This window comes from Acipenser ruthenus, chromosome 8, assembly GCF_902713425.1.
Source record: "Acipenser ruthenus chromosome 8, fAciRut3.2 maternal haplotype, whole genome shotgun sequence".
Taxonomy (NCBI): domain Eukaryota; kingdom Metazoa; phylum Chordata; class Actinopteri; order Acipenseriformes; family Acipenseridae; genus Acipenser; species Acipenser ruthenus.
Window position 1 is genome coordinate 48,503,710 of NC_081196.1, and position 72,089 is coordinate 48,575,798.

The 72,089-nt window shown below is 35.9% G+C and overlaps 3 protein-coding genes across 6 annotated transcripts; 1 reads left to right on the top strand and 2 right to left on the bottom strand.

The window, feature by feature from the left end:
• Positions 1-14,282: 14,282 nt before the first annotated feature.
• Positions 14,283-15,749, top strand: LOC117406538 (E3 SUMO-protein ligase ZBED1-like). Its single transcript, XM_034010611.3, has one exon. The coding sequence runs from the start codon at positions 14,283-14,285 to the stop codon at positions 15,747-15,749; it is 1,467 nt and encodes a 488-aa protein (XP_033866502.3).
• Positions 15,750-18,684: 2,935 nt separating this feature from the next.
• Positions 18,685-33,221, bottom strand: LOC117407079 (cell surface glycoprotein CD200 receptor 1-A-like). Of its 3 annotated transcripts, none has more exons than XM_034011695.3 (7): positions 33,017-33,221; positions 26,695-26,772; positions 25,788-26,093; positions 25,173-25,451; positions 21,755-21,863; positions 21,371-21,422; positions 18,685-20,019 (listed from the first exon to the last, which is right to left on the bottom strand). In XM_034011695.3, exons 1-7 carry the CDS (start codon positions 33,084-33,086, stop codon positions 19,933-19,935), a joined length of 981 nt encoding a protein of 326 aa, XP_033867586.1. In that variant the 5' UTR covers positions 33,087-33,221; the 3' UTR covers positions 18,685-19,932. The 3 variants fall into 3 exon arrangements, with proteins under 3 accessions (XP_033867586.1, XP_033867585.1, XP_033867587.1); XM_034011694.3 differs by having other exon boundaries at positions 18,687-20,022; XM_034011696.3 differs by lacking the exon at positions 26,695-26,772 and having other exon boundaries at positions 18,687-20,022.
• A 20,813-nt stretch (positions 33,222-54,034) lies between these two features.
• LOC117407081 (T-lymphocyte activation antigen CD86-like) lies at positions 54,035-70,133 on the bottom strand. Of its 2 annotated transcripts, XM_034011698.3 has the most exons (7): positions 69,994-70,133; positions 69,726-69,756; positions 61,999-62,045; positions 57,640-57,966; positions 56,799-57,104; positions 55,701-55,826; positions 54,035-55,289 (listed from the first exon to the last, which is right to left on the bottom strand). In XM_034011698.3, the coding sequence occupies exons 3-6, from the start codon at positions 62,036-62,038 to the stop codon at positions 55,705-55,707; spliced, it is 795 nt and encodes a 264-aa protein (XP_033867589.1). In that variant the 5' UTR covers positions 62,039-62,045; positions 69,726-69,756; positions 69,994-70,133; the 3' UTR covers positions 54,035-55,289; positions 55,701-55,704. The 2 variants fall into 2 exon arrangements, with proteins under 2 accessions (XP_033867589.1, XP_033867591.1); XM_034011700.3 differs by lacking the exon at positions 69,726-69,756.
• Between the last annotated feature and the right edge of the window lie 1,956 nt (positions 70,134-72,089).

Consider the following 72,089-nt stretch of genomic DNA (forward strand, 5'->3'; position numbering starts at 1 on the left):
GGGAATATCTACACCAAATTGCTGAGTTGCATGCACAAGATGAAAATTGTACAACTGGTAAAGATGTCTGACGGTGTATCTGTAGGTACTGAACGAGGTATGACACAGGCCAGGTTTTTGGGATGGAACCGCATAACAGTCTCGCGTTTTGATTGGTCCATGTCTGTCACATGAATATGTCGTCACACGAGTGGAAAAGCGTGCAGGCATTTTTAACATTGTGATCAGATAGAGAGAGTGATCTGCTTTCCACAACCTTACCATTAAAATATAATGTGGTATTACACTGTACTGATATAACAAACTATGAGGAATTACTTTATATAAATTATCATGTTATGCACGAATGTAAGAATTGGCTTTCTGTGGTGGTGTACTTTTTTCTTTCAAGTAGCATATATCTATAATCGTTTTTGCGATATATTTTAATATAAAACATATACGCTATTGCAGTTTTGTTACAGGATACATTAGTTTATCTCTAATGTAATCACAGTTTTACATATAGACTGCCCCTGTTTTCATTTACGTCGCAAATTCTGGGCCGCTTTACTTTTCAGATAATGTCCCAAATTCTGGGCCGCTTTGGTTTTTAGATAACGTCCCAAATTCTGGGCCGCTTTGATTTTTAGATAACATCCCAAATTCTGGGCCGCTTTGGTTTTTAGATAACGTCCCAAATTCTGGGCCGCTTTGATAACATCCCAATTTCTGGGCTGCTCTGGTTTTCAGATAACGTTCCGAATTCTGCATTTTCGAATTCAGGCCAGTTTTTGAGATATTCTGCTTAGCTGACAGCCGAGTTTCTAAGTCATGTATGCACAGTTTACCATAAACTGGACCGTTAATTCATTTAAGAGTACATGAATCAAAGTTAATGTATTTTTTACTCTCCTCAGAAAACATTTAGGAACATGGTATACCAAAAAAAAAAAAAGAAGGTCATCTCATTTGATGTCCATCAATATATAGTGAGGCATAGGGGTTTATCAGAACTTCTGGGTTTAAGAGACCAGTGCCCTTCAACAACTTCAAATAAATCCTATTGTATTGTATGAGTCAGCATTTCCCTTATCTATTCCTGATCATTTATACTGTAGGTCAGGGGTTTTCAACCTTTTTTTGAAACTGTAGCCCTTCTATCTGGAGGTTTCAGCTCGAGTACCCCTTTACAATTTTCGCTCAACTGAATGGTACCTCAGTTACAATAAAATGGAGAATAATCTGATGACCCCCCCCCCCCCCCCCACACACGTTTATTTAATAAATCTGGGTGACAAACTGCTGGTTTAGGACAAAACAACAAATCATTCCAAAAACACTTGAATCAGTTAGGCACTACTAGTCTGACACTACAGGCCTTTAAATTGCAGTACCAATTTGCAAGTTGCTATGTGGTTGTGTTCCTCAAATTTGTAGTGCAAAGTGATATCTTAAAGAATAGAGTATATAGTGCTTTTTTTCGCCTCCCCTCGCTTTTGGTGCAAAACTGTGCTCCGATACACTCAGGCTGATACTGTGATCACAAAACACTTGGAATGGACTTAAATTGGTGCTTCTGTACTCTTTTTAGATGCACAACAATCTTAGCTAAAGAAAATGGGTTCCTTCGAGTTCGTAAGACCCACGACCGCCATTAGCTGAGCCTTACCCCGATGGTGTTTTTATAATGGGATTTGCCATAGGGAAGGGGGTGGTCTCTTATCGTACCCGTATCTCCACGACCCCTGGGCCAACAAACTCAGAAGGACATTCTTTGCGTGCACAAGTCTTAGCTAAAGAAAGACATCAGCCACGGGTTCAAACGCCACCCCACCACCAGATGGTGGCCGTTGCCCCAAAGGGGTTTTATAATGGGATTTCCCATAGACATTTTTCAGGGTGCTGTATCTCGGGTTCCGGGGGTCCCCAAGACTTGAAAATCGGTATGGAGGTCCACCTCGGGGCCCCTGTCGATCCCTCCAAGTGACGTGTCCCCAGCTAGAAAGGACATCAGTTTAGACTTTTTTTGCCAACCTGGAGCTCAAAAGCTATTGGAAATACAACCTTGACATGCCATCATGCTGAAAATGTGAAAATTTGTTGAAAATGTAGCATTTGAAAACGGGTTGCTCCCTGTGAAAGAGGGCCCCCAGACATGACCCTAGGAAGTTCAACCCGGTTTCTAGGCCCCGGGGTCATGGAGATATGACCCCGAAAAGGGTAGTTTTTGGACATTTTTGACAGGGCGTATCTCGGGTTCTGTGGGGGTTAGGAACTTGATTTTTTTTTTTGCGTTGGGGCCCCATGGGGCCCCGCACAAGGAGTCACCATTTTCATGGTTCAAATGCCAGGACGGCTTGGCAAAGTGAATTTTTTCGTCATGACATGAGTTTTTGGGTGAACCACCACACCTTTTTAGGGGGTGGTTTGGGGTGCTCCCCCGAGTCTATATCACTTTGAATGGTGGTTCTACGTGCTCGGGTTCGAGAGATATGTCTGAAAATGTGTTTTATAACACTGCCATAGACATGAATGGGGCTGAATACCCGAAAATATATTTTGCAAAGAATTGCTACGGTGGGTGTATGCGTGCAGGGGTTGCATGGTGGTGTGTGCGTGCAGGGGTTGCATGGTGGTGTGTGCGTGCAGGGGTTGCATGGTGGGTGTATGCATGCAGGGGTTGCATGGTGGGTGTATGCGTGCAGGGGTTGCATGGTGGTGTGTGCGTGCCAGGGTTGCATGGTGGTACACGTGTGTGGAGGGGAATTGGAGTTCAGGTTTTGCGCACAAGAGGGGCGGGGAAAAGACTGGGAAGGGTAGGGTAAAAGAAAAATTACTACAATCATTTATTTTCACTTTCGACTCCCAGTCTCCTTTCCCTCACTTTATGATTTTATTTTGTGATTATTTAATTATTGTCAAAATAAACGGCCTTCATCTACTCACAGTTGCAGTCTCATTTCTGTCCAAAAAGAACCTGAAACACTACAATATATTGATGGACGTTACATAAGAAAACGAGATGTCCTTTTTTCGGAATACCACGTTCCTTCCCCAAAATGTGTTTTAATATTAGCCTTTAATAAAGGAAAACGACTGCTTAAATTAATTTTCATGTATCTATTTCAGTGCAATGTAGTTTCTTCATGTAATAAGAAATACGTTTTTTAACATTTACATTTTTGTTTTTTTCATTAAAAAAAAAAAAAAAGATTTCTGGGGAGAGTAAAAAATACATGAACTTTGATTAATGTACTAAGGGTTACTCTCAAATGAATTCACGATCCAGTTTATGGTAAACTGTGCATGCATGACTTAGAAACTCGGCTGTCAGCTGATTCCCCAAAACTGGGCTGAATTCGGAAATGCAAAGCGGCCCAGAATTTGGGATGTTATCTAAAAACCAAAGCGGCCCAGAATTTGGGACGTTATCTAAAAACCAAGGCTGCCCAGAATTTGGGACGTTATCTAAAAACCAAAGCGGCCCAGAATTTGGGACGTTATCTAAAAACCAAGGCGGCCCAGAATTTGGGACGTTATCTAAAAACAAAAGCGGCCCAGAATTTGGGACATTATCTGAAAAGTAAAGCGGCCCAGAATTTGCGACGTAAATGAAAACAGGGGCAGTCTATATGTAAAACTGTGATTACATTAGAGATAAACTAATGTATCCTGTAACAAAACTGCAATAGCGTATATGTTTTATATTATATCGCAAAAACGATTATAGATATATGCTACTTGAAAGAAAAAAGTACACCACCACAGAAAGCCAATTCTTACATTCGTGCATAACATGATAATTTATATAAAGTAATTCCTCATAGTTTGTTATATCAGTACAGTGTAATACCACATTATATTTTAATGGTAAGGTTGTGGAAAGCAGATCACTCTCTCTATCTGATCACAATGTTAAAAATGCCTGCACGCTTTTCCACTCGTGTGACGACATATTCATGTGACAGACATGGACCAATCAAAACGCGAGACTGTTATGCGGTTCCATCCCAAAAACCTGGCCTGTGTCATACCTCTACTGAACCGCAGTAAAGTTAGCTTGACGTTTGATATTCGATTCACGCTAACCCGACATGAATGAAAATGGCTGGATCTTCCCAATCACAGCAGCTAGAGCGTCCAACCACCCTTATTTTAAAGAAAAACAGTTGTGAATTGCTTCGCAGCTTTTGTTTTACATGTGAATTCTAAGAATAATATGTGAAAAACAAAACATATCGCATATGCGCACACACTTAGTCTGACATGCGTAAAATGACTTTATCCCCAACCATTTGTTTTTTTCACACATTATTATTATTATTATTATTATTATTATTATTATTATTATTATTAGGATTCACATGTAAAACAGAAGCTGTGGAACCAATCACAACTGGTATTCTTTAAATTGAAGTTGTTTTGAAAACGCTAGCTGATGTGGTTGGGGATATTAAGCCATTTTGCGAATGTCAGGCTAAGTGTGTGCGCATATGCGATATGTTATTGTTTTTCACAAATTATTATTAGGATTCACATGTAAAACAGAAGCTGTGAAACAATTCACAGCTGGTCTTTAAAGTTGTTTTGAAAATGTTAGCTGCTGTTGTTTGGGATATCAAGCACTTTTAATTGACGCTGGGACGGTGGTGTGTATATGCGATATGTTATTGTGTTTCACAAATTATTAGGCTTTGCAGGTAAAACAGAGACTGAAGCAATTCACATTTGGCATTTAAATTTAAAGTTGGTTTGAGCACTATAGCTGCTGTAGTTGAGGAGATAAAGCGCTTTTACGCGTGTCGGTTAGGCTATGTGCGTATGCGGTATGTTATTGTTTTTCACAATTCATTTGTTTGATTCACATGTAAAGGAGAGCTTGTGAAACAATTCACAATTGGTCTCCTTCACATTAAAGTTGATTTGAACGCTGTAGCTACTGTAGGGAGATAAAGCCGTTTTACGCGTGTCAGATATGCAGTGTGCGTATATGTGATATGTCATTGCTTTTCACAAATTATTGTTAGGCTTCACATGTAAGACAAGCTGTGAAACAAATGACAACTGGTCTCCTTTAAATTAAAGTTGGTTTGAGCACTCTAGCTTCTGTGGTTGGCGAGATACAGCCATTTTCATTCATGTCGGGTTAGCGTGAGTCGAATATCAAACGTCAAGCTAACTTTACCGCGGTAGTTACTGACGAGTCTACTAATGCAAAAGATCTGTATGTTTGCACATTTTGTTTGTTCTCCAAGAACTGTCGAATACCTTCGAACTGAAAGTAATATTAGCCGATACAGTTAATCTGCACTCTGTGAATTATTTATGGGTGGCACAGGGCGTTGTGAAATGTTTAAACGCATTTTAAGTTAATTTTAATGATGTGACTGGATTTGTCTCTGATAATGCCAGTTACATGATCAAGGCATAAGATGACATTCTTTGAGCTTTACTGCCAATTCAGTACATTTGAATTGTAATGCTCACATAATAGTCCTTGCCAGCAATATCTGGGCTAATTAATTTTCCGAAACAAGCTGGTTGCAACCGTTAAAAAAAATTGTTTAAACTTTGCCCAAGCAGAAAACAACTACGTTTTAAAGGCCACCTGACAGAAGCAATCCAACAAGAAGGCTGTACTTTACCCATAAAGTTGCCACCTGAGCCACGCATAACACGATGGGGCACTTGGTATTCTGCTGCTGAATATCATTCCAAATACATCGTTTTTTTACACAGGCATAGTGGAAAAGGAAATGCACATTTCACCAAACACTGTAGTGTTAAAGGAGCTCCGGAAATTACTTAAAGATGTGCAAAGTTTAAAATCTCAACTCTCCCTAATTGCGACGCATGCCAAGGAACTGGTGGATCTGATTCAGTGGTTTGTTTGAAAGCCGTGAAGTGAGTGTCCATCAAACATATAATAAAGTAACAGAATTAATAAATACATATCGAGCAATGGCACAATAGGTACACAGCACAGACGCCGCAATAAACAAACTATGTGTAAAAACCTTCTGAGGTTTTAGAAAAACCGACTAATTACTACAACACGGATCAATGCAAAAATAGACCACGTTTTTTTCAACCAGCTCATATCTTTCTGATGGCAGTAAGGATACTCAACCCACAACAAATGTTGTTGTGGGATCTGGATATGCTGTTTGAATCTGGAAGCCCTCCCATTATATTCTATTCCAGGATTTGATGCGGTAAATCAGAAATTGACAAATACCTACCTATACAAAAGAAAACGGCAGTAGGATGACTTAAAGCTGAAGAATTATTTCCCAATTTAACACGAAAGGCTAAAATATATTTGTCAGTTGTTACCAATTCTGTAGATGCTGAAAGAAGTGTTTCTTCTTATGGCCAAGTTTTTACAGCTTTAAAAGCTTTTAAAGTTTAATAGCAACATTTAATGCATGGGACATTTTCTTTCTTGAAACTGCAAGTGACACTTAATGTGCTGCTTGTGAACAACATTGCATTATTATTATTATTTTTTATTATTATTATTATTATTATTTGTATATATATAACAGCATTGATGTTATGAGTTCGGTATTTTATATAAATTGTTCCGGGAATCAGTGATGTTGTTTTAATATATATATATATATATATATATATATATATATATATATATATATATATATATATATATATATATTTGTTGACAAATGATATGTTCCTACTAGTAAACGGAAACATTTAAATTATTTATTTACACATTCTAAGAAATAATATTGAATAATGCGTATCAGTAATAAAGGGATGCATGACTAAATAAATGTCCGTAGCTGCTGCTGCCGCCTAATCAACGCACCAATGTGCGTTAATAGACTAATTGAGATGATTAAAGGAATCGGGAGGTTATTAATCAATAAGTGGTTTAATTAAGCAGACTACATGACCACCTTGCAGTGAGGAATGAAGTGCAATTCAAAGTGTTGTCAGAGAACAGGTACCACGTCTGTGCTGCTGGTGATCCGTTGAAAAAGTTACTGAATGTCAGTCTGCTGCCATTTGTTTTACAACTTGTGAATAAAACCATAGAGTAGTTGCCGCTGATTAACACTGTTTTCGATTGATTATATATATATATAATCAATCTGCAGGGCGTTTTTTTCCATGGGTAGAATTTAAGGGTGGCTACTTTTTACTTCTGATACTTTTGTAGTTTTACTCAAGTAGTTTTCTAGAAGGATACTTTGACTTTTACTTAATTACATTCCCCCCCCCCCCCAGTAACAGTGCTTTTACTCAAGAACACGTTAGAAATATATATATAAGATTCACTTTAAGTTGAAACGCACCATATAAATAAGATGGTTTTCTTACCTTCAGCAGAAATGGTCACCACCAAAAGTACAGTTAATATCGATATGCTGTTCACTAACATTTTCACAGATAATACCGATTTAAGTCTTTATTTTTCTGTTGCAAAATATGCTGTACATTGTGCGGTATAGATCTTCTCTATGTGACCCGCAGCTACTAAAACAAGTTGTGGTTTACATCGCACAATTACTGCTTTACTGTACAGGTTCAAATACATACTTGTACAGTGTGCTCGAAAGAGGAAACAGAATAGTCTTTTTATATAACAAAGGGCTCTGTAGAACTGTACACTCCTCCTTGTGGTTTCAAGGCTTTTGCTGACAGCCTCCTGTCCTAGTCTACTTTTTCATTTTCAGCTTTTGTTATTAAAAACAAATAAATAAATAAATACATTCAGCTGGCTTGAAATGTGTTTTATGTTTCCCATCTTTTCGTGCATCATAATATCAAACTAATGGAAAAGTGAACTCACCGGAGGTTACACCAAGTTTACACCATTTGAACTGAAACAACTAAGGTACAGTACAGTTATTTATTTCAATCTTTTTAACAGTAACTTATTTTTTTGTTTAAGACAACCTTAGGATCCCCACAGAGTTTATTAGCCTACATAAAGAAAGACAATATTAATTTCTGTGTCTATGCATGTGTTATGTTCCAATATCATTCAACACAGAATGTGAATCTTCCTTAGAAATAATGTAACACTTTAAAGAGTGTGTTCTGATACAGGTTAATGTAACAAACATTCTTTTTTTGTAATTATCTTACTTTCAGCTTGTGTTGTCCACAACAGCAGTGCCAATGCACAGAGAGATGTATTCACTCGCATTCTTTTTGACTAAAATTACTTGGTGATCAAAAATCTTTTTGACTATGATAACATGGTGATCAAAATTCTTTTTGACTGATTACTTGTTATCATTCAGGATTTGCATTTGCATGATGTTTGATTATATTCTGAAGACAGTGTGCTGCTACAAAGTTTTTCTTTCATTATTTCAAAATGGTTATGACCACTGAAGTAAACACAAAGGTCCTCAGAAGGAAGCTGTGGTAACAGCTTTATAGTCAAGGCTAAACTAAAGTAAGAACCAGAAAAGATAAATAAAAATCTTCCTCTTTATTTGAAAGACCTTGTTTTCCTTCTGGCTTTCTGGTGCAAGCAGCAGATACTCTTTCCTTTTGGAAATCTACTCAAGTTCCAGTTTATGCAGCAGTATTTATTCATTTATTTGTGAGGTACAGCACTGCCGATGCAAACCTTGAATGGTCATTGAATATGCATATTATTTGTCTGATTGAAGCAGTTGGTTTATCATAAAATATGAAAAGAAAGTTGTAGTTAAAATGTTAAAACAGCCCATTAGTCTCTTCCTTGTGAAACATTAGTAATTGTGCACTATAGCTCACAGAAACACTAATCTACAGTGCCTTGCGAAAGTATTCGGCCCCCTTGAACTTTGCGACCTTTTGTCACATTTCAGGCTTCAAACATAAAGATATGAAACTGTAATTTTTTGTGAAGAATCAACAACAAGTGGGACACAATCATGAAGTGGAACGAAATTTATTGGATATTTCAAACTTTTTTAACAAATAAAAAACTGAAAAATTGGGCGTGCAAAATTATTCAGCCCCTTTAATTTCAGTGCAGCAAACTCTCTCCAGAAGTTCAGTGAGGATCTCTGAATGATCCAATGTTGACCTAAATGACTAATGATGATAAATAGAATCCACCTGTGTGTAATCAAGTCTCCGTATAAATGCACCTGCACTGTGATAGTCTCAGAGGTCCGTTTAAAGCGCAGAGAGCATCATGAAGAACAAGGAACACACCAGGCAGGTCCGAGATACTGTTGTGGAGAAGTTTAAAGCCGGATTTGGATACAAAAAGATTTCCCAAGCTTTAAACATCCCAAGGAGCACTGTGCAAGCGATAATATTGAAATGGAAGGAGTATCAGACCACTGCAAATCTACCAAGACCTGGCCGTCCCTCTAAACTTTCAGCTCATACAAGGAGAAGACTGATCAGAGATGCAGCCAAGAGGCCCATGATCACTCTGGATGAACTGCAGAGATCTACAGCTGAGGTGGGAGACTCTGTCCATAGGACAACAATCAGTCGTATACTGCACAAATCTGGCCTTTATGGAAGAGTGGCAAGAAGAAAGCCATTTCTTAAAGATATCCATAAAAAGTGTCGTTTACAGTTTGCCACAAGCCACCTGGGAGACACACCAAACATGTGGAAGAAGGTGCTCTGGTCAGATGAAACCAAAATCGAACTTTTTGGCAACAATGCAAAACGTTATGTTTGGCGTAAAAGCAACACAGCTCATCACCCTGAACACACCATCCCCACTGTCAAACATGGTGGTGGCAGCATCATGGTTTGGGCCTGCTTTTCTTCAGCAGGGACAGGGAAGATGGTTAAAATTGATGGGAAGATGGATGGAGCCAAATACAGGACCATTCTGGAAGAAAACCTGATGGAGTCTGCAAAAGACCTGAGACTGGGACGGAGATTTGTCTTCCAACAAGACAATGATCCAAAACATAAAGCAAAATCTACAATGGAATGGTTCACAAATAAACATATCCAGGTGTTAGAATGGCCAAGTCAAAGTCCAGACCTGAATCCAATCGAGAATCTGTGGAAAGAACTGAAAACTGCTGTTCACAAATGCTCTCCATCCAACCTCACTGAGCTCGAGCTGTTTTGCAAGGAGGAATGGGCAAAAATTTCAGTCTCTCGATGTGCAAAACTGATAGAGACATACCCCAAGCGACTTACAGCTGTAATCGCAGCAAAAGGTGGCGCTACAAAGTATTAACTTAAGGGGGCTGAATAATTTTGCACGCCCAATTTTTCAGTTTTTTATTTGTTAAAAAAGTTTGAAATATCCAATAAATTTCGTTCCACTTCATGATTGTGTCCCATTTGTTGTTGATTCTTCACAAAAAATTACAGTTTCATATCTTTATGTTTGAAGCCTGAAATGTGGCAAAAGGTCGCAAAGTTGAAGGGGGCCGAATACTTTCGCAAGGCACTGTATATTAGAGGAACAATTCTGTGGACATTTTAGCTCAACAAATTCAGCTAGACTCACAGTACAACTTTACACACTCGCAGTACAACTTTATACACTCACAGTACAACTTTACACACTCGCAGTACAACTTTACACACTCGCAGTACAACTTTACACACTCGCAGTACAACTTTACACACTCGCAGTACAACTTTACACACTCGCAGTACAACTTTATACACTCACAGTAAACTTTATACACTCACAGTACAACTTTATACACTCACAGTAAACTTTATACACTCACAGTACAACATCATTATACATTCTGGGTCTCAAACTTCTATCAAAAAGGGGAAAAAAAGTTGTACATTATTTAAAAGCATGAATTATTGCTTTGTTTCTCAGATAAACTCTCCAGGGTTAGAGATGATATTCATTGCCACCTTTTCCAACTTTTAATGTGTGGCTGTATAGTAGATGAACATAACTCTAAAATTCCAAAGCACTGGGACCCTTGAAACTCAGTACAAAGAGCCAGCAATGAGCCTTATATCAGTCTTCCATCACAATTATATCTGCTGTCTTACCCACCATGAATACAATGACTTGCACCAGAGAGATGCAACAGGAATTATATATGCAGACTGTAACAAATAAAACGTGGTGCTTACTAATCATTTCAAACATATTCCCAGTTCTCAATCTTGGTTCATTAACTGTTTCCACTTCTTTATTTGTGGTTCCCAATTGAATCATTTGCAAACCAGCAGTTGTCCTGCTTCTTAAAGGTGCATATCTCGTGGGATTGACTTAACACACTGAATGTTCAATTTAAAAAAAAACAATCTGTAAATGTATCTCTTTAGAAGGCTATTATTACATGAGCTAACAGGAAACTAGATTTTAACAAGCAACGGTCTCATACTAAAACCCACTCCTAAAATAGTGTGACCTGTTTGTTCAGGTCTGTGGTATTACACAATAGAAATACTCTGCTGTTTCAAGTTGCAGCAATATTGCCCCTCAATTTGTGAGAACTGGTTGTACAGAAATTAGACTGCTACCAAAATAATCCCAACATACCGTTATAAAACTATATATGTCTCAGTAATTGTAATAGAAATGTACATTTGCACAGCTTTTATTGTGCTCTTGGCTAGATTGAGAGGGGATTCTAGTTTAACTAAAAGAATCCAATTTGAAAGCCAGTGAGCTTGAATTGCAATGAAGCAGAACAGCAGCTCAAAAGGTGACAGTCATAGCTCTTTATGCTAGACAAATGACAAAAAACTAAACAAGATCAATACACTGTTAGTCAACTTGTGAAAAAAAAAAAAGATTGTTACCGTTTTGATGCATGCCATTGGATGCAATTGACTGTGAGTTTTCAAGAGATCCGTCAGTATGTTACGCTGTATTAAAAGTCTGTCGAGCGCAATGTTGATCTTTTGGGGTATTTGACCGCATGGCTGTCCATGATCAGAGCCTCGTTTCTATGTAGGATGCCGTCTATAACCGTAACTAAAAACATTGTGTGCTATACAAGTGCCGTTTTTCCGCTGTGCACGTGTCTTTTAAATACAAAGACAAGAATCATGATGCAGCTCGTCTTTCTCTGTGTCTGAAAATGTGTGTTTTCCCTATATCGACTGACATTCAAAACCGCAGCTTAATGTAACCAACATTGTGATACTCTTGAAAAATGTAAAAACCTATGGAGTGAAATATAGCTGTCAAAAATCCGTGAGCGCAGAAACACAGTTTGTAATTGTAAAACGCAGTCTGTAACTGTAAAACTAAGTTTGTAACTGTAAAATGGGGGGAAAAAATACAATTACGGTTGTAATTTACACTTACGAAACTCCGTCTACGCTTACAAATCTGCTTTCTGCTCGCTCGCCACTTTTGAGAGTGAAATTGCTATCAAAAATACGAGCGCGCAGAAACGCAGTTCGAACTGTAAAATGAAAAAAAAAAAAAACTCATTTTTTTCACTTACGGTTCTATTCTGCGCGCGCTCGAGTCTCTTTTCACATTTAGTTTTTTTTCTGCGCACGCACGAAATTCAGTCTACGCTTAGAAAACTTTTTGCAAAAAAAAAACTGCAAATGTGTAGCTCAGGCAGCCTAGTCAGTTGATTGTCGGCACTGTCGATCACAGCCAACATGGCGGAGGAATTAGTGACGGATGCTTCTCAGCCTCGGGTACAAACAATCCTATTTCGAACTTTTTTTACATAAGGTTTTATATGTAATGTTTTCTTTAAGTGTGCATAGTGGCGCTTTGTCTAGTTTTAACACGTGCATGTACGTAGATGCTAAACGTATAGTTATTAAATCACTAAATATTAGGGATGGACGGATCATCCAAAGTATCGATACTTCCGATCCTGACGTTTCATTTTTGAGAATCGATCCTCACATAAAAATATCGATACCAGGTGCTTTCTTTAGCCAGTGATTTTTTATTTATTTTTTTATTAAACTAAATGTGTATCAGATATTGAAAAGTGAAAATAAAATAAAATGAAATGTAGCACATTGTTGTTTAGGATAGGAACTACTTCTCCTTCCGCCCTCTAACTCCGCTCCTCATATAGCCTATACACAGGCACGCCGAGACACACGCAGTCACTCAGTCACAGTCAGTCAGTCACATAAACGAGTGAACACGGTTACCAGTGCTGCTCTGCTTTTATGGCCGAAAGAAAACGAAGCATCGTTTGGAGTAATTTCACTCCAATAAACAGCAATGAAGCAAAATGTGACATATGTCAAAAGTGTGTAAGATATTGTGGCAATACCATAAACCTTCTAAAACACATAAAAATCAGTCACACACGAGAGCATGACGAGTTGCAGCGGAGGCGATTAGGGGGAGAGAACACAGACAAATACCACCACGTCTAGTGACAGAGTGAGGCAGAGTTCTCTGACAGAAGCCTTTCAGAGAGGCAGGCATTATCCAGGTATCTAAGTGATAATATTAGGTTATTTTAATCATTTAAACAGAAATCAGTTAATACTTTTTATTTCTTGAGGAGCATAATATTACAGTGGGTGCATGTACATATACACTAATACCCCGATACCCCGACTAAGGTTAATATCCGGCTATGTAAAAAGTAATGTAAACACCTTTATCTGATATCTTTAATCGGGGTCTTAATAGCAGTAACACACCAAGATTTCTGCCCAACACTTTGATTAATCTGGGGATGTTATCAGCTTTGTCAGATTTCTATCTGTTCTTTAAATGCGTTCATGTCTGACTACGTAACCGGCGCCAGGTCTTTTATAAAGAGAAACCCCACTATTTCACCGATCCCATGGAAACAAGGTTTTTTGTGTAATCGCGGTATTGCTGTGCATGTAAACACTTCAGTCGAATTATTGCCATAACCTGATTTTTTCCAGTCGGTGTTTTGTTGTGCATGTAAACGCACTCAATAGGCTGCTAGATTGGACACATTTTCAAACAATATCTGAATGCATTATATCAATTTTGTGGAAAAACTGATATGCATTGCTCAGGATTTCTAAAACATAGATTATATCTTATAAAATGTAGGTAAAGATCTCAAGTTGCTAATACCTTCAGGAATGATCTGGTGAATATAACTCTTATGCCAGCCATCATTTTATCACAAAGGTGTCACTTTTATCAAATGGTGGATAATGCATTTTGGAATGAAACTCTTCATACATTAATTAAATTACACACTTTAAATGTTAAGTAATTGCCTGTAGCTACTTAGTCTAACTATTTTAGGCTGAATGAGAGTTACTCCCATATACTGCCCATACTGTATAAAGACATAACTGCATGTAGTGTAGCTTATAGGACATAAGTATTTTTATTTTTCATAGATGACTCCCAAAGAGCTGCAGAGGTTACAAGAAGCCTGGGAGAGATGATTGTGAGGGACCTCCAGCCAATCTCAATTGTTGAGGATAGAGGTTTTAATGCATTTGTCAAGACCCTTGATCCGCGCTATAAAATCCCAAGCCGCGAACGCTTGATGGAGGGTACAATTGCCGACATGTATAAAGACTGTCAAGACAAAGTAAAGGCAAATTGTCAACGTGCACACAGTGTGGTTCTCACAACAGACATGTGGACTTCAAGGTCCACAGAGGCATATTTGACTGTGTCCTGTCATTTCATTGACAACTGGCAAATGCAGGAGTTTGTTTTAGAAACCTGTAGTTTTTATGGACAGCATACAGCTGACAACATTAGTTTAGAGCTAAAAAGAATAACAGATGAATGGGGCATAACTCAGAAGGTGGTAGCAGTTGTTACAGGCAATGGTGCAAATATGGTTTCTGCAGTGCACAAGGCTGGGTGGAAGCACTACCCCTGTTTCGCCCACACCTTAGACTTGGTGGTAAAATATGGAATTAAAGCTGTTCCTGAAGTTGTTCAGCTCCTGGAAAAATGCAGTAGCATTGTATCTTTTTTCCACCACAGCACGAAAGCCACAGAGAAGCTCAAACAAATACAAAAGCAACTGAAGGTGGCAGAGCATAAACTGATTCAGTCAGTAGAAACAAGGTGGGATTCTGTATTCTACATGTTGGAGAGACTCCATGAGCAGAGGGAAGCAGTTACCACAGCCCTCTGTCTACTTGGAAAGAATACCCTATGCTTAAGCAATGAAGAGCTATCCATGATCCACCTTACCATTGAGGCCCTGAGACCCTTCAAAGAGGCAACGCGGGAAGTTTCAGCCGAAAAACATATTTCTGTCTCAAAAGTGATTCCCCTTGTGTCACTACTTCTCAGAGCAGCTGCAGCCACTGAACGTCAAGGTAGCTCCCTTGCCACAGAACTGGCACTGCAATGTCAACGCAGATTCCGTGGGATTGAAACCCTTCACAGTCTCGCTGCCAGCACGTTCTTGGACATAAGGTTTAAAAACCTTTCATTTCGTGACAGAGACAATGTGGAAACTATGAAAAAGCGAATGCTCACTGAAATGCAGGAAGTCCATCAGCCCACTTCAGAGTCACCACCGCCAGGCTCTACCTCAGCACCTGTGCCAAGCTCTGCCTCTGCACCTATGCCAAGATTTGCCTCACCAGTGACTCCTGCATCTACCCCAAGCTCTGCCCCAGCTACACCAAAAGGAGGGATATGGGCGGATTTTGACATTCAAGTTCTGTCTGCCCAACAGCACCGCTCAACAGGTACTGATGCACTCATTGAAATGCGCCGTTACTTAGAGGAAAAGTTAATTCCCCGGGACGAGGACCCATTACATTGGTGGCAAGATCATGAGCAAACATTCCCATCTCTAAGCAGACTTGCAGCAAAATACCTGGGATTCATTGCTTCATCCGTACCCCGTACCCTTTTTCAAAGGCAGGAGAGTTAGTGAGCCAAAGAAGAAACAGACTGAAGGGGGAAAATGTCAACATGCTGTTGTTTCTAAACAAAAACCTATAAAAGGGGAAAGAATCAAGGTAGAGGTTGACAATTACTTTATGTAGCCTACATTTCAAGTGTTGACCTCAAGTGCATCCTGCCTGGTGCTGTAAGAAGTTTATGTGTTAAAAATTAAAAGATAAATTAAAAGATAAACCTAAATTTATGTGTTCCTAGAAATCAGAGCAGCATTTATTCTTCTTTTCTTCTTAAGAGATTTTTATTTTATGTTGTTGATTTCACTTCAGGGTATCTGATTAGCCCAAATTTTCAGTTGAAGTGATGTGAAGAATAACACCTGAAAAGGGTAATAATATAATTGAACATTTGTTGAACGTTATTGAACATGTGTTTTATAATTGCTGCTATTAAACAGAAAACAAAAAGAGAAGTCTGATCATTGGTAGTTTATTTAATACTAATGCAAAGGCTTTCAAATATAATTTTTGATGTCTGCATTTACCAATTTTCACTGTAGAAATCACAAAGATTTCCCCTTTTTATGTACATAAGAAGACTTTTAAAAGTATCGGTATCGGTATTGGTATTGGGATACTAGCCTTGGTATTACTTGGTATCGGATCGAAAAGAAAATCAGTGGTATCGCCCATCCCTACTAAATATGACCAATAAATTATGACCGATCGACAGTGCCGACAATCAAATAACTAGGCTGTCTGAGTTACACATTCGCAGTTTTGTTTTTTGAGCGTGAAATCACTCTCAAAAAGATTTGTAAGCATAGACTTTACGAGAGTAAATAAATGTTAAAAACTAAAATGTAATTCTTTAAAGTAGTAAAAACATTCATATTAGTGTTCAGTTTGTTTACATTTGTTAGCCTTGAGTTTGATCGAAGTTCAATGTAATGGAGCACTGTGCCTTTAAGAAATGAATAATTTGAACAGGGGTAGGTGACGTCACAGAAAACGTGTGAATATGTCCATGGACTTAAAAAGTGTACCGTCCGTAGTTGTAGCTTACTACAAAGATAAGAAATAAAAGAAAATATATCAAAAAAGCGTAACCGTCACTGAAAGAGCACTTTAACCCTTTGCAAACATTACTAATTGACAACACGAGGGCGAATTGGATGTGCAGCATCCACTTTGTGAGTTATTGGCGAGACATACAGGTTAACAGAGGACTGTTTGTGACGTAGCATATCCTAATGTCTTCCAAACATGATGTTCTTGTTGTAGGTAATTCCATTGTGAGCCAAACTCTTCAATTCACAATTACAGAGCTGGAGAAATTTGCTAAGCTTGACACTTTAAAAATCAACCCCTAATTAGACAAAATTGAAAACATTTTAAATATACTTTTAAATTAAACAAACTTGAATGTATTGCAGGTCAGAATTGATTTCAGGTAATACAATGCTCAATTTAATTTTCTAAGAATAGTTTTTTTTTTACTGTGGATCACTACTGCCCTCTGGTGAAAGTAAGATGAACTGCACTTAAGAGATTTCTATTTCTATTGCCCCTCAACATGTTATGTTACTATCATTCCAAACTGTTTGTGTATTATTAATATTGAGAGAGGGAGGCTAGTAAAATCTATAATGTTGTACTGTATAGCCTTGTGTGGGTTTTGTGTTGTATTGTTTTCAGTGTTTTGTACTATTTGCAGTCTTATAATCCAGGTCTGGCAATGGAACGTGAAACAAGCAATGTGATTGGTCGAGCAAGGTTCCAGCTGTCCGTATATTGGATGGATACGGACAGTTGGAGCCTTGTCACATGTTCGAAATCACTACGCTGCCTCACAGAATTTAAAGTACCGGTAGCCATCTTGTTTACAGTTACAGATGTACAGTAACTATAAAACTGAGTCACAAATTACCAGTAAAAAAATCCCAAAAGTAGTAAGCAGACATGCCGATTTGGACGAAGAACAATTAATTGAACTGGAAAATAGCAAAACAGAAAAAAATACCAAAAATCTCAAAACTAAAAAAACAAATTGCTGTCTTTCAGGACTGGCTTAAAATAAAAAAAAAATTGTCTCAACTGTGGAAAATGCACATCTTAAGAAAATCTTAAATACTAAGGGATGTCTATGTAAATGCCCATAGAGAAGAATATAACATTTCAAGCTCCTTTAGTCTCCGAACAGGAATGAACCGCTGTCTAAATGAAAACAAAACTGGGGAATCTGTCAATATACACATTCACCCCGACTAGAAAAAAATGAATTCAATGCCGTCTCAAATCCGCCACCTGGTGAATCTTTTCAACGGCAATGTACAATTCAACACATATCAAAAATAAAGATGTACTTACTTTGCATGTTTCAATTAAATTAATGTACTCAGCTTAACTTAGTGTGCAGTTCAAAGTTATAAATGGGACTACTTTATTGGCATAAGGATATTTAATAAAAAAAAAAATCATTTTTTACCCTAAACATGATCTATGCTTTTTATTTTCAAATCCACTGTTTGACCTGGATTATAAATTCAATAAGGCCCTTCAGGGTGTCCATATATGTCCAATATACAGACTTCTCAGGGGTTGGACTTCTCTCCTTTGAAACATCTGTATATTGGACATAAACGGACACCCTGTCGGGCCTTTTTGCATGCATATAGGTATATAACATTTTAAATGATAGAAACTGTATGTGTCTGAAAGACAGTGATTTTTTTCAAGAGTGGAGAATCATGATGCAGCTCGTCTTTCTGTGTCTGAAAATGTGTAATCTCTTGTCAAGGATGTGACTGGGGGTTTGAGGTGTAAAGAAAGCACATGTGTTAGTTTCACATGTAAAGATTATGCAATCAATGTAAATAATTAAAACATGGCTGTAACAAATGGCTCAATGAAGCAAAACATGAAAGTCATCTTGAAAATCACAGAAAGCTAATGGGCAGCTTTACGTGCGCTTTAATGCCTTGTATGGACCAAAATTAAGACAGATGTTGCATCTGCAATTCAAAATTTTGCACTGCGGATTTAAATAAGATTGATATTCAATTGGATACATTTGCTCACTGTTATTTAATAGCACAAAAGATACAAAAATGGTCAGCTTTGCAGCCATTTTAATGAAAAGCGTCCTGATTTTCCCACTTTCCACTCTTGTTTGTTGACCATTATTGTCAAGGCTATATTATAACTCAAAATAGTTCAAAAATACCTAAAGAAATACAAGCTCACTCAATTTGAGCAGGAAGGTGTACAATAAATAAGTATTTTATATATAAACACTGTTTCATTAATAAAGGAGTGAATTCAGGGAAGTTGGTTTTTTTCACCACTAGGTGGAGCAGTACTTCTACAATTGACTGTCCTTGAGTAAGGCGTTGTGGAATGAGTAATAATCTGAACGGAAGTGACTAAAATGACAACTGTATTATTGCTGGTTGCTTTGCATACAAAATAACTGAGTGCAAAGAACCAATACCTGGGTAGGTGAAATGCTTTATCCATCGGAATTTGTAACACAACAAACTCATTACAGAATGACAATACATTTGTCAAATGCAAAAACTACACAGTTAGCCCAAGAATTTCTGGCATCCATCAATTAGTAAATTCTAGCACACATGAATGCATGTAAATTTGCTATATAACAATCATTCAATGCTTACAGTAAGGTACATTATTTCACAGACAAGCTAATCAAAAATGGCATTTTATACTGATTATTAATTGATACATTTTAATACACACAATATGTTAACAATATATATAGTACCAGACATTTACACAAAGGTGAAAGCGCTTAAAACTGTAAAGTCATGAACTCTACAACCAAAGGCTCAATTGCACACACTCCAAATTTAAAATGAATTCCTGGTACAGAAACATTGAACACGTTCTCACACCTGACTGAGTCATAGGAAAGTATATATTACTGTCCATAGGGTCCTGGCATACTGATGTTGCACAAGTAAAAAAAAAAAAAAAGGAAGCCATTCGAGTCATCAAAGCCACTTTGGAACGGGCTTCTGCAGAATCAGGTTTATAGTGTAAAAATAATACAAAATCTTGGTGTAAGTGAAGATTCAAATCCATTCCTTGATTCGTTTTTCACAATCCATTTCCTCACTTTGACTTCCAGTCAAACTATTTTCTCCTCATAGCACATGGAGTTGGTTATTCAGCCACATGATGTCAATATGTCTACACGTTACACAGCTCTGCTGATGAATTGTAGATGGAGTTCACCCTTTCTACATAGCTTGCATAAGGTTCAACTTCTTCCACATCCTGCTGTTAAAAAACAAGAAAAGATTTACATATAATTTAAATAATTACTTTTAAATGTGTTAAACTTTGTCAGTTTGAGAGCCAGAGATGGCACCTTAAATTCATAGCTACAGATGTGACCATCTTCTGGTTTCAAAATTTAAAAAAATCTGAGTTGCAGATGCAACATCTGTCTTAATTTTGGTCCAGTAAGGCACCCATAAATTGCCCCACTGCACATTTCAACACATGTGATTTCCTGGTCTCCTCCATTTTCAGGAGGAGATGAAAACATGTTAGAAGATAAACAGGATAAATAATATGTATTCTCGAAGGAGAAAGCATAGAGATATTAATAGTATTTTTATGTTTTTTATGCACAAAGTTGGGTAGAATCTCGGTGCCAGAACTGTCCCCTAGCTAGAATATGGTGGGTGAGTTGAGTCTTTTGTTAACATTAGTTTGCAGTTACTGATATTGTGATACTTGCTTTACAGTTACTGATATAGTAGTGGTATTTACTTTGCTGTTATTGACAGAGTAGTGATACACTTTAGTAGGGATGTTGCCTGCCCTACCTACCACCCCTGTGCAGATGAGGACAGTAAAGCTGAGGGTACACAAAGCCACTTTTTCAGGAATAGTGGCTTGAAACCTGGTTCCAGGAGACGGGGGGACCTAGTTTGAGGCAACTTTACTGTATCAAACCCCAAATCTTCTCTGGTGTGCCATGCAGTGACCAGAAACCTGGTCTCCTGAAACCAAGTCCCAAGCCACAAAGTGGCATTGTGATCCCTCAGCTTAACAATGAGCCAGAGTAGAAGGGTATACATAGTATTACAGTATAATGGTATAATATATTTGGGCTGTAGTGTCATATGAATGTAGGCCAGTAGTGTATAGAATACATAAATGAATATATAAATAAATAAAATTCATAGTATGTTCTCAATAACAACTATAAGACCAAGGGCCAGATCTGCCTCCAATTGTATTTTCTGTTTCTGTAGACTGCAGGAAAAAGAGTGAGGAAAGAAATGGGGTGGATGGGGAATCCATATTGGCACTAGAGAAAGCAATTTAGTGGGGTGTGCCAAGAAATGCAGTTGGACTCTCTGGGGGTCTTTGTTGGTTATGAAGGGCAATACCCTATAGAGGGTACTTAATTCTTGGTTTTCATCATGGCAGGGGATTGATAGTTTTAAGTGTTGTTTCTTTCTTTGATTAAGTTGTAATCAGACCAGGTATTGACACAGGGAAGATACATGCTAGCTATTCTGAGCTGGAAATGGGGTTTGTTTTCTTGTTCAAACACAAATTCAGTTAAGAGTTTTTCAATATTAAATATTTTAAACATTTCATATTGTATTACCTGAGTTTTTGTTGGTGTAGTTGCTACAGGCATGGTTGACTTGCAACAATTTCTGTTGAATACAAAATATCATTATACTGTCTGCAAAAGTTTGGATCAAATAGACACTTGTTTAGTCTTAGTTAAGAAGATACAATAGTCTCTTAATAATACATATTAAACTGGACTCACTAAGCATTTAGTCCATTAAACAAAAAAACAAACAAAAAAAAAACAGGAAACCAAAATAATAAATCATTTAGCATGTTAATTAATACTTCAGTTAATTCTTGCTAGTACTGTTATATTACCTATCTGGTAAAGTCTGATAAAAACTATTGTTTTAATATTGAGTGAATCTGGCCCATTGTGGAATTCCCAATGTGAAGAACAAAAATGTCTTACCTGAGGTCAGCTAGGTGCTTTTTTATGCAAACAAAAGATGTTACAAAAATAATCAATAGAACACAAAATAAACCGGCGGGAATGACAGGCCAATATCTTAGATGTTGCGCTAGAAAGAAAATAAACAAAATAAAGCATTATTAATTATTGAATTTAACAAACATGTACAAACGTGTGCCTAAAAAGTATTCTTTTCATTAAGTCTTACAAAACTGCAGACCAGTTCAGTAGTAGACCAGAAAACTAATCTAACCTTCATAGGTCCCTATTGTTCATCTTCTCAGTACAAGACACAGAAACTATTGTTAAATTTGTTATCCTATGGAAGTCTTTAAGTAAAGTTATTTAGTGCTAGAAGAGCTGTTTTTTTATACCATAATACTGTATGAAAAAAAGCTGATTGAAATCATCTACCACTGCATATTTATGGTCAATTCCAATTTTAATGGAAGTGACATTTGCACACAAAATGTAACTTTGTAACCATGCACAAGGACTCCCTTAATGAATTACACAAACGTTGTTCACTATATAGATGAAGTGCTTTTTAAACTATGTCCTGTTAAAATCTCACAGTTCATAGTATCACAGTTTTGTTTGGAGCTGCCCACTGATGGTCATGTTATGGGTGTGACAGGAATGGACAAGCATCATTGTGTCAATTTATATGTTCTGAAAAGTCTGTAATTTGTTGGACCTCCAACCAAAACATTTACCGTGATTTACCGTGATTACCGCTCACAATCATATTAACACTAGAACAACCGTGTTTATAGGCATACCTAGAACAACCAACACCGGTCAATTTGACTGGTGTATTAAAAAATAAATATTATAATGAAAGGACAAACAATTGAATACAAGTCATGGTTTTATTCAGGAATGTCATATAAAGCATCTACACAATTGAAACATTGTAAATAAACAGACATTTAAACAGAAATGTGTTTATATACAGACATATTACACAAAGCACAACCTCAAAAAAACAGTAAAAAATGAAATACACAAATATTTGAAAATAAATTTGTGTATACACAGGTACATCATGTACATACAAAACTTTACAAATGAAACAATGTAAATAAGTATAAAAAAGTAAAATAAATGGGTTTATATTACCTACATAGCAAAGAGCATATACACAACCGAAGCTATGCGTTTATACACAGACATAATAAAATCGAAATTACATGAATAAATAAACATTTGAACAGAATGGGCTTCATTTACAATCCTTTACAAAGTCGAAGTGCTGGCACAAATCACACTGATCCTGCGCTTTTCAAAATATGCAGTGCACTTACCACAGACTGTCTTTGTTTATTTGGCACCGCTATCAACAGTAACCCAGGCTTCTGGCATGCTCCACGGGCATATACTAGTGCAATGAAAGCTTCTAATTCCTCCAAAGGACATTGACCAGGGATCATCTTGTAGTTGTCGGTGGGCTTCTGCTTCAGTGCAATGTTGTATGTGGTGAAGCATATGCATGTCAATCAATAGGCGAAAAGCACTCAATGTGCTCTCATCAACGTTGCGTTTTGCATATGCCGTGGGCCCTGGAACTTCCCTCAAAAATATTATGTTCACCCCTCCTACCCACAGCTTCAATACCAGGATTTATAGTGTTATTACCAGCCTCTTGAGTGTCAGGTGGTGCTGGCTCTACCACTGGAGAAGCGGCTGCCTCAGGTGCAGGGGCTGATGCAGGTGAAGTGGTTGGCATCAGGGGCTGCCACAGGATTGCTTCTTCTGCCACAGGGTCTCCTGCACCCTCGGTGTCACTGCTGCTGGAAGATTCATCTTCACAAACCCAGTCTGCTTCAGAGCCAGATTCGTCATTGTTCGTCTCTGCTGCATCAGAATCGTTGTTTGGTAAAAATCCTGCGTCTTTCGCGATCCATTTTCAATGTGTATTGGGGTAACAATGAATATCTTAGAAAAACAAGTGACTTGTATAGTAACCAGAGTGCAGACAGATAGCCAGGCGCCGTGAGCTGTCAAGGTTGATAGGTGGGCTATCAGGAGGCTCATTGAAACAATAAAAATGTCCAAAGACCGCCCACTTGAGGAGTGCAGACTGATATAATCGAACTTCAATACATGGCGGCAAGTCCCAACTGATAAATACAAATAATACCGCAACATTTCATTGTTATAATATGTTTCATATGTACTGGTCAATTTGGAATAGGTATGACAGTATTTTATCTCACAAATTTTTGCAGCTACGCAAGTCTTTCTTAGTCAGGGTAATTAGTACATATATTTAGGAAGTCAGGAAAGCACAGCTCTGTATCTTAAACACACACACTGCAATTTAAATTTAAGTTAAAAAAAACGGTAAAAATGACCATCTTGGTTGTTCTAGTGTCAAGGAATGTATCATATTAATATTATATAAATGACACGGCTTTAAGCCCAGCATTTTGGATGTGACAGTGTCTGAACTTCAATCAAGTAACTCATTCAAATAAAGTTTTAAAAAACATTATGTGTTACAATAGTTTGTCATTTAAACCCCCCCCCCCCAAAAAAAAAAAAAATGAAATCAAGACTTAATTATGATTAGTCAATAAAGATGCACCCTGTATTTACATCTGCATATACAACCAATACCAATACATTAATAAACATGCCAATATGTTTCAAACATTACTGGAAAGCTTCCATTATATACTATCAGCAAAACTAAGATTAGAAATACTTCAAAAGGTTAAAAAAGTTGGTAATGAAATAGTTAAGTTCTACTGGACACCACCTGTAATAGAATACAGCAGTGCACTAACTGTAAAGATACTGTCTAAAAGTGAGTGGTCTACATTGCGTTAGTACAGAGAGAGTTAAAACAATATGGCACTGAAACGGTTAAGGTTCAGTGGACACCACCTGTAATTGAACTTGACAGGGGGAATCACAGAATACAGTTGTACACCAGGTATGAAGCCAATATCTCAAAGCACATGGCCCTAATATGGCAGCCATCTTAGGTCACTGGTCAAAGTGAAGGATGTTGATAGATTTTGCTTGAGCAGAATCCATAACACTGAAAAAAAGTTGCAAGCTGAAATTTTCTGAGATTAGCAGTTTAATAAGTAGTGGTGGTAGATTTACAAATTCATGTCAGCTCCCGTAACAGGGATGCAAATCAATAACATATTTAAGTTTTCATTTTTTTGTGACAAGAACACCAGGACTAGTCTGCACTCTTTTGATTGGCTGACTTTATCAGTGCCTTTTTGTACTGAATATTATTGGGTAGTAAAAAGTTATTGTGGTTTCCAAGAGTCTAGCTTTTAAACCAAAGGTACAGGACTATATACATTGCACCTGTGATTGTCTGAGTATCTCTACAATACAAATACAGCTTTCTTTTAATTTGTAAATCATATTTAATAAACAGTAGTAAACATACCTGTGCCTCTAATGTAAGGAATTGTGTAGGTTTGTGATTCATTCCAATATGGATGACTGACTATGCAGGTGATATTCCCCATAGATGTATTGTAAGGTATGATAAGCCTGCTTTCCACTGTAAAGGTACGATTCTGGTTGTAAATGATCTTGTCAGCTACATTTTCATCTGATGTCCATGCTATGCTTGCATTTGGTCTCCCATTGGAAGCTTCACACACAGCCACGTCATGATTGTCATTGGTAGAATATTCAATTCTTCCACTTATCTCTGGTTGAACTGTAAAAGAATACATTTAACCATTAAAACATGATTTTAGTTGAATATTTTGTTTGAGATACTATATCATGGCATTGATAGCAACAACTTGAGTTTCCTTATTTCTTCTTTGAGAAGTACATTTGTGTTTGTGAATTTTCTATTTTAAAATTTAACAGAAACAGCCTTTACATGACTTGCGCAATAACATGTGCAGCCATCTGGACCCCCAAATGTTTAAATCCACCCGCAGTCCCAGTGTATTGAACAGCCTTTGTTCAATTGTCACTCTCTTTATCTATCCAGGTGTCCTCTGGGTTGTGCTGGTAGTAGAGCTCTTTGAAATGTTATTCTTACCTATGGCAGATACATTGAACACTGTTGTGTGGCTCCCATGTTGGAAGGCTGTCTGACATTTGTAAATCCCTTCATATGCATAGTTAAATGGGGGTATGTGCAGCTGTGATCTTCCTTCAGTTGTATTGATAAGTATTCTTCCATCATTACAATTATTGACAGGAGGCTCGCTATTGCTGTGTGCAATTCTGCATGTTTTGTTCGTCTTCGTTAACCCCCAGGTATCATACAGCATTGTGCTCCATGTTCGATTTGTGCAGCTCAGATTAATCTCCTCACCCAACTTAATGCTGATGAACTCTTCATCTAGGGAAATTAAAAGGAAATTACTAATAACATTATAAAACCATGGTAGTGTATTTAAGTGCTTTATCAATTATCACAAGTGTGATACTGTATATTTACAGAGATTTGGGGAATTGATAATAACAAGAATTCAAATTCTTAGTAAAAAAAAATATATTCTTTTGTGTCACAGACCCTAATGGGACTGAAATATATGGGGCCTATGATAACCAACATAAAGTGAAGGTCATGTTTAATGTAATGCAGGATCCAAATCATACATTTTCTGTTTTAATATTAAATACAAAAGGTTTACATACAAATATAGGGGAGAAATTACATTGGTAAAGTTAGTGAGAGTTAAACAGTATAGCATACTTTTACAACATTAAAGACTACTTTAAAACTCTCAGGAAAGATTAATAAACGGAAGCAAGGATGTAAGAGACAAAGTGAGTCTGTCTTTAGTAATATTAGCTATAGTTATTTTTTCAACTTAAAACACTGTTCCCCTTATTATTTAATAAAGCATCACTACTTAATGGCAAGTGTAACGCTTAGTACTGACGCTGTATTCAGTAACTATTTTTGAATTATATACAAATCTTTTTTTAACAATTACCAAAATAATCCAGTGATTTTGTTGAAGCTGAAGAGCTTGGTGTCACACTGAAGGCGAGTGAAGGATTTGATTGGGTTTCTAAAGAAGAAATCAAGGTTATATGGGTTAATGTCTAACAAGAAATATTAGTACAATGTTAGAAATTACATTTTTGGAAGCAAATACACAGACAAAATGAGTCAGTTCAATTAGTTATAAAAAAAGGTTAACTTTGATTAGTGGTCATGACATTCACATTAGTTGCATTAGGAGTCTCAATAAATGTTAGGTATACATATAATATGACTGTGTGGTATCTTTCTGAAATAAAAATTAAAGTACAGTAGCCTTATCAACTTAGTCTGCAGGGCTGATTTCAGGAAAACAGTCTAATTGTGTGTGTTTGTGTATATATATATATATATATATATATATATATATATATATATATATATATATATATATATATATATATATATATAAGAAAAGAGAAGTCTCTGTTTAGTCATCAACCATGTTGAGTAAAAGATAAACCAAAGTCCACTTGTTTGTTGTTTGCAGAGACTGGGTGGGTCGCACACTCAGGATAGCTCAGTTGTATCCTTAATTCATTTTAGACTTGATGTTCATTAAAGTAAAAAGCAAGCGGCAATGTTTTACATCTAAAAAACAATTTTTGTTTATTATTAAAAACACGAAACACCACACGCTTCGACAATACATGTCTTCGTCAGGTGTTAAAGATTTAAAAAACAACATCAGGTCAATCCCATATATAAGTCAGCAGATGGCGCCAATTAAATAGAATAAGTAATTAACTCATAAGTAACGTATCTCAATTCAAGATATTTGGTCCTGACATATACTTAAATATGATAGTATAAATATAATTATTCAAATCATTAAAAGTACAACCATGGAATCATGAAAGGACCCATGAATTCGTAATAGGTCATCAATACATTTTCGAAAGGAACTCAGAGTAAAAAAATCACTGATATTACATTATAGTCTATGTTTCAAATTCAGTAAGTAAGAAATAATATTTCAAGTGCATTAACAACACAAAATATTACAATAATGTTGCATTTGTTGTACATACTTAAAATACTAAAAATAACATTTTATCAGATAATGTATAAGGATATTCCGATTTACAGAAAAGAGTCTCGTTTAAAGCACAAGGTTCCATGGATTTCAGTGTATAGTTCCAAGAGGCTTCTCTTTGTAATAATTTATTAACAATATTGCTACCTCTCTCTGAAGGGCATACTTTTTCAATTCCAATAAATATAAGGCTAGAAACAGAACCATGATTACATTTTATATAATGTCTTGCAATCGCATAGTCCATGTTGGAGTTATGTATAGCTGCCTTTTGTTCTGCTGTACATATTTTTAGTTGTCTTTTTGTTTGTCCAACATAGACTAGGCCACACAGACATTTAAGTAAGTAAACTACATGTGTAGTGTTGCACTTGATGAAACTGTCAATGTTAAATTTACGTCCAGACAGTTGGTGATTAAAATTCTTTGTGTTTTGTATTATAGCAGTGGATACATGTTCCACATCGAAAATTACCATGTGGAGCACTGATTTTAGTTAGTCAATTTCCATTACTTTTGGGAGTTTCATACTTAGAAGATACCAAACAGTCTCACCAGTGCATTATACAACCTCATCCTGACCTCCTTTGTTTTGTACTTTTGGCTATATACCTAAGCACTCTGTTTGCTTTTTGGATTGTATCCCTGCACTACCTGGTTGCTGACAGTGATGAGTCCATTACAGCATCAATGTCTTTCTCTAGTTCTATCCACCCATTTGGTATTTGGATCTTACATTTTTGTAATACTTTACATTTGTTGACAATGCATTTTATTTGCCAAGTTTCTGCCCAGTTCTGTATGCAGTGTAAGTCTTTCTGGGTTTCCTGAGTGACTGTAAGAGTGTCAGACACTTTCTCAAGCTTTGTGTTATCGCCCGATCTAAATAAACAAGAAACAGAGGTCTAAGCAAAGTCCCTGCGGCACCCAACCCCACTGACTAATATAGTCCATGGCTGCAAACGTCTTAAATTAACAACTCAGTCAGAGTTCTAGAAATACTGAAATAGCACACCCTCCAGGATCTTAAACTAAATGCAAACATCATCAGGACTGACAGCGCTGATAGAGATGGAAAAATGGCTGACTTTCCTGAAAATTGTTTTTTTTTTTGTCTACCACAAAACAATTAGTTAGTTACCAATATTAATCTGTAGGAAGCACTATTTTGTTGAGTGTTTTCAATGTTTAAAACTGCCTAATGTTACGTAGGGAGGGCACTCCAAGATTAAATAAAGTTTGTGAAACCAGACATTTGTCTTTTCAAAAATGTTAGGTGCATTGCTAGTAGCCTCTTTTGAGAACCTGCTACTTGTTATTTGCCTTTTCATGTTCCATGTAGTCTATATTCTGAGAGTTTAGTGCTGCAAAAAACCTGTGTGTGGGTAGCTTGAATCAGATTAACAGTAATTACAGTAAAGAAAATGAAAGCCACATGGAGAGTATGCAACATGTTTTAAATACTGTAGACTTGCTCTTTATAAATATATAAAAAGCATCTTCTTCTGTAACAGCTAAAAGTAGCATTTGATGTGCAGTCATGAATAGAAGTGAAAAGCATGCAAAGCAATTCCTACATGGAGAGACAGGTTGTATAGGGGCTTATCTGTATGAAGAAAGGACTGTTGTCAGAGGCACCAATAATCGCAGATAATTACAGTTTTTATATATATATATATATATATATATATATATATATATATATATATATATATATATATATATATATATGTTTTGCATTTAACCATGAGCAAATCAAAACACAATAGATATATTATATATTGTAAAAAATGTTGCATTTTATACCGCCTATATTTTCATACATTTTCACAAAGTGATTAACAAAAGTTTGTAATTAGTGCTGCCGGAATCCATAGCCTGCGTGATTGTAATATCAATCCCTGTAATATCAAGCTATGATTTCTGATAATATTGCCACATTTAGTTTTGGTTTTATCAATACTTTCCTTTACCAGGACACAGCTTTGCAAGACAAAATCATTTTCTTTTCAAGAGGGTTCCAGAAAAGAGCAAGTATTCATGTATTGTAATTAGTGTACATACAAAAATGGGTAAAAATACAGTAAACAAGCAAAAATGTACTGGATTTTTTTAAATAGGCCTCCTTGCACTAAAAACTTTGTATATGAATTGTAAGTATTTCCTATTGATATACTGTACACACAGTAATAATGAACATACCATTCAGTACCAGTGCTTACGATTTTCTTTATGGACATCATTTCAATATATTGTATTTCTGAATCAATATCTTCAACTCACACACCCCAAGTCTATCTGTTTTTTGGCAGTGCACTATATTATGATATCCTTCATCATTTTGTAACACTCAACTAAAATCATAGTAAAAAAAAAAAGTAATTTGAAAATTACACTTATAATTGTTTGCTATGATCTCAGCGATTCATGAAGTTATTACTCGGTCAGTTTAGCTAAAATGTTTTTTGTTTTTTTTGTTTTTTTTGGCAAAAAGACCTAATTAGCAATTACGGTAATCAGCCACTAAATAGCATGCTAAACTTTGTGTTCTCAGAGATCTCATGTGAGATGACTTATTTAAATAGAGCAAATGTAAGCAAGTTTGTTGTTTTACCTGGTCATCTACAGCAACTACATGGGTCTGCTCTTGTATAATCTCCAGGATAGAAGTGGGCAAAGCCGTCACTTCAGAGTTTTATTGCTTTTTCTCTAAAAAGTTGTGACTAACTCTCTCATGAAATGTTAATTAACAGACGTATGCTGCAATCAGCATTTATGCTTTTAATTTTTATCCTGAGTGACAGCTGAAAGCCAGAAACGACAGAAAAAACACACTATTGTGGCTCACTGTTTCAGACCAATTAGGCACATTTTAAGCTACAATCTGTGTGCTAAAACAAAAGAAAAAAAAAAAAAGAAACAAGCTTATCGGTATATATTCTATGACTTTCAGTTTCTGTATTGCAGGTGATGTGAGATGAAAAAGAAAAGTACCAGGATGTACTTTTGCACCTGCACCAGAATCCTTCACTTTTAACAACAAACTATTTGAACGGTTGTTCCATTGCTGTGTGCCTTGCCTGAATCTGTGTGCTACATATATATATATATATATATATATATATATATATATATATATATATATATATATATATATATATATATATCGCCTCACAGGGTTTCTAACCATTGAACCCACAATGCTCAACAGGTTGTGAAAACAGCTTATTTGAAAGAATTGGGGTTACAATTAGTCTGTACATTGGCACTGTTCCATTCATTTTGTAAAAGGCAGACAAGTATACGTAATATTTATATAGTATAGCACATTACACAGAGCCATTTTTAGGGAGTCAGACCCACAATTAGGATGAAGAACATAAGGGGTTCTGTTTTAATGATCTAAACAGTGGGGGCTATTGCATTGATTTGAAGGTTACATAATGCATCTATCTTGATAGCCTTCCCAACTTAAAGGTATAGTCCCTCAAAAATGACACCATTTTCTAATGAAAATATTTACAGTAGTATTCATGTTGGAACATTTGACTTTTTTTGCAGCTCTTTCCTAATCCCTATACAGTGAATACAGTTGTTTAGTGGAGAGGGGGTCTAAAAAATATTGAGTGCAATATACAGCCTGAATCAAAGGAGCAGTGAGATGAGCCTCATTCAAAGTATAAGAAATTAAGAAAAGCATTGCTTTTCGTTTCAACTCTGAACTCTAAATAGTAATGGAGACATATTATTCACATGTATGCTCTATTATTATATGTGTCTTTATCTTATCCTTTGAGATTTCAGTTATAGGTACAACATCACAATTTGAGTAAACACATACAGTAAAGGTTCTCACTTGTTTGGTCATTGGGTCTATTACAAACACATTGTATTACACTGAAAATAGCCACTACTGTATATGTTCAAAAAAGACTGAAGAAATGATGTGGCATTTACTACCCATGCACAATCTCCTCCTATTTACACCTGAAAAGGTTTGCAAAGATGATTACTAACACACTACCAAGTTGAACGTCATACCATACTTGGCAGTCATTTATAGTAATAAATAAATAAATAAATTCAGCACCAAAAACAATGCTATGAGAACCATACAGTTTGCAGTGCCTATACATTCAGGTTTAGTGTGAATACATTCAGGTTTAGACAATTTCTGTCATCTTCCACGAGCAATTCTAGTTTGTAAAATATCAGTGAGTCATGTTGAAGATTACATTATGTGGCTGCCTGAGTGGCAAGACAGATACCCTCATTTCTCAGCAAAAGGAAGTGAACAGCCTACACACTGCCCCACTCTACTGTAAGTAAAGTGGAATTTTATGGACGCAAACGTTCCACTTAGAATAATAAAGTTAACCGTTTGTCAATATTTCATTATTATTCCAAGGGTTAATTAATACAAATTGTCTACACATATTAGAATAAAAGGTATAATACAATGCCAAGTTGCAGTAAGTACTGTACAAAGATTAATGGTTTACACTCAACACTTCAAGCCTCTAGGGAAAAAAAAAAACATTTACTGTAATCGTTTGTGATATGAAAAAAATACTCCTTCATTCTTTATGCTGCACTTTTTGCTAGGTAATGAATAAATATGTACATTTTTAAACAAACTTTTGAGATTTTGAAGTGTTTGTTAGTAATTCCTTTCATCAAAACTTTAAATATTACTATAAATTATGCATCTACAGGATTATATTCAGGTGCTGATGTTGCGTAGTAAAAAAAAATTGAATTTCCTTTAACTGACTAAATTAAAATTCACCAAAACATTTTGTCAAGGGTTTACCAATTTTTTTATAAATACAAATATAAAAAAAAAAATGTTGTTTAAAAAAAAAAAAAAAAAGTTGTAATATAAAAATGTTAGCTGCTTGATATTGTACAATGTTCTAAACGAGACACTGTACATAAGCAGTTAATTTAAGCAGCTAAGTAAATTTTAATGGAAAGTGCATTCAATTACTTTACCTGCAGTGCCATACAGAACAACGGCGTGCTGAGTATAACTTAACATTATATTTGAAACGTTAAGATTAAAGAAGACAATATATTCCTTTACCATTACCATACCATGCCTTGTATACCATTAAGCAGTTTTGTAGACTATATAAATTCTTACTTTTCTAATGACAATCAACTGCTTACAGTGTCTCGTCAGCCAGATGTACTTTTCACCACAAGTCTCATGTTTTAAAACAAACTACTTTACCATTTGTCCAAGCGAAGCTGTTAGAAAAAGTAAGAAGACTGATCGTCCATAAATTCACAATCCATCCCATCTCTTCTGCAGTTCTATTACTTCAGTTTATGCAGAAAAATTATTATTTTTGTTCTGCTTTTCCAGGCAGTTCTATATTTAGGCAAAAGCTGCTTTTGTACTGCCGTCTGTCATGTTTCCCCTCTGATAGCATGCACTTGACACTCATTTATTTCCTGCTCTGTGTAATTGTTACCATTGTAAGCACGTGGTGTGCATGATTGCAAGTGACTGCCTAATCTGTGTGGAAACATTGATGGCTGTTTGAAATATATCAACCATAACTTTCAATAGCGCTAAATATAGAAATGTTGAAAGAAACTTTATAAATTGATTGATGATTGAAGACAGAGAAATACTTCTATTTGAAAAGTGTGTCACTGAATTTATGACGTTTTTCAATATCAGTTTGAAATATACCATGAACCCTTTTATTCACATCTTCTTGTGGACTGCTGCTGTAACTACTTGTGAGTAGAAAGGGGAGCTTGACAATACAGGCCATATATTAATCAATTGTGTGTATATTAAATCAGTAATTGTATACTGTATAAGTAGGCTGCAATAGCAGGCTTAAATCGTTCTGTCACTAATAATTTAGCATTAGTGTCCTAATATATCTGCGTCTGTTGACTTTGTTTCTTCTGGAGCAGATTATTTAAATTTTTTTTTTGTTTTTACATTTTCTGAAATTGTTTTTTCTCATATGTAAGCCAAGATTTGAGGTTGTGTGGAGCACGTTCCTGTGGTTGCTACAGTAACATTTTAAGGGGCACCTTTGTAGTTTATTACTGTAACAACTAGTTTACTAACAAATATTGCTCGTTTAGTGTTAATAGTTAGGGTAACACTTTACATTAAGTCTCTAATGACTGTATTTACATAGTAATTACTTAGTACTTACATATACTGTAAGTACAATGTTATTATGCATAGTTACAATGTACTTAACGTGTAAATATTTTTGCATGATATATGCAAGTACACAATTGTATCAGAAAATGGTTAGGGGCTTTAGTGTCAGGTTTATAATTAGGTTTAGAGGTGACCCGCTACCAAAGCCCACCATGTCCATTTTGAAGGTTTCTGAGATTTGGGCCACTGTAGCACATGTGTTGATTGTTACATTATGTTTCAGACTCTTCAGGCTCCATCCGTCCTACTTGCAGCCAACGTTGTGGTTTCCGGTAGTGATGATGATGGACATGCTGGATGTACACGCCAAATGCAAAAGCACCTGCAATCATCTTCCTTGTGAAGTAACAGAGAGCCTTCTTCTTTCCCATTGTTGTTGAATAGTTACACACAACTATAGGTCTGATGGGGAAACAATCTGCGGTACAAAATAACGAACTAAAACTTGTTTTTCTGTGTGAATAATTGCTTAAAGAAATATGTCTATCCCCTCGACCTTATGACAAATACACATGTGCCCGTGGCAGAAGATACTCACTACAGAAAAGAGAAGGAACTCATGACACCCGACCATACACTGCTTTGCCCAGCTTGCTAAATATTAGAAATATAGTGGAAGCTTTATCCTCTTCAAAATGCAAACTACAAAAACAGAACTGTCCATTGGGATTCTTTTATTTCTTTATTTAGCTATGTTTGGAAGAATGACAGACACAGCGCAATCAAAAATGAATTAACATGAACCAGGTTTGTTGACGGAATTATTTAAAAGTCCTTGTGAATTATGTAATACTTACTTTACAATGAAAAACAATATTGTGTCTGATCCCGACTGTTGTTCCTACAATAATCTGAGTGGGAGGTAATTAATTGCTTAAAACATTCCAGAACTGGAGGGTACAAAAATAACTCCACACGCTAGGGGTGTCATAGAAATGTGCCTATATATTTGTCTATTAATAATGAACAACATCTCTAGTCTTTAATCAAGAAATAGCACCGTGTCTTTTTTTTTTTTTTTTTTTTAGTCTTTTGCTTCTCTCTCTTGGTTTAACTTTCCTGGAAACCGGTTGTCAGCACCAAAGACAGGATATGCCTCAAATAGATTTCCTGTTTTGCAGTGCCTGAATTTACCAGTTACAAACGGACATCGACAGTAATTGTTTAATTTGCTTCTACTAATTTCCTGGGAAGGACTATTGGTTTATATTTTGAGTGTCTTTAATATGGTTCATTTTTGACAGCTTTGCAGTACATAATAATAATAATAATAATAATAATAATAATAATAATAATAATAATAATAATAATAATAATATGGTTATAATGAAAAAGTATAAATAGTTTCAATGTATGTTTTTTCTTTCTTATTTCTCTGTTAGTAAATACATACTGTAATTCACATGCAATATCTTGCTGATCTTCAGCTTTGTTTGGAAAATGTATTTTAAGCTCCATGTTGGATGCTTAAATAGTTATAACAATATTCACATTTACATTTCAGCAATACATAAAATAATAAACAACACAATCTTTTGTATTAAAACACGCAATGACTTCTGCATTTAAATCAGCACTGTGTCTGTGTTAATTCTTGATGCCCACTCAACTGAAATTGCTGCAAAGAAACTTCCCTCACAAATGTACTTTTGCTAAGTGTAATGCAAGCTAGCAGTGTTCCCTAGGAAATACAGCACAGTATTCTGAAATTATACTCAAACATCAAGAATAAATTCAAGATATAATGCTTTCCACATAAACATCGCAATTGTTAGTTTATGAAGTTAATACTGTTATGAATGCTGTAGCATAATTTTTGTAAAACAAAAAATAGAATTTAAACATCATTTTATCTCTGAAGTAAGTTGAACACATTCACTTAAAAAAAAAAGTGCTGTAACATTTTCAACTCGTACCAACGACAGACCATGAAGAGATTGCAGTGTAGTTTTCTAATTGAAGTAACAATTACTATTTTTAAGTAAATATGTTAATTGAATTTTGTAGCATATTGAGGACACTGAAAAAGTGCCCAGCCATTTTCAAATTGTATGAATGACAGACAACATATAATTCAATAATGCAGATGACAGTAACTTAGTGTCATCATTCACAAATAGGTCAGGCATTTCATTTGACAATTTCCAATTGTGCATTGTCAGCCAAAATCTTATAAAAGACACAACCAATTTATATTTCTGGGTCTAGTAGAAAATTGGTGCAATATTGTAGGTCAAAAACCCAGCATGAGCAGCAGTCATCTCACACAGTCGTTTCTCAGGTTCACATTTAATGACTAAGAATTTTAGTTCTTCAGCTTTATGTTCCTTGATTCCACCAATGAACTTCTTTACAATGCAAATGTATACTTCATTTGAGGTGGCAGAATGCTGGTTTTGGTTCACTGTTTTTAAATGCTTTTTGTAAAACAACAAAAGATGTTAAACCAGTAAGGATGTAGCCTCAAATTGGAACAGGTATTAAGGATCACATATCTTTTAATGCACTCGATGGCACAGGCTCTCTCTTCTTTAACAATTACAGTGCAATTCATTCCCAGTAAACGTACATTTTCTAAAGCATTGTTTGTGTCTATAATCCTTTCAAGATATAAGCTAATGTTAAATGGCTAACAACTAGGTGTTTCTCTGTCCTAAACCAACAGCATTTACTAGCCAAAGCTAACATGTTATAGATAACCTTGCATGTGAAGATGCCATCAGTTAGCTTTACTGTTTTTACTTGCCCTATTCACAGCAGCGGTAGATAAAAATCAGTCTTGTGGATGCATGTACCTCACAGCCCTTTGTTTCCTGAAAAATGAAACGGTATTCATCATAGTGATGACAAACAGAAGAAATGGTTGCGTTGAACACAGCAGAGCCCAGATGCAGCTATTTAAGTTATGGTTTAAATGGACAAAGCAAATGAATAACACATGAGATACTATAAGATAGTCAAGATAACAGATAACAAGTCAGGTAAAACAAGGGGTGATTCAGTATCTTGCTTTCCAATATTTATTATTTATTTCTTAACAGACACCCTTACCCAGGGTGACTTACATTTGTTACAAGATATCACATTATTTTTATGTACAATTACATTATTTTTTACACATTGTTTTTACATACAATTACCCATTTATACAGTTGGGTTTTTACTGGAGCAATCTAGGTAAATTACCTTGCTCAAGGGTACAGCAGCAGTGTCCCCCAACTGGGATTGAACCCACAACTCTCTGGTCAAGAGTCCAGAACCCTAACCACTACTCCACACTGCTGCCCAGTGAATAAAGGTGAAAATCTGTACAAATGACCCTTTTGTGCAGTCCAGTTGGACTGCACAAAATCACTACTTAACTAGCAAGCTTGTTTGTTAATTATACAAACATAACTAAGCTCCCTCATCATAAAAAAGCACAGTGTAAAAACTACCGTACATACTACTAGAAATAGACTCAACCTAAACAAAGAAGAATGAATAATACATGGGACCCATTATCATTAAACCACCTGGTTAGACAAAGGAAAATCTGTGGTGACCTGAACATGCAAGATATGAATTACAAAAACAAATAGGTAAGTGTAAAACCAGAATACAGCATTACATAATCCTAGTGAAACGCTGTCTCAAAAATAGCAATCCACTAAATAAATAAATAAATAAATACATAAAACTATATATGTGCTCATTAATACAACAAATAGGCTAACCTTATGAACTCTGTGACCTTTAGTAGTCGATACTGACCTGCAAGAGTGGTTGTCCACAAAACCAGAAGGCCTCCATCTCTGTCGTTAATGCTTGATTTAAATCTGTTTATGTTCTTGTAAGGGACGCTGGTTACAAAAGCTGCAGAGTCTATGATTGATATCCATTTTGAAATAGACAAAATAACACCACTCACCTACAATGAATTTATACATATGTTTTCTTAAATCAGCTTGTTTTATATTATTTCAGTTCCAACATAACTCTTTAATCACTGGCTTTACAGACCCAGTTAACATTATCTTAGCTAAAGTAGTCCGTGCTATTCTGGTTCTGTGAAACCAACAATAAGACTTGACAGCTAATTAGCAAGTAAGCACAACATGTATAACTTGGTCAGTCATAGACTATTATACAATACAAACTTCAGTCATAAAAGGAACAGTTATTCAAATAATGAGAAATAAGACAGGGTACAGTTGTGAAATCTTGAACGTCTTATAAGTTTCCATTGTGACCATGACTCAGTAATACCCCCAGAAAAAAGTACAGCACAAAATGTACACTTGTAATTCAAAAGACAATCATAGTATAGAAGTATACCTTGGTTGGACGCTCAAAACGTCACAACTGACCTTTATCGAGCACAAAGAATCTTTATTGTGACTTATATTGGGCCGGATGTCATTGATTTTATCATTCATAGTGTTTCTTTCGCCTGTCATAAAGTTGCCCTTTACAACGATGCACGTTAACTGCTGGTCTTTTATTATTCTCTCCAATAATTTAATAAATGTTAATTGTGTGACTTTAGAAAAGCAAAATACATTATAAAGAATGTAAACCACAGCATGAATATAATGACTAACAGCCCTGCTTTCTTAACTGGCATTACTGGTGTGTCATGCAATATATTTAACTACATTTGACCAATACCACAACTTCTTCATAGCAGCACCATGTCAGATTCTTAAAATACATTTTAAAATGTAAACAATAGGAAGAACTTAGCATGGATTGTTCCTCATTCTAGGAGGCTGTTTTATCTGTGTATCTAGTTGTTTAATTGTGTATTTGGTTTTGTTTTTATTACAACGTTAACAGCAGTGTATTGGTTAACCTCAAATCCTTGGCCAGAATATCTTTATTGTCTTGGTCAATTTGCATTATAACTTTATGCGTATCTAGGAAATAAAGTGCAGAGCTATAGTTATTATTCCTTTATATCCTGGCAAAATGTATTGCACATTAGCCGACTTTTCTTGACTTGAGAGTCACACACATTTAATTCAGCAACCACAGTAATGCTCTCCTGATGCATTCTTAAATAACGACATACTGTATCGACCATAGTGGATGCTGAAAAGAAAAGTCAACAACGAGCCATCTAAATAGACTTCTAATGAAATGCCAAGCAAATTGTGTAATCAATATTGATACTGAAATCAAGTAGGGATGCAATTGTGGCCTGTTGTACAGCAGAGTACTGTACAGCTCTAAGTATGGTATTTAAATAGTTTTCTAAAGCGGTGACCATTTTGTAGATGTAACAAAAGTATACGAATTTATATCCAACATACAAAAAGAAAACTGCAGACATGTGCATCAGCCCTTGCCTAGTCTCTGTACGCTTTTGTCTTCCCACGCAGCAGGGTCCCTGTGATCTCTGCCTGCAAGCCTACAGCACCAGCTCAGTCTCCGCAGAGGCCTGTATCCAACACCTGCTCATCATGACCTTTTGTTTGTTCTCGGGAACTTCAATTTAGAACTAGGTTGTTGTCTCCCTGGCCATACAACATTGCCAACTGCAACAGTGAGCTCTTTTTCAATAAAGCTTTGGGTGGCACCTTCTCTGAACCCCACCTCACATATCGGCTTTTGGTATAAGTGCCACCGTTATTGATGCTGTTATTGTTTTATCTATATATCCTAGTTTTAATATTTTATTTAAATACTGTTGCCTGCCTTCAAATTACAAATAATAATCATTAAAATGCATGTCCTTGTTCCAAATGATTGATTAAAGTTAATCAACCTCAGGAATAAACTGTCTGCATCAATAGCATAAAAGCTGCTGAGCAAACACAAAAGCACTTTTTTTTTTTTTTTTTTAAAGCCGAGCACATGTTTGCTTTGTGGGTTTATGGTGACAAATAATTACTGGTATGTTAAAATTAAAAGGTCATATATGTATCTCACACCATCATATATATATATATATATATATATATATATATATATATATATATATATAGAGAGAGAGAGAGAGAGAGAGAGAGAGTGGTAAAACATCCCGGGCAAGGCTGGTCTGTACACTTATAGTATACCCAGACACAGGAAAAGAGTTTTAGCTCTTTTGCACACTTTTATTATTTACAAAACAAACAAAACAAAACCAGCTAAACACAGTAACAAAACAAAAACCGTTCCTCCACTTTTATAATTCTTAGCCTTCACACAGAGGCAGACAGAGCACCTACAAACATTTTAACCCTGCTTTTGTATGTGCCTGCTTGATCGCAGGCAGGTGTCCCTCATTACATTAGAGCCAGAGCTGCGTTCAGTAAGCCGAGCGCTATGAGGCGGAAGTTAGGTCTTATTGAACGGCATGTTAGCGAACGTTTTCAAAAATGGCGGACAAAATTGCAATGAGGTTAGTTTTGCAGGAGTTTCTATAAGATAGACAGCACCATGCCTACATGACAGTATACTCAGCAACGACTATTGCAGTGTTAGCAGCTGTGACAGCAGTCAATTCAAATAGTCCAGTAAGGGTAGAAAATTACGTTGAGAATGTTGTGATATAGCCTAGTACTACACCGATGTTGCATTTAAAGCTCATTTTCAGATGGAGCGAGCAACAATAATACTAATAGTAATTGTAATATTTATAATAATAATAATGAAGTTAATGTCACTCTCCCCCTTTTTTAAAACATGCCAGAGATGATCTTCAATTTTATTCCATTGGGTTTCAAATGGCTTGAAATTCAGTGCACAATGATTTCAAGTATACGTCCGTGTTGTGCTCTTCATCCTCTATTAGATAGAGAGCCTCTCAGTAGATCCCATCTCTAACCTAGAAAGAAGTTTTGACCTTTCTCTAAGTCACATATCTGATTTTGGGTGTTCTGGTGGTCGTTCTAGTGTGTTAAATGAGTCAACGTAAGAGTGCAAGTGCTGACACTTGGTTTTGAAATTATGCCAACGTACAGATTGTCAATATGATGGATTTCATGCTCTCACTGCTTGGTCACAGATACAATTCCAGTCTAAACCATTACATAACTAATGTGCTGCTTTTCTGGCAGTCCATTAGAGAGACCTTTGCTTACAGCAGATAGACATTAAGACAGAACCCGTACTGCCCCCACCATGAAGCATTGATGAGGTAGCAGGTATACCTTTACAGTTTTAATATGTATGCCTGCTCTTGCTTGTTTAATATGCAACATCAGGGGGGCTTCAAATGGCTCGTCTGCTAAAGACACATCCACAGATAAGTCATACAGTCAGGGAGTGCTGGTACTTATCCAGGCTGTGTAAGGCTTTGGTTCTTCACTGGGGGTTCCAAAGGGAGCGCTGCATTGGCTCTGGAGCTCCCATGGGTTAACAGTCCAGTAGAGCAAAGAACATGACAGAAACCTGAGAAAAGTAACGACATAGAAAATTAAACACATTTTACTGTTGCAGTAAATAAAATTGTGCATCTCTCTAGACTACATTTATTTATTGATATATATATATATATATATATATATATATATATATATATATATATATATATATATATATATATATATCAATAAATAAATGGTGGTCACACCAAATATGGATTTGATTTAGATTTTTCTTCTGTTCACTCACTTTGCATTTAGTTAATTGATGAATATAATCTATTAACATGTCTATTTTTGAAAGCATTCTTACTTTACAGCATTTTTTCACACCTGCCTAAAACTTTTGCACAGTACTGTATATATATATATATATAAATGACAATGACAGAATGGACCTAAGAATGAGGTACTTTATTAAGTGCATCCTGTGTAAGGAAGCTGTGGCTGGTTTACAGGGTCCTGGTTTTGCTGACTGTTCCAAACCATAGCAGTATAAACCGCAATGAACAATGTAAAGATTTCAATGATAAACGGAACATGCCATTTATATATATATATATATATATATATATATATATATATATATATATATATATATACCCAGATAAACTGCAGGGTCTTGTGGCTGTGCTAGCTAAAGTACACAGTATTTGCAGTCCATATTGGGACTTTCTTATTTATTTAGCTAGTGTAACCTCATTTTGAATAACCAACACATGTGAAAGAGGCCTGTTCCATATTGTACATTTCCCATTGCTTGGCTTTGAGATGGACTGGTGTTTCGGGTGAAGGGTCTTACGTCCAGATACATGTAAATACCTTGCAGTCTCTTTAAAAAATGAACAGCGGTTATAAAAAGATAATGCAGGATAAGGCTTTTTTTTTAAAATATGATTTGTTGTTTTTTGTGTATAAATTATCACATTGGATTTCTGAGAATGGTTAGATAATTGTGCTAGTAAGCACCTAATACTTAATGCTGATGCATTTGGTCTACTCTTTGGGTAGTTCAACATTTTATTAGTGATAAATGGAGTATAATTTACTATACAAATACCTAACCTACTGTGAATAGCAAATCAGTAGTAAATTAACCAGTTTTAAATATTCTAATTACTTTTGCCTTAATGATCTTTCAATTATTTTGCCTTAATGTGCCCTTAAATATCTGACGAATCAATTCATGCAAGCTGCTAATGTATTACTCGGTTTATGCAGTACTTCATGAACCGAATAAATCTGGACTAAACAGGTAGTACCTTGGATTTGACCCTAGGGTCTATTTTCATGATAAAAACAGCGTAAGATCGTAATACTGCCACCGTTTCTAAAAATCTGGTGGTGTTTTCACTTCAGTGGTGATTTTTTGACCCTGATATTAAAATCAACAGAATTACAACAAAGAGGTAACTGCTGTCTCAATTGTAAATATAGTAAGTATCTATTAGCTTAGAAATTGGGAAATCCCCACCTGCATTCTAGGGTCAGTCTAAATGCTGGAGGGACAATCTCACCTGACCACAATTTGTGGAGGCAGCCTTTGAGCTGTTTCCTGATTTTGTTTACAAGTAACTTAAGCACCTCGAGGGACAAGCGTAGCAGGTTCCTCATTGCTAGTTAATAAGTGGTTACTATATTCCCAGAAACAACGCAGTATGTGGAATGTCTGTATAATAAAACTCATATCTGACTCTTACTGTGATGATCTGAAGTGACTCAAATCAGAATTGAAACCAGTGGTTTGTCATACACCAGTTTAATCAGCAGGACTAGTGGAAAATACTTAAATGAATACACATTTAGTTTGACTTTTTTTTTTACATCAAGAAAGAGTTTGGGACATTTATAAAAATAAATAAATAAAATACAATAACAAATACATTGGTTTTAGGGAACACGTTGTGTCAGTTTGGTGTAGAACTCCCATACAGAGAACATAAACAACACTGTATTATGTTTAATAGTAGTACATTACAATTTAGTACTACATTTATTTTTGTGATGTTTTAATAAGTTACTAGGTTGTGTGTAAGGTGTCTCTTATTATATAGAATGTTGGTACATACCTGTATGCTCATCTGTATGTCTGGAGAACTTTTTATAGAATTGTCACAAAACTTGTTATGAACATCATTATTTTTACTGAGCATATCAGATTCTGGGTGTATCTGAATGTATCTGAATGTCACAGAAATAATTTTGCACAGTTTGATCAGCTCAGCTTCACTTTGCAGGCGGGCTCTCAACCAAACTACACAAGATAACATATGTTATAGTACTAATAGTTAACCCACGCGTAACGTTATTCTGTGAGTACAGTACTTGTAAAACAACAAGACATCAATCACAATGTATGTCATAACATAACTTTCTGCAATAAATCAATTGAATATGATGCATTGCCTGAACTGAATCTATAACAGCTGACTTTCCAAAGGCTTCATACAGGTATTATGTTCAACTTACTGTTCAAGCATTTATATTTTTTATTTTTATTTTTTTTATCTAATAATGTACAATATGGATTCACAGGGAAACCCTAAATAAACACCTGAACAGGGAAAACATGAAGCTGTAATTTTATTTTATCTCAAAGGGGAGGCCCAGAGATGAAAAGAACAGTTTTATAGACTGATGACCTTGTGATAAACATTCAAATGGTTTCCTGTTAACTCTATTGCACTGTTGCTACCGTTGTTTAGGAAACAAATAGTGGAATACTTATTTATGTATTTGGTGACTATTTTTAAAGAGTTTATTAACTGCTAACATATACCTTAACACATTAACAGATGTTCATTTTGTGTTAACAGTTAGTTAAAAAAAAATATTTAAGGTGTAATAAAATCTTTATTTGCTAAATATTACAGTAATACTTTACATTATGCATCTCTAATTATTGTGCATTTACAGTAGTTATTTAGTAAATACATGTGTATGTGCACAAGATTACAATGTTATTATGCATAGTTACACTATGCTTAACGTGTAAATCTTTTTGCACAATATATGTAAGTACACAATTGTATCAGAAAAGGGTTAGGTTGGGGGGAGGCGTTAGGGTTAGGGTTATATCGTGCAAAAGGATTTACACTTGAAGTACATTGTAACTGCATAATAACATTGCAATCATGTGTAAGTACACATGTATTTAGAAACACCTAATGTAAAGTGTTACCAACATTACTACAGTAAGTTTAAAAGTTTAAACTAATGTAACCCCATTTTTTACTGATCGATTTTGACTTGATAATCCCGAAGTATGAATAGGTTACTATATTAACAAACCATTGACACCTCATTTAACATGTTATTAAGCTTGTTAACAGTTACTAATCTAAAAACATGTAATTTAAAATTAATGTAACCCAGTGTTTATGTTTTTTTTTTATTATTATTTATCCGTTTCTTGTATTTATGTATAGAGCTTAGTCTCTGCTCAAAGACACATGCTATTTAAACTGTTCTGATGTAGCTATTTCCCCTTAAAACTGTTCTGGATAACTGCTGCATTTTTCACAAACCTACATCAAAAATAATATTTTCAAGTATTTCTATCACAATCCTGATGGACTGAAAAAATATACACACAATTCTAGCTAATTAAACAGACTTAGATCCCGTTCACACTTGCGATTTGAGTCGGCCCAGGGCCGCCTTTTCTCATATGTGAACACTCCAAAAAAGAAAAGGCAGCCCAGATTTAGGCTGCTGTTTCGATGTGGCCCAGGGCCTGCAATCCAGGACCAGGGTCGGACATTACATATGTATGAACGAAAAGCAGATTTAGGGCCGGCTTTTCGTATCACATGACCAATGTGGTTCAGTAGCTCAGTAGCCACTCCCACGTGCGTGAAAGGTAAATAGAAAGCTGAATGCTGTGCTAGGCAAGACGGCAGTGGATCAATATTTTAATATTTACCATAAAATTGCTACTGTGCTGCATTGAAAAAAAAAATGTAATAAGAAACATCTGCTACAAAATGATTTACTGTATATTCCGGTAGCTCTTTCATTCTGAGTACAGGCTATCTTTCCATTAAAAAAAGCACACATTTTAGGCCTGCTTTTCAGTCAAATATGGTAAAAAACGCAAATGTGACCTGGGTTGCAGACCTAAATATGGGGCGGCCCTGGGCAGGTCTGGTCTAACAAACCGCGCATTTAAATAGTAGCATTGATATATTAATATTCATCCACATGACCAAAGAAAAACTAAACTCAGGTGTTAGTGAACATTCCAATGTTTTTCAAACAGCACTCAAGAAACATTTTGCAATAAGGTGAGTTCAGAAAAGTATTTGAAAACTAAACTGTCACCACCTAACTGAAACTCTAGAATTCTACGTGAAAAGTTTACGAATATGTATCCCATCAAACAATTCGAAGAAGAATGGTAATTGCTGTATTTTTTTTTTTAAATCAAGAAAATCTGGCACATTTTTTAAAAAGAAGCATGTTGAAACACGTGAAACAAAATAGGTCATCTTTTAGGGAACAGGAAAACCAGCAGAAAGAACTGAGTTCCTCCACCTACCACAGAAGCAGGGTAATAGATTCATATCTACCACTACCTCTTTACCATCATTATTTACCAGACAATAGATTAATATTGTTCATGAATTTTCTGAAGCCACTTCCCTAGATGTATTGCAGCTGAACCCCTGTGCAGAAATGTCCTCCCATGAAGGCCACATTTGTTTTATTGCAAACCAAACATCTGCAAATATACAACAAACCATTTTCTGCAGTTAAAATACCCCCGCAAGTATCTAACATTACTTCCTTCCTTCCTTCCTTCCTTCTGCTAGTGTGGCGCACATTTAAAAACCAAAAACTTGTTAAATAAAACTAAATAAAGTAGAATTTAGGAACATTCATTTAAATAATTCTGAAATGTTCGGTCTGTTTTAAAAAACCTATACATAATTTTTGCAGTGATTAACATGTTTGTATCTGAGCTAACTCTGCATGGGATTAATACAAGTTGATCTTTGGAAAACTCGACCAGGCAATGATAAAGTCCCCAATTAGACTACATCCCTCCCAGCAGTCAGAGAGCAGTTGGTTAAACTTACTAATTCCTTTATCTACAAGAAATAGAAAGAGTCCACCTGCTCACATACTCACAGCATTGTTAATTGAGATCCATACCAACATCTCAGAAAACAATCTGTTTTACAGTACAGTAGTTATTTTTATTTATCTTACTCTGTGTCATCTGGGCAGGATTTGCATAGTTTTGAGGGAACCCCTAAAGTGAAATAAACATTTGAAACTGAGAAAAACAGGGGATGTTGCAAGTTCTACAGTAGTAAATCCTAACTGATGTTTTTATGTTTTTTTTTTGTTTGTTTTGTTTTTTTTTTATCTCAAAGGGGATGCCCATATAGCAGATGAAAAGGAAACCACTTTTGAAGACTGATGAAAGGTATTTGAACTTGCGATTACCAATAATATCAAACGCAGCAGTCAGTCCTGTTCCTTTTTGTATTTGTTTATAAACAATAACAAGTCTATTTTTAAGTTAATTTGGTGGGACATTTGGGGAAATGCTTTCAGCTTGTGAATGTTTACAACTGTCTCAATTATATAAAATGGTATTTATTTATTTATTGACATTGATATAGGACCTCAAGTGCTTTACAACATGTTACAATCTAATACAAAATTTAAAAGGCAAAGATAATTCCTATAAAATAGTTAAAGTCTAAAACAATATATAGTCAGTGACAAAATGATGGTAAAAAAAGCCATTTTATAAAAATGGGTTTTCAATGCTGTTTTAAAAGTAGAAAGATTCTCTGCTTTTTTGACTGACGATGGTAGAGCATTGCACAGTATTGGGGCTTTACAAGAGAAGGCCGTCCCTCCCGCACCATCTTTATTCACTCTCGGAACAACCAGCAGCCCCATATCCTGTGATCTAAAAGTACAACTTGGATTTTAAGTGGTCAACAACTCCTGTAAACAACTTGGTGCCAATCCATTTAGGGCTTTATAAGTTAAAAGCGAAATCTTATAATCAATTCTAAAATGTACAGGGAGCCAGTGCAAAGAAGCTAAGACAGGGGTAATACACTCATTGTTTTAGTTAGAATTCTGGCAGCGGTGTTTTGAACTAGCTGTAAACGAGACACCACGCATTTAGGAATACCAGAAAACAGAACATACAATAATCTATTCTGGATGAAACAATGGCATGCATTAGCTTTTCAGAGTCAGGTACAGAGGGAATGAGCTGACAGGAAAGGGTGGTTGGTAAATCTTGACTTGCCAAAAAATATATTTTCAAAACCTGGTATATAGAGACAGAGTAAATGTAATTACTTTTATCATTTATCAAGTTTAACTAAAAATCATATTAAAACTTAGGTTCATAAAAGTCACCATGCTTTGAAAATAACTCCCTTGGTGAGTATTGATGCCCAAGGTACAGGAAGAAACCCCATCTTTTCACGTACCTTTTTGGCAGCTTGTATGTCAGCACACTTCTTCAAAGATATTGGAAACCCCCGAGAGAGCGCGAGAGATTTTTATTTTATTTTAAACAGACTATGTGTTGAGTTAAAACCCCCATAATACCTACACGTAAGTATATTAGGCCAATATGTTCCACTGTGGTCTAATTATAAATATATTATGTGGGCCAGTTGCCCACTTTGGAAGTAATCTATTGCATTATGAATGTGTGATTTTGAGACTTCAGCCTAGTATCAAGGTGAGTATTAACTAAATCAGTGTTTAATATTCATGCAACTCTTCTAGCCTTCTGAAAAGAAGCCAGCAACAGACTCTAGAAAAGTTTGTTTGGTAACACTTTACATTTACAAGGTTTGCATTCTGGGTTTAGCAGGGTATCTTATTTCAATATTTAAATTTCCGGCACAACAGTTAACTTAAATTAGTACAAACCAATGTCTTTCTCATTATTAAATCTAGTGACTAGATTAGTATTGTCTCTAGCCCTTCTTTTCTACTTTTCTACTAGATTTTTTTCTACTAGATTAATATCTTTATTTCTATAGCTCTCAATACACTACCAGGGTGCTCAGTAAGAACTGTCTTAAACACACAATTGTATTACTGCTAATGTCACTTGTACTGTACTTTCCATGAACTGAGGAAGATGGTTGTATAGCATCTGAAATTGATAAAAAAAAAAAGAGAGAACCAGACAATTGAGTATCTACAGTAGGAAGTAATGAAAATATATGCATTAAAAATACATTGTATTTTTAAACAAAATATCAAGCTATTCCTTCATAAAAGGCCTTTTCGTTTATTGTTGTTGTCAAAAGCTGATTCTCTTCTTATATCGCGGGATTGGATTGAGACCCAGTCGGCTCAGTTCATCTGCTCTGCACAGCTTCTCTGTGAGTAGTTCAATCAGTTGAAACCAAGATGGTGCAGACAAGGTGCGGTTTCATTCTTTTACTAAACGCACGGCAGCACACAATCATTAACAGTCCCAATGTGGAATTGCCTTTATAAGGCAATCAGCCTTAATATTGTTGCGTCATACTGTATATTAATTTGCTGAGTAATTTCAGTCATTTTCTGTTTGCATCTGGAGACCATTGCACACAAATAATACAACAAACACGAAAGCAATGCTAGGCAAAGACAGGAAGTGCCTGCTATCAAATTTAGGTTAAAAGTAACGCCTTAGGTTTATATATTGTTTGATTTCCAAAGTCATCTACGCCTCCATTTAATTGCAACATGCACCAGTTAAGCGAGGGCGATACTCTGGGATAGCCCCAATGTAACCTCTGTGGAAACATTCAGAGCTGGTGACTAATACACACAAATATTACAAACATTTTCAAGAATTTATTTATTAATTTATTTTTGTCAAGTTATTATTAAGCTTATGTTATTATTATTATTAGTCACCATCATTACACTATTATTAAATATTTAGTTTTGGGATGATAAAAGGTTATTGTGTAAGTGGTTACCTAATTACCTATTTTTTAACATTATTTTATAAAATTATTTTTTGCGACACTTCCATTCATTGCCTTGCAAGATTTAATGTATGTTTTAGTATCAACCATGTGTCATTGCAGGTGTAGGAGGCTGTAACATGAATTACTTAATGTGAATATCAATTTGTGACATCATTAAACACATTAACAAAAAAGAAACTCAGCTTAGTAAAATACTGTAATTTGCAGCACAAATCTGCAATATAACTTCTTCCTTTACAGAATAATCTGGTGGTGTGACCAAGGTGGCTTGTGGGTGACATCAGACCAGGAAATGATTGAATACACAACAGGCAGTACTGCGGGGTGTGAAGCACTGATCCGTGCATTTATTAGAAATTAAAGGTTTAAACAGAAAACAAAAGTACTTTTCAAAAGTAAAACGGTTGACCCAATTTGTGCAAACTAACCCCAGATGTTTAATAAGCATGTGTTTTGCTATTCACAAATGTTAAGACCAGTTGTTTAGCCTTTACTGAAATATAAAGACTAACATAAAATGTACCCATACTATATAAAATGTACAATTAAAAATGCCACTTACTTAATTCTAAATATATCAAACTGTTGTTCAGAGTGCTGTTGCACAGAGAACAGAGTATCATTAAATCAGTTGTGATGTTGATATTTAAAACGCTGGTAAGACTGAACAATTTTGTTTCAGGGTCTTGGATCCAATCAGATGTAACACTGAAATAATCTTCTTGCACAATGAGGTTTTCTGTATTCACAATCCAATGTAACGATGCATTGGGATAACCGTTGTTGGATGTGCAGGTTAAGGTCACTACATCTCCATAGTTAACAGGGCCCGTTAGTGACAGAGATATAACTGGAACACTGAAGTTAGCTGGAAAGAAATCAATCAATTATTACCAACACACACACACGTACAGTAGGAACATGATAATGTATGCACTTGCCTTCATCATGTCATTGGGTCTACAGTTCCATACTGTGTCTAAAATTGATCTAATTGCAGTCAAGCTAATTTTTCTAAATTGAAATGTTTAAAAAATAGGATTGATCACACTTATAATATAAACATGCACCCTGTCTATAACATGCATGACTGAACTGCCTACAGTTGAACCCCCTTACAGAATCGGCATGACATTCAACGTCCACTTTCCGTTTTTTTGTTGGAGGCATTTTTATAGCTAATAATACACATTTACTGACCCGGTTTGTAGAATTGCATCAGCGACAGACTGCCGCTGATTTGAGCATGTCCGAAAGCGGGAAAGCGTCCAATATTTTCTTCATTTATTTCATTAGTGATTGTTGACGTATATTTGAGAAGCAGTTCATCTACAGAGCAACCATCACTAAGGACGCCAGCTGCCGTATTAATGGTAACCATGGTAATAACTGTCATTGCAGAAGCGTATGCGAAACGTGAAAATTATAATATAAAACCTGTGAATCGCTGTAAGTTATGCTGGGCCAGCAAGCAGGTCGTGGGCCATATGAAATGCTGTGGTGGGCCGTATCAGGCCCGCGGGCCGTAGGTTGGGCATCCCTGTATTAGATGTTTTAAAACAGCCCTGTTCCTTCTCACGGTTTCATTGTGCTTTGCTACTTGAATCCGTGAACCTTCATCTATAACATGCTCAGTGTGAATTTGTCCTAACAGCTTCAGTTTCACTTTGATGTGGTCTTTTGTTTTGGAATGTCATTTTACTGCTCAATCCAAATGTTTTATATAATTTTATCCATATTTTGTCCAAGTACTAGCAGAAACACAGAAAAGTAAACAAGGCCAACAATACGGGCAGTTTGTACAGGCAATCCACTCTATCATACCAGTGACAATGAAATGATCTAGTAGTACTTTTCTTCCGAGTATTTTCTTCTACGTTTATTTTTATTTGAGGTCTACCCTCAGATTTTATACAAACTTTCTCAGTATATTCTAATCTAAAGTACCAAAGAGAGACTTTAGCAACCGGTCTACCACATTCACGGCCTCAGCCATTTAACAAGGTGGCACTGGCGCCGCAGAATTCACTATAATTTGAATATACGAAAATTAAATTGTGTTTCCTACCTTCGCCCAAAATTAAATTGAATAATATTCACCTCACAGAATTTTATTAAATTAAACCGCTTTAATACAGGCAAAGATGTTTACTATCAACTTTGAATATACTCTCACCACTAACTCCAACAGTGCATGCGTAATAGAACATTGGGTAACGTAATAATTATATTGAAATGAACAAGGCTGGAAGCATGTCCGGAGACTTGTCTCTCTTGATTAAAAAAAAAATAATAATGTTGTAATTCATCCAATGAAAAATCGTTTATTGCACATGTGAATTTTTGCAGTTTGTATTGAAGTCTGTTGCAGATAGGGAAAACCTATGGAGCCAGTGCCTCGAGCAATGTGAATAGTGTTAAAATGCAGGTATTTTGTGTGTGTCTCTCTCTGTATATTATAAACATCTATAAAATTTAAAATAGGAAAAAAATACGCTTGATTGTGTGGTTTAATTATATATTACATATGAACACATAACACAATTATAATAATAATTATATATAATTTATATAAAACTGAATTTTAATTGCAGATTTTTGGGGGAGGCACTGCCTCCCTTGCCTCCCCTGAGGAGCCTCTCCTGATGTCCATGGTTTGGTCAAAGGAAGATGAAGTGAACCAGTAAGAGTCCAAGCCTAAAAGCCCGAGTGGTTCTTGATAATCTCAAAGTAAAAAATCTAATCAAAAGTAAAGAAAAAATGGATGTAACAAGTACACCTTTTTTTTTTAAAAAAAAATATCACTTGATTACCCACTTAGGAGTGCACTTTTTCTTTATTATTTTAACCCTAACCCGAACCCTAAATGCCACTTAATTATGTATTTGTGCACCTGTTATATTTTATTTTGTTAAATGAATTGTCACTTATTAATTTATTGCACATTTTGTTTGTTAGTTATAACTAAGTAGCATCCTCTCCTTTTCAAATGAATACTGGGAATCTCAATGAGTGGCACCTGCTCCTCGTTGTGTTTTCCTGTTTCAGACACAAGTACCTCTCATAGAGAGGAACTTGCAGTACAACACAAGGGGGCGCAGAATCTGTGTTTTTTTCTGTATCTGGAAGGTCTCTCGTTTGTAGTCAGCGTGCATGCAAATTCATTTGCACGTCTAGTTTATTTTTTCCACCATCTTTGAATCTTGTCTGCCAAAGTGTCTACTTTCAATAGTTTTGCATCGAAGTTTAATGGTGGAAAGGTCAATGAAAGATCCTGTTTTCTGGAAGATTTGTGCATTTATCTATCAGAAGGGAAATACCCAAAGGATTCTTGCAGAAACCTACAAAGAAGTGTACAGAGATATGCAGACAAATTAACTTTGGAAGGTAAGTGTGATGTAACCCAGCAGAGAAGTCTGTGGAGATATGCAGGCAACCTTATGTTTCAGAGGAAAAAACAAACATTTTCTGTGCAAAGTTGTATTATACAAAATCTATTTTTTAAATAAAAATATATTTCTAAAAAGCAGGGGCGTAGCCACGGGTGACAATATGGTGTGTGCATTATGGATAGACTTTTGGTACTCTCCATTATCCAATCAGATTACTACATTGTTAAATTACTGTGGATAATCCTTGAGTAATATGCAGGTGGAAATACAGTTACAGCATTACAGTTTAAGTGCTAGTGTGGCACTGAGTGGACTTAAGTAATAACACCAGCAATACATGAATAAATAACCATATGATGGTGATTATATCTATTTCCTTTTCTCACATGTGAGATTCATTTTTTTAATGTTCACTCAGGCTGCGTGTGAGGTTGGAAGTAAAGTTTGTGTAAAAAGAGTGAAAGGGAAAAAATGTATGAAAATATGAATGTGACTGTGCACACCAACTGGACTATGTATGAGATTGTCTTTGTATTGTGAACTATAACTTGTACTCAGCTGCTGTTAACTCAGAGCAAAGAACAAGTAGAGCAGAGTGTGTGTAAAAGGCAGCAAGTCCTCTGTCCCGTTGTCATGGAACAATTGTGGGAATACGGATAAGAACTTCCTGTTCTCTGGTACACAGCTGAGGTTTAAAATAAAATGAAACTGTTTATTTATTTATGTGTTATCAATAAGTAATGGATATTAACATTTAATAAAATGTTATTTGATTATTAACATTTATCATTGTTCAAGACTTGTCATTGAATATGAATGTCATATTAAATAACTATTAATTGATACAAGTGTGGCAGAGCAAGATCCCTGCCTGTAAATAGTGTGGGTGTTTGTTTGTGTTTTGGTGGTGGTTGGCAGGGATGGGGTTAATTCCTGTCCCTGCCAAAAACATGTGGCTGTTCCTAATGGAATAATGGGTGTTAATTATGAACAGCCACATCCTTTAAAAAGAGAGCCCAACACTCCATTAGGAGGATGGCCAGGGAGCTGGGAAAAGGGAGGTTTGCTGCCTCATAGAGAGAGAGAGAGAGAGAGAGAGAGAGAGAGAAACTTGCCTACATTTGTATTTAAAAACTCACTGTAGTAGTGCAAGACTTGGGTGAGGGATTTTCTGTTTCATTTTGTGTTCACATCTTGTTTAACCTTTTTTTTTATTTAGGCTCTGTAAGCTGTGTTTTTATTTAGAATTTGATTGAAGAATAATAAACTTGCAGTTCTTCAATCCCGAGTCTCTTTTCTGTCGCCTGCCGCCCATAGACACCCGGCCACTCTACTACAATAAGGCTTAGGATATTTGGTATAACTATAATTAATACCACATTCTCTACATCAGCACCTGGTAACCTTGGCAATAAATTAAACTGGGATGGCTTGTGTTTACGAATGCTGGTATGTGGTAGATGGCACAATATGATTTTTCAGATCAAAAGACCCACCCCCACAACACAAAAGGGCTTTAAAAGTGTTAGTTTGGTTATACAAAGTTTCAAAACCACTTGAAAATAATAAAAAAACAAAACAAAAAACACATTACACAAATTTAAAAGACAATGACACAAAAAAAACTGTTTAAAAGAGACATGTAAAAGCTAAATTATAATAAAACCTTTGATCAGTTCACATATATGCCCCACACAGAATTAAACTTACAGCTAACAACAGTATACCATGCTACGGCCTGTCCCCTTCATCATGCGCTTTCACTTTGGGATGCATACAATATCGCTCAGGGTTAATTGCTACTGCACAGTGGGCAATGCTTCACACAAGATATATTAAATTCTTAAATAGCACTTTGAGTTTTAAATAAATAAAAAGCAGAACAATGTATTATTTAAAGCTATATAGACATATTACAAAAAAGGTACCAAAATATATATATATATATATATATATATATATTTAATTATAAAATGTATAATTTTAAATACAACCATTTGATGTATTGTACAAGTAAATACTGTTAGAACTAAAAATACAGAATTTACAGAAAAGTACTTTGACAGTTAAATTGATCTGAAGTACCATAGCATTTTCAGTAGTACTTTTCAGGTTATTCTTTTCAGTGAGGTGCAGTTGCTTTAGCTATATTAAGAAATATTTGTTTTCCAGGTATCCCTTGTCTCCTGGGTAGCTGAAGTCTCTTCTATTAAAGTGCAGAGTTGCTGACGATTCAAAGCAGCTATTATTTGTACAGCACACATTGCAAGTTCTCCGGATGGTCAGTTACATTTGGAAACATGAAGAGGAAAACACCGTAGTTTGTATACATTGTTCTTACAGTAAGCTTACGTTGCTTAGCTTAAAGTAGCTTTTAGAAATGCCCCCAGTGCTTTCCTGATGCCTAATCCTTACAAACATCTGTCTGTAGTCCCTCTGAACTTTCTGAATGATCCCGTGTTCTATTCAAGACCAACAGAACATCTGTGTATACATCCCTGTCATAACAGCATGCCATCTAGTCCGGATTCATTTAATCCTCTTGTTGTGCAGGGACTTGATACCCAGTAATAAGGCAAACAGTCACAATCTTCATTTCTTTTCACTTCTGAAAGACACAATGAGTGTTCACATTACTGCAAGAGCTTTCCCGTTTTAATTATATTTAGGATAGCATTTCTTTAAAGAACAGCATCTCCAAAAAAAATCAGATATTAAAAACATGCCATTATTCTTCATAAATTAAACATAACTGCTGAAACACAACTGAACACAATTTAATCTGAAATATCACAATCTGTGTAATGGACACAAAGCTAAGAATTAATAATACTAATCATTTTGGCTGATGCAAATACCCATGGTGTACGATTTATGCCAACTACCCCTTTAAGGACTAGTATAGAGTGTGCTTTACACCGGTTGCATCTGGGGGTTTGGTATATCTAAGTTGCTGTTGGTTTGCCATGAAAACCCTTCTCATTTGTATATGCATGTTGGTCGATTTTAATAAAATTACCTTTCTATGGACATTTCCTCTTTAGCAGCACCACAATAACAAGCACAAGCACAAGCAGAGGGATCGCTGCAACGAATCCGAAAACATGAGATCGGCTGTATGTCCGAGAAGTGTGTTCTATATCCCCTTGACAAAGAGAACAGGGAGATTAGTATGCAGCACAACATCCTATTAGAATTTGAATTAACAATATGTTTTGTTTAATATGTATTTGGCCAAAGACAAGACCTGCCTTTTTGTGATGTTTTTTGGACCAATCATTTTCACAGTTTAAAACATTCCAAGACTTCCTCTCGACTTCCCAAAGAAAGTAGCACTATATATTTTGTTGAAGATATTGTTATTATTATTTATCTTTTATTAATGATGTTTAATTTTAATGGCTCCTTAGTAATCCAGAAAGAGAAAAGAGGAAACATTTGTAAAAATACTATGTACTAATGTCTTTTCTACAATACTATATTCCTTCAAATTTAAGACACACTTTTTAAACCATTTTTTGCTTCCCAGAAATTACCTGTGTTTTAAAATAGAGTACAGTATAGTGATGCGTGTATTAAAAATCACTAACAAAAGACGTGACTACCCGAGTACACAAACAGCAACGTGACTGACTGCTGAGAAAAAACGAACCAAAACTGCCCGATCTCTATCATCGATGACAGACGATACAGGCAGATATTGCTTGGCATATTTTTCGATATGCCAAGCAATACCACAAATTGGGAGAAAAACGGGTGTGAGAAATCACGACTAGAAATGAGAAGCAGCACGTAACTGTAAAGCTCTGCGATAGCAGACGGTCGCAAACTGTTTCCATATGCGTAACCCTAATCCCAACCCTACGGACCCAAACCCTAACCAGCCATATCAAGTCAGAGGTCCTGCATACTATCAATGCTGAACCATATTTTGGATTTTGGGTTGACCCAATTTGTGCAAACTACCCCCAGATGTTTAGTAAACAAGTTGTATTTCCCATGTGTTTTGCTAATCACAAATATTAAGACCAGTTGTTTAGCCTTTATTGAAATATAAAGACTAACATGAAATGTATCCATACTATATAAAATATGTACAATTAAAAATGCCACTTACTTAATTCTAAATATATTAAACTGTTGTTCAGAGTGCTGTTGTACAGAGAACAGAGTATCATTAAATCAGTTGTGACGTTGATATTTAAAACGCTGGTAAGATTGAACAATTTTGTTTCAGGGTCTTGGATCCAATCAGATGTAACACTGAAATAATCTTCTTGCACAATGAGGTTTTCTGTATTCACAATCCAATGTAACGATGCATTGGGATAACCGTTGTTGGACGTGCAGGTTAAGTTCACTACATCTCCATAGTTAACAGGGCCCGTGGGTGACAGAGATATAACTGGAACACTGAAGTTAGCTGGAAAGAAATCAATCAATTACTACATACATACATATATACTGGAATGTTCCAATGTAGGAACATGATAATGTATGCACTTGCCTTCAACATGTATTGGGTCTATAGTTTCATACTGGGGTCTAAAATTGAGCTAATTGCAGGCAAACTATTTTTTGTTTTAAATTGAAATGTTTAAAATAGGATTGATCATACTTTTATAATATAACATAACAGGCACCTTGTGTATAACATGCATGACTGAACTGCCTACAGTTGAACACCCTTACAGAATCGGCACCTTTGTATAACAAGCACCTCATCTAAAACACCAACGTATACTATATAGAAGATCCTTGCTCCTCATTTATAGCAAACTGTGCATAATTTATATTTGTTAAACAGTATGCAATATATTTTGAAAATGACCCTATAACAAAATGCATGACAGAGAACCATATGCACTATTCCTTACCATGGTTGTGTACCCGGTCTAAAAAGAGTTCTCAGAATAGAACATTGAAGTGAACTGGTATATGATCAACCAATAACTTACCAACAACACTTAACTCGATTTGTGAGCTCAGAACAGATCCTGCTCGTAGAATGAAGCAACCGTACAGTCCTTCATCTGCTGTCCTGATATCTTTGAGCCAGACAGATCCTCCTGCTGCATCCAGCCAAGTACGGTTGGTAAACAGTTTGTCTTGATGCTCTGATTTCTCTTTCCCTTTATACAGTTCAAACACCACAGAGTTCATTTTTTGTATGTACATCACGTCTTCACTTGAAACATTTTGTTGATGGGGGAGAGTGCACGGTAGCTCTGCCTCTCCTCGGACACTCGCTTGCAGGTGCAATGTGTCTGACAGAACGTTCCTTGCTGTTGAAAGAAATCAACAAGAGATTAGAACGGCTGGCATTGTGCAGTTCAAAAACTTTTACGGTTAGTCTCATACTATTTCAAAGCCAGTTCAGATTCATTAATAAACCACACTGAATGGCTAAGAATTGACCACCAATAAATCAGTTTTAAGTTCTGTTATGTTTGACCCAAGCATTGAAACAATACACCCAGATGCGGTATTTTGAATAAATAACACCAGACTGTGAATTGCGTGTTTATGGTCACATCGACACAGGTTCCAATGACATTACAGACCACAAGATAAGCACGAGTAAGTTCTGGTTGTCCCAACATACTAATTGTACTTTTATATTATGGTTAGACCAATACAAGTAGTGACAATCGATTGTAATTCGCAGTTCTGATCACTACTGCAAATTACAGGCCAGAATTGTGAGCTACACGTTACAGAAGCTAAGCATATAATTTTTACTGTAATGTGACTTCCTGATTTTCTTCCTGACAGACTAGCGCCAGCAACATACAACCCTCTGCCCTGTCTAAGTTCCATCTCTGTGTAAGTCAACAGCACAGCATCATTCAGCATGGAGGCTGATTTAATAAAACTGAAACATCATTACAGCAAAGCATAACCTAAACCAGCGCTCAGGGTTTTAGATTAAACACAAAAGGCCAATGCCGTGGCACAGTGATTTCAGAAAATCAGGACTTTTGCTGTCCTCAGCATTTAAGTATTTTTTTTTTCAATTGCATCCTAAATTGACATTTAATTAAATGTTTATATTTTAAAGTAGCATCAATTTACTACAAATTATCAATAATATTTTGAAAAAATATACAATTGTAATTTATAGAAATTTACACTTAAGTCAGTAACATGGTTAAAATCGAGTGTCCCAAGCTAAAGTCCCAAAATTTCAAAATCTCACCAACAAAAATATTTCTGCAAGTTGTAAAGCAATTCAGCCTCCCTGATAATAAACAGTTGTATCTTTTTAGATAACAAACAATCAAAACATAAAAATAAATGTCAAATTAGAAATAAATGCATTTTAATTCTGAAAATATGTCACGCAAAAATGTCAACTTGGTCACAGTTTATGGATTTCACCAATTTAAGTAAGGAATTTAAAAAGACAGCTACAATGTTGGGGTCATCAGAGGGGTCCTACCTCACTGCTGATAGGAAGATGCTAAGAGAGGCTTGGTAAGTTTTTATCTTATTTCTTTTTTTCATATCTATGTAACGTATGTAGAATTGATAACCACAACATGTCAACTTGGTCCTTAGTCTCAATTTGACAAAAGTGGTTTAAAATATTCACACTGTACAGAAAAGGCAAAGGTTATTTGTATATTTTGATCTAACGTTACAGTGAGATGGGGCCTTTTCTGTAATTGTCATTTTTTGGCGGGAAACTTGTCAACTTGGTCACAGTTTATCGTACAAATCTGTGTGACCAAGCTGACATGGCTTGTGACTAGGGATGCAAACTACTTTTTAGTGTTGTTATTATTAGTAGTGGAGTTAGTATTATTATTATTATTTAGGGCAGCACGGTGGTGTGGTGGTTAGCACTGCTGCCTCACAGTTCCAGGGTCCTAGGTTCGAATCCGGCCTAGGGGTCTGTGTGTGGAGTTTGCATGTTCTCCCCGTGTTTGTGTGTGTTTTCTTCCACAGCCCAAGGTTGATTGGTCACTCTAAATTGCCCTCTGTGTGAGTGTGTGTGTGATGCCCTGCGATGGACTGGCGTCCCGACCAGGGTGTAGTAGTAGTCCCACCTTGCATTGCCGTGTGTCTGCCAGGTTAGGCAACGGCTCACTGCGACCCTCTAAAGGATTAAGCGGTTATGATAAATGAATGGAGAATTATTATTTAGACATGTAGCTGATGCCTTTATTATTATTTAAGGGGGAAGGGGGAAGGGATATTTTGTTTTCTGTAGATACAGTGCAATTTTGTAGTATGCCCACTGAAACACACCCCCCGAAATTTAATACATTAATCTTTTTTTTTTTTTTTTTTTTTTTTTTATAAAAAATGTAGTCGTTGCCAATTATTTTTTATTATTTTCTCCCAATTTGGAATGGCCAATTATTTGTAGACTTAGCTCACCGCTACCACCCCTGCGCTGACTAGGGAGGGCGAAGACGACACACGCTGTCCTCCGAAGCGTGTGCAGTCAGCCGACTGCTTTTTTTCACACTGCGGACTCACCATGCAGCCACCCAAGAGCTACAGCGGAGGAGGACAACGCAGCTCTCGGGCAGCTTACAGGCAAGCCCGCAGGTGCCCAGCCAGACTACAGGGGTCACTGGTGCGCGGTGAACCGATGTCTTCATTTAATTGTGTACATTTCTAGGCAGAAAATAGAAAAAAAATATACTATTTTTTGCATCATTAACAAGATCAGATGGTAAAGTCTTCACAAACACTATACAAATGGTTTGAATAATAATTTGTATTTACATTTTTTTTAAATGTTTTTGCGTGACCAAGTTGACATTTCTTGAGGGACCACAATGTTTATCTTGTTGCGATAGCAACACAAATTTGGTGGGAGCTTGGCAACTTCAGTTCCATGTACTCTAGGGGTAGTAAAACATTTTGGGACCAAACACTAGACACTGCATTGAAAAAAAAAAAAGTCCCAATTTTCTGAAATCACTGGGCAAACAAAGACAGAACAAACACACCAGGCTGAAATAGCCAGCCAGTTAACGTGGGGTTATTATTTAAGAAACCTCAAGTGTCATATTTTAAACAAGTGTAAAGGTTGTTTTTTCATATAGGAATACAATTATTGAAAGTAGTAAACTAGCAAGAAACAACCCAGAACAATAAGTGACCTGTTCCTACCAATTTTTTTTTCTTCTTTTACATATGTTTTATTCTCATCTTTGCACTTACACTCCTTTTAAAATTGGTCCCATGTTACAAATTTAATGTTATAGCACCACCTAGTGGCGATACATGTATTGCTGTAATGTATTACCATTACAGCAATACATGTATCGCCACTAGGTGGTGCTATAACATTAAACATATTAATGACTGCTGTATTCAAACCAAGCCTTAAATACTTTCATACATTCAAATTCACTGAAAACATTACAAGCAGTTCCAGAAATAGGACACAATGAAAGCATTGAAAGTTAATTGTTTCATGTCTGTTGATGAATGAACATTGATATGTGACCAGATTGTTTGTGTAACAGTATGTATTAGGTTAGGCAAAGCAAACAATGTTATTTATTGTACAATACACTACTACTCTTAAGTGCAGTCAAAATAATTCAATTAAACTAAAACATATACTTATTATAAATACTTTCTGAAACACTGAATAAAATAAATAAATAAAATAAAAAGAATATTTATGCATAATTTATGCAAAGTAATATCTGTCCAACATGTTGAATTCGGGGACGATTCAATTACTTTAACCATCTAATTGAAGTGTTTAGAAAATGGAGGTATAATGTGAGAACTCACTGGGAAGCTGTTAGCATGGTACAATGTGCTGCAACACTCTACCATTGAATATTATCTGCAAATGCTTGATCTTTAATTACACTGTGCTCATGTGGATACTTACATTGCAAATACATTACCCTGTGTGGAAATACAATGTAATCTTTATCTACAAGTCTTTAGCAACTACCTGTACCTAATATTTATTTTCATTTTGTAATTAAACAATTAGTAACATTGTAACTACACAAATGATAGATATATAGATAGATAGATAGATAGATAGATAGATAGATAGATAGATAGATAGATAGGACACACACATATATAATTACTACATGGTAATTAGTATAATTAAGACACTAAAATATGCTGTAAATTATATCCATTTAATATATTATTCAGAAACAAAAAATGATTTTATACCTGCTAGTATTTGTTTAGCATTTTTAAACAATTTAAATAAACTAGAATATGTGTTTCAAATCTGTTGCATACAATTTCTGTTTCCTTCTTAAACATTTGGTTTTGCAGTGTACAACTGGTTCATAAAACTGATAAAATGATCTTACCTGTAATTAGTACAGATATGATGACCGCAACAAACTTCATAGTTTAGCTGGGAAATAAATCAGAAATCTTAGATTAAGGAGAGGCGAGGAGTACCATAATAAACTATTATGTTTATTATTAATATAATAGACTATTGCCACTTGAATTGTTTGCACACCAATGAAAGGGCTTTTTCTTACAATACAAAATCAATTCACAAAACAAAGGTTGTTAGAGGTGACTGTGCGTCATTATTCTGATTCGTGATTGATTAGGGAATTGCATTCTGTGCATAACCAACAAACGATTTACCATTACCTTGTGACATTGCTTCATCAAAACTATAAGAGGGTGTTTCACAGTCTGGTTAGCCCTAGTGCCAGACTACCTTTCCCAAGGTAATATTAGGTAGTCCAAGATTAGTGTTAACTGGGGTTTCTGAAACCTTAGGTACATTACTATTAAAAATGTATAATAGGGGCTTGAGTATCCTCTGATATATAGGAGAGAGGTTGGAGGTTATGGTCGACACTCCACATAGGCACGCAAGATTTATTTACAAAAATACATGAAAATAAATGATTTTATAACAATATACAATCACTGCTTTTAGATGCTTTTGGCAGCAACCCACTGACACTCTTTATGCCCCAGCATCATTAAACAAATATTAAGCAAAAAGTAATTATTTAATTGGACAACCAATCAAGGTCCACGATTTCTTCAATTCCCACCACACTCACATGGAAATTAAGTGTTGCACATCAAGGCTCAAACATAACCCTTTACTGGGTCCAGTCAACACACACATTTACATTGCAGAATATGGGAATTAATGAAAATAAAACTGTTACAAAATAAGCCAACACAATAAAATCATCAAAATAACACTATTTACATGTGCAGGGCTTCTGCCCAGTCACAGTATGCAAACAGAATTGAAACGCATTTAGTATTCATTTCAAATAAATACAATTATCTATAAACCACTGTTATCCAATATGCCACTCTGTTACGTGTTTTATAGGTATGGTGTAAATCTGTGGTAGGAAAAGGAGATTTTGAAGAACATGCGGCATCTGCTGTGATTTGGGCAGGGTAAAGATGGGAGTTAAATAACCTTGATTCTGTTGCGGTCAAATACACTCCAAAATACTACACCACCCCTTGTTTATATAGAGGTAGGGGACCTCTATATTTTGGTCACGACTTAGTTTCCTCACACAAGCCCCTTCAATGAAATGAAAGTCAAGTCACAGGTGCAGTTTCTCAGCCAGCACGCCCAGCTGGGCCCCATGTGGGTAGCAGGTGGTTAGGCTGGGCTCAGATAGGCTTGGGCTCTAGGTGGGCTTACTGCTGGGTTCTGTGTGGGCCTCAGTTGGGCACACTACTGGATTGTGCATGGGCCCCAGCTGGGCTCTGTATGGGTTCCCTCACTAAAAACCCAGGTAACTTGAATATATTTTTTTTAGCTTCCATGTGGATTTTTTGTACACTGTTGATACTTTTTTTAATGGTTAGCTTTGTTGCTTGTGTTCATCCAGACATTTTAATATATAGCAATCATGGCATCTTTGAAAAATCACCATATTACATAAAGTTCAGCCTGATTCTATATATCTATCTATCTATCTATCTATCAAGACAGCAGGGAGGGGGTTAATTCCTCCCTGCAGAAAACATGTGCGTAGGCACAATTTGGGTTTAGTTTAATTGTTTTTTGTTAATTAACAATTAAACAATTATCACCTGCACCTGGCTATTATTGGAAATGAGCCAGGTGCAGGGTATTTAAGGAGAGCAGTTAGTCTGCTCAGGGCTGCCGAGTAGGAGGCAGAAAAGGTGCTCTGCTTCCGAGCAGTCATTAAAAGGAAAAAATCAGGTCTCAAGAACGGAGTGTTTTTGTCAGGTAAACGACTTAGCCGTGCTGAGTGGTAGTTTAGGTTGCTGTCTGTGTCGTAGTTAGTGCTCGTGAGAGCTGGGTGTTTATTTTGGTTCTGTTTTGTTTTGTTTGTGAATTTAAAAAAAATAAATAGCGCATCCGCGCTTTTGAAAACTCCATTCCTGTGTCCTGGGTCTGTGTTCTGAAGGGGCAACGAACCACGAGTGGGTGCAGTTGTGTTCTTATATATATATACACACACAGTGCCTTGCAAAAGTATTCAGACCCCTGACCAATTCTCTCATATTACTTAATTACAAATGGTACATTGAAATTTAATTCTGTTTGATATTTTATTTTAAAACACTGAAACTCAAAATCAATTATGTAAGGCGACATTGGTTTTATGTTGAGAAATATTTTTAAGAAAAATAAAAAACTGAAATATCTTGCTTGCATAAGTATTCAACCCCCACACATTAATATTTGGTAGAGCTACCTTTCGCTGCAATAACAGCTTTAAGTCTTTTGGGGTAAGTATGTACCAGCTTTGCACACAGTGTCAGAGTGATTTTGGCCCATTCTTCTTGGCAGATTTGCTCCAGGTTGTTCAGGTTGGTTGGACGACGCTTGTGGACCGCAATTTTCAAATAGTGCCACAGATTCTCAATGGGATTGAGATCAGTACTTTGACTGGGTCACTGTAGGACATTCACCTTTTTGTTCTTAAGCCACTCCAATGTTGCTTTGGCCTTGTGCTTGGGATCATTGTCCTGCTGAAAGGTGAATTTCCTCCCAAGCTTCAGTTTTTTAGCGGACTGAAGCAGGTTCTCTTGCAGTATTTCCCTGTATTTTGCTCCATCCCATTCTTCCTTCAATTTTAACAAGATGCCCAGTCCCTGCTGATGAGAAGCATCCCCACAGCATGATGCTGCCACCACCATACTTCACTGTAGGGGTGGTGTGTCTTGAGGCATGGGCAGTGTTAGGTTTGCGCCACACATAGCGCTTTGAGTTTTGGCCAAAAAGCTCTATCTTGGTCTCATCTGACCACAAAACCTTTTCCCACATCGCAGCTGGGTCACTCTTATGCTTTCTGGCAAACTCCAGAGGTGCTTTCAGATGGTACTTTGAGTAACGGCTTCTTTCTTGCCACCCTCCCATACAGGCCAGTGTTATGCAGAGCTCTTGATATGGTTGACTGGTGCACCATTACTCCACTCCCAGCCACTGAACTCTGTAGCTCCTTCAAAGTGATTGTTGGCCTCTCTGTGGCTTCTCTCACAAGTCTCCTCCTTGTTTGAGCGCTGAGTTTTGAGGGACGGCCTTTTCTGGCAGTGCCTGGGTGGTGTGATGCAGCTTCCACTTCCTGATTATTGATCCAACTGTGCTCACTGGTATATCCAAACACTTGGATATTATTTTGTACCCTTTCCCTAATCTATGCATTTGTATTACTTTATCTCTAACTTCTGTAGAATGCTCTTTGGTCTTCATTTTCTTTCAGATTCACAGCCTGACCAATGATCCTTCAACAGTGGGGTTTTTATCCAGAAAATGTGACAGCAACTTTAATGGTTCACAGGTGGAGGCCAATGGTAAGGTAATTGTGTCCTCGTTAGGGCAATTTCTTTCATCGGTGTAAACTGGGAGCTTCCACAGCACAGGGGATGAATACTTATGCAAGCAAGATATTTCAGTTTTTTATTTCTTAAATATTTCCCAACATAAAACCAATGTCACCTTACAATAATTGATTTTGAGTTTCAGTATTTTAAAATAAAATATCAAACAGAACGAAATTTCAATGTACCGTTTATAATTCAGTAATATGAGAGAATTGGTCAGGGGTCTGAATACTTTTGCAAGGCACTGTGTGTAAAATGATATAGATATATATATAATAGTCGTTTTATAATATTAATGTAATACCATTAATATGATTAGAAAACATTTAAAAGGAAATAGTAATATATAGGCAGCAGAATGTGAAATATTCAAGGCTGTGAAGACTTTTTCAAGGCACTAAGTCCCTGTAAGTTCCTTTCTTACAATACAAATTTCATTCATGTACTCAATTTGGTCTAAGAGTTTAAAATATACATCACAAATGGCGTGAAAAAAATTCCTAAAATAAAAAAGGTATGTAATTTACTTAAGATAAGGTCAAAATCTTTTTTTCTTCTTTTAAACAGAAGCTATCAAAAAGAATATACCATATTACTTCAATTTGGCGCCACTGCGTTTATTTTAATTTGATCAAAATGACTGCTGCCCTTAAACGCGGGTGGCGATTATACGAGGGCGGCCTTTATTAATAATACTACTCTGCAATATTTTATTAAATGATTTAAGGCATGGTATAAACTGCGCCATGAGAGGCTCCGATCTGCTTTTGGGGCTTGAATGCAGTACATTTACTAACAGTTAACAAGAGCCTATTAGGTGGGAGTTGGGAGGTCAGGGAGTACTGTACCAGCGAATCAGGAGTGTGAATTGGTTGCCATGGGGTGGGACAAGAAGAGGAGAGAAAACAGTAGTTGAGTTGCTTTTCTTAACAAAAAATATTACCTCTGAATATCGGTTTTATTTCTGTTAAAGCTAAAATATATCCTACTCGGTTATTTTTTTTTTTTCTCACTGTAATTTTTCTGCAAGAGAAGCCGAAACTAAATCTTCTCATAGATAGTAAGCACTTATATATATATATATATATATATATATATATATATATATATATATATATTATATTATATATTATATATATATATATATATATATATATATATATATATATATATATATATATATATATATATAATTGTATAAGACTGAGTAAAATTCCAATTGAATAAAAAACAAAAACAACTAACCCCCCCTACAAAAAGATATCTTCAGCCAGCTTTCGAAAAGCACTTTTAGAGTCACCGGCAAAGCTCTAAGTTCCTCAAGCTGACGACGAGGTAAAACAGACAGCCCTTGTTTTATCCCCTGGTGTGTTGGCACTGAACTGTGCCGGAAAAAAGGGACGTGAAGGACTGCTGTGCTGTAAGTAGTTCATCTTGGGTTGTCTGTCGGGACTACTATAAAATAACATTTGCCTACTAAGGTGGTGTACATTAGTTTGTATTACATGCTGGATTGAGGTTGCAGTCTCTTTGGGGGTGCCATGTACATAGGCAGAGTTGTGTGTTTATTTTTTGAGCAGGGGTAAAGTTTCTTTATTGAGAGCGGCGTCTATTAAAAAGCTGATATCTGAGTGAGGTGTTAATTCGAGGGCAGCGTTAATACAGTATTAATAAATATTTTAATGTAAATGTGCATAATAATAATATGATGCATACAAATGCTTCTCTCATTATAATGTTTTCTCTCAGGAAAGTGGAAATAAAGTGAAACGGGAGCTGCAGATGGGGACCCATCCAGTCTTTCTCCCTGAAATACCCCACTGTTGGGGTCCTTATTCATCCTAGAGAGTACTAGTAAAGATTGCAGGAAAAATTAATTGAGTTTAGACAGGGGTTGCCAGTATCTGCAACTCTATTTGTATCTATGTCTCAACTCTGTTCAATCAACTGAAATCTTTATTAGTTCTCTCTAGGCTGAATCAATTTTCAATAAACTCTAAAAAAAATATATATAATTGAAATATGTATAGTTTAATAAACAATACATATGAAACTAAATGTATCAGTGAATAATGCTTTTAAATGAAGGGTGGCAAGATTTCAGTCTGCAACTGTATATATACCAGTATATATTTTGTCAAATCATATTTTGAAATCAATGAAATATTCCTACTATAAGAAAAAATATACAACAAGTTAAGGCAGGTCCTAATACATTTTTGTAAAATATTGTTTTTGTAGAATCTTATAATATATTAGTAAAAAATGTGATTAAAGAAATCTTCATATAATAATAACAACGACGACAATACTTGGATGTACACAAACGCTCATTTTACAATTACTTTTATCTCCCACACCAGGAAAGTGGAAATTAAGTGGAACAGGAGCTGGAGATGAAGAACCATCTCACCCTTCTCCTTGAAACACCCTCTACTGGGGGCATTATAGTGGAGAAGACTGTTAAGACCTCCATAGCTTTATCATCAAATGCACAATTCTTATGTGGTCTGCTGGACTGAAAGGGCAGCACCCAAAGTATTAACCTCATTAATATGTTGTCAATGTTATGTGAAGTTCTAAAATAAACACGGTTTCTTTTCAAAATTGTGCGTGTCTTCCCTTTACTGTCTTGTACTTTGTATATATACTGTATGTTTTCATAAGATTGAAGGAAAATGGTATGGTAATATATAATACAACAGATATGGTTAAAATATGGGTAAAATTGTTATGTTAATGTTGGATGCTTTGACAGAACAAACTATTTAGACATGTGTAAGTAAGTTTTTTTGAGACCGTTATGCGGTAATGTTTAAGTGTAATTTAAACTACTAATGGAAATTTGCTTGATCATAAATCTGTTTCTCCATTCAAAGTAATATTTGACTCTGAGTAATTGAATATATATCGTTCTTTCTCAAACATTTTAACGTTAAGCTAAATATATAACACAATGTATTATGAGACAAGAATTACAGAATATGAATTTGGTGTTTCAGTGTTTCAATGCAGGCTCAAAAAACCACATACATATGTAGCCCAGTTGAAACCTGGGATTGTAGTGAGGAAACCCACATAGAGCCCGTAAACAGCCCACATGGGGCCCATGCAGGACCCACCTTTAGCTCAGCTGGGGCCTACATGGAGCCAGTGGCCACAATTAACTGGGGCCCATGTGGGCAGCCCAGTTGGGGCCCACTCAGGACATGCTGGCTGGGTTATTATTGCCTTTACAAGACAGTTTCTAGGTAATAGTACAAAACATAAATAGAGACTGTACATCTCTATAAATGTATCAGAGGAAATTAAAGTAGAGATAAACAAGTATCTGGTTCATATAATTTAACAAGTCAGGTTAAGGTTCAAAATTAACACCAGGGACAGTGAAGCTAAGATCTATACAAAGCCCATCATACCATGGAAGCATAGAGAAAGAACAGACACAGGAAAGGTGAACTATACAAAAATAAAAATACAAACGTGCCAAAGGAAAGGGAAATAAATATAAAAACCACAAGAACGCACGAGCGCAAAATTAATCAAAAACGTAAATTAAGTGTGCAACCAAATTCAAATCAAAATAAAGAATCAAACGTTACTATTTCATGCGTCTATACGCCTTTATTATTATTATTATTATTATTTATTTCTTAGCAGACGCCCTTATCCAGGGCGACTTACAATTGTTACAAGATATCACATTATTTTTACATACAATTACCCATTTATACAGTTGGGTTTTTACTGGAGCAATTTAGGTAAAGTACCTTGCTCAAGGGTACAGCAGCAGTGTCCCATACCAGGGATTGAACCCACAACCCTCCGGTCAAGAGTCCAGAGCCCTAACCACTACGCCACACTGCCTTTATCCAAGCCGACTTACATAGACTGTACGTCTCACCCTAAAGACGGAGCACAAGGAGGTTAAGTGACTTGCTCAGGGTCACACAATTGAAATCAGTGGCTGAGGGGGGAATTGAACCAGGGACCGCCTGGTTACAAGCCCTTTTCTTTAACCACTGGACCACACAGCCCACTGATCTATGCAAACAATGGTAGGGTTGCACCTTGTTGTAACCATATTGTGCACAAAGCTCATATAATAATTTGCACTGACTAAAAACACAAGGTGTAATAAAAGGAAAAGTAATTTAAAGGTAAAAAGGAACAGTCATATACAGACAATACACAACATAAATTCAATAAATACAAAGAGGATCGGTAATAAACAAACCTTAAAAATAACAATAATCGGCGCTCACATCCTACAAAAAAAACAAGAAACAAAAAGCATGAGCACATAATATACAACAACTAAAACAAAACACTATGCTGACAAAGTAACAAAAACAATACCTCGGGCAGGCTGCGATGGTCTTTAAAACAAGATAGCTTTGTCGCTTGCCCTACAAAATACCCATAGCTATAAATTCAAACCAACAGAAAACAAAACTAGTTAAAAAAAAAAAAAAAGAATTTTACAAAAGACAGCAAACACATACCTCGGGTAGTTGTGAATATGTTAGTTGAAAACGTCACACAGCTCACCCTACAGATGAACAAACAAAATACATTTAAAAAACAAAACAAATTTAAAAGCAACACAATCACAAACTAAACACCACAGTGCAACCGGCTTGCTTACCGAGGTATGACACAGCCCAGGTTTTTGGGATGGAAACGCGTAACAGTCTCGCGTTTTGATTGGTCCATGTCTGTTACATGAATATGTCGTCACACGAGTGGAAAAGCTTGCAGGCATTTTTAACTTTGCGATCAGAGGGAGAGCGAGAGATTTGTTTTCCACAGACTTTTAATTAAAATAGAATTAGGTATTTTGCTGTACTAATATAACAAACTATGGGTGATTACTTTATATGAATGATTAATGTTATGCACAAATGTAAGAATTGGCTTTCTGTAGTGGTGTACTTTTTAGCATAATCTATAATCGTTTGCGCGATATATTTTAATATCAAATATATGTCTTCCACACTATTACAGTTTTGTTACAGGATACATTAGTTTATAGGACCCCAGTTTAGACTTGTTTTGCCAACCTGGAGCTCAAAAGCTATTGGAAATGCAACCTTGACATGCCATCATGCTGAAAATGTGAACATTTGTTGAAAATGTAGCATTTGAAAACGGGTGGCTCCCTGTGAAATATATATGAACATATTGTTCCATTTCTTTTGAAAACCAGAAAGATTTCATTTTGGTCTGTTTTCACATATTTTGTTATTCCGAATAAGATGTATCCCAAATTTATTTTTATTTTATTATTTATCTTTTTATGTATACTGTATAATTGGTTAGGTCAGTTAACAGGGAGGAGCTCACATTTTTTTATACTGAGGAACAAACCAGAAGCTTTTGAAAAGAGGAGTATTGCATCAATAGCTTTTGATACTCTTAAGAAAAATGTTGTGTCATCAGCTAATTGACTAATAAAGACAATTTTATTGGCAATTGAGATTCCTTCTATTTGACTTTTCTTAATGTGAATTGCTAATAGTTGCATGGCTAATAAGAAAAAGTACGGAGAAATAGGGTGGCCCTGCTGAATACCCCTGTTTACATTGGATCGTTGAGAGGTTCCATGTTGTAATTTGATGGAGCAATTACCATTTCCATAAAGGGTTTGAATGGTTTTAATGAAGCCTTCACCAAAACCAAATAAATCAAGGGCTTTAAAAATAAAATGATGCTCAACAGTGTCGAAGGCTTTATAGAAGTCTAAGAAAAGAACAAGGCTGTCTTCTGATACAAGATCAGAGTAATCCAAAATATCAAAGACTAGTCTAATATTATTTGCAATGTGTCTATCTTTCATAAAACCAGATTGTGATTGGTCAATTGGTCAATTATATTATTAAGAACATTCTTAATTTTCTTTGCAAATATTAGAGCCATGATTTTATAGTCATTATTGAAAAGACAAATAGGATGCCAATTATCTAAGGGGAGGGGAAGTGGGGGGGGGTGGGGAGAGAGGGAGGGAGGGAGGGAGGGTTAGGTCGGCCAGGGTGTCTCGGCTCACCGAGCACCAGCGACCCCTGTAGTCTGGCCGGGCGCCTGCGGGCTTGCCTGTAAGCTGCCCAAGAGCTGCATTGTCCTCCGACGCTGTAGCTCTTGGATGGCTGCATGGTGAAAAAAAAGTGTGGGGAAAAAACGCGGTCGGCTGACGGCACACGCTTTGGAGGACAGCGTGTGTTCGTCTTCGCCCTCCCGAGTCAGCGCAGGGGTGGTAGCGGTGAGCTGAGCTTCAAATAATAATTGGCCATTCCACATTGGGAGAAAATAATAAAAACAATTGGCAACGACTAAATTTATAAAAAAAAAAAAAAAAAATAATAATAATCAATTCTGGATTGCTGAGAGCGAGATTTATTACACCATGTAAATTCCTTAATCTGGGGGAATTTATTTCTCCAAATATCCACCAAATCAAGTTACTTAATAAAATTATTAAATGTGTGATTAGTGTTATGAAAGGGGGGGGGGGCAGCAGTGTGGAGTAGTGGTTAGGGCTGTGGACTCTTGACTGGAGGGTCGTGGGTTCAGTCCCAGGTGGGGGACTGCTGCTGTACCCTTG

Bases quoted from the DNA above. Each gene is read 5' to 3' on its own strand.
- LOC117406538 (XM_034010611.3), top strand. From the start codon at position 14,283: ATGATTGTGAGGGACCTCCAGCCAATCTCAATTGTTGAGGATAGAGGT.
- LOC117407079 (XM_034011694.3), bottom strand. From the start codon at position 33,086: ATGGGATGGATTGTGAATTTATGGACGATCAGTCTTCTTACTTTTTCT. The intron at 25,452-25,787 runs GTAAGAATAACA...ATTCTTTTACAG, and splicing joins GTTCAATGTATCTGCCATAG to TTCAACCAGAGATAAGTGGA. The intron at 21,864-25,172 runs GTATGTTTACTA...TTTTCTTTCTAG, and splicing joins TCCTTACATTAGAGGCACAG to CGCAACATCTAAGATATTGG.
- LOC117407081 (XM_034011700.3), bottom strand. From the start codon at position 62,038: ATGAAGTTTGTTGCGGTCATCATATCTGTACTAATTACAG. The intron at 57,967-61,998 runs GTAAGATCATTT...TTCTTTCAACAG, and splicing joins CATATCTGTACTAATTACAG to CAAGGAACGTTCTGTCAGAC. The intron at 55,827-56,798 runs GTAAGTGGCATT...CTCTTTGTCAAG, and splicing joins TTTAATATATTTAGAATTAA to GGGATATAGAACACACTTCT.